The 72,089-nt window shown below is 37.1% G+C and overlaps 2 protein-coding genes across 2 annotated transcripts; one reads left to right on the forward strand and one right to left on the reverse strand.

Moving 5' to 3' along the window:
- The first annotated feature begins 19,862 nt into the window (after positions 1-19,862).
- On the forward strand, positions 19,863-22,966 carry LOC145639968 (protein FAR1-RELATED SEQUENCE 5-like). Its single transcript, XM_081691283.1, has 5 exons — positions 19,863-20,907; positions 21,320-21,649; positions 21,744-21,906; positions 21,973-22,516; positions 22,622-22,966. Exons 1-5 carry the CDS (start codon positions 19,863-19,865, stop codon positions 22,964-22,966), a joined length of 2,427 nt encoding a protein of 808 aa, XP_081547409.1.
- A 26,738-nt stretch (positions 22,967-49,704) lies between these two features.
- On the reverse strand, positions 49,705-52,155 carry LOC145638889 (DEAD-box ATP-dependent RNA helicase 47A-like). Its single transcript, XM_081689944.1, has 3 exons — positions 52,006-52,155; positions 51,826-51,904; positions 49,705-51,623 (listed from the first exon to the last, which is right to left on the reverse strand). The coding sequence occupies exon 3, from the start codon at positions 51,596-51,598 to the stop codon at positions 49,913-49,915; it is 1,686 nt and encodes a 561-aa protein (XP_081546070.1). The 5' UTR covers positions 51,599-51,623; positions 51,826-51,904; positions 52,006-52,155; the 3' UTR covers positions 49,705-49,912.
- Positions 52,156-72,089: the final 19,934 nt, after the last annotated feature.

The following is a 72,089-nucleotide window of genomic DNA, read 5'->3' on the forward strand; positions in this document are numbered from 1 at the left end:
TATGGTTCATCATGGTAGTCAATGGTTGCTTAGGGATGAAATGTATTACAGTGGGGGTAGGGTTAATGTAACACCCCCGATTTACTAGTTAATAATAAACAATAAATAAAGGAAAAATAGACAATCTTTAAATAAAATTTGCGGAAGCATATACTTAAATCGGAGGTATTATCGCCACACTCGACAATCTGTCAAGTGTTAAGGCTTACAAAATCCCAATAATTACAACCCAATAAATTAGGTGAGCTATTTATACAACTTTATAAAATCGTTATAGCATACTAATCGATCACTTGAGCTCCTTTAGCTACGATCACTTGATTAACCTGCTTAGACAAACTTAACTGCTCACCATTAAGAACAAATTCCAAAATAGATCATCGCAGGGCCACCATAAGAAAAAGACATGACCGCAAATACAAGTAGCACAACAAAACAACACATATAGTACACACGTCAGCAAAAAGCTGAGTAATCACCACATATCAGAATACAGAGTATAATAGGATAATAATCAACATTACTAGCTCAATTAAATAATGTAGTTCAAAACTACATAACACATTGTACTCTGAAAATAACCTTTGTCAACTCAACCTCGAATAATAATACGAACCTTTACTCAATCAACTCATATAACCCATAAGTGTGCCATGCTCGTTGTTCTATACCTAACCTTGGACATAAGTAATTCGAATAACAAACCAACAAGTATAAAAACTTGAATACTCTCAACTCTTATAGAACTAATACTAGTACCCAAAATTAATCAAATCTTAACCCAAAAATAATACTCTGCATTAACAATCCTAAAACGTTGATAAAACAATACTCCCTATATAAACAACATTAAAAAATCCTAGAAATAAAACATAATCAATCATAAACAATAAAAGTAATACAATACTCGTATGGACATATCCAATCAAATCATATAATACCAATAATCAATCATATACATATACATATACATATACATATACATATACATATACAAACTTGATCACACGAATTACAATTATAAAATTTACACATAATAATAATACAGAGTACAATCAATAAACAAATTATAATCAAACAATTCTAATAATTTAATACAATCACATTATAATCAAGCAACTCCAAAAGATCTATAGTCAATCAGACATCTCAAAAGAGTTTGTGTGATTACATATAAAAATATATGAATATACGATTCCAATGCATGAATTGATGTAGTGTGATTACATAAAATAAATAATACAATCAAATTATAAACAAACAATCTAATTAAGGGTCGATAGTGTGATTACCTTTCAACAAAATTCTATCAACTACGATATTCAAACCAAGAAATAGATAGAGCAAAGTCGCAAATCGCGGCCTTCATTATACAGACTTGTCATGGGATTTCTTAAAAATCAATAATAATAATAATAATAATAATAATAATAATAATAATAATAATAAAAATAATAGTAATTATGGCTTCTCAAAAAAAAAACCTTGGCGTCCTATTCTCTCTTCTCTCTCCTAAACTCTAGTCTCCGTTCTTAATTTTGAAGGGGGCTTCCATCGAATTTCACCGGTGGAAAGCCCCAATCTTTATTTTCTTTTAAGCCTTTTGTTTTAGGTTAAAATAATGTCTCCCTCGAAAAAAAAGGGTTGATCTCCTTCGAAAGACAAGGTTTTTTCGATCTCCTTCGAAAGACAAGGATTTTCGTACTCCTTCATAAGACAAAGTTCGTAAGACAAAGTTTTATTTGTTTTTAATTTGTTCTCTGGTTGTGCGGGACTATATTGATTATGGCTCGGATTCGGGTTATGGAATCAGCACAAGAATTTACTTTCTCACAAAATTACGAAGCGACGACGGATCCACTCAAAAAGTTGTATGAGACAACGAACGAGAATGTACCGAATTGTTATATTTATGTATTTGGATTCTTAGCCCTTCCCCGATTAATTCTTGTTTGATTTTGTTAAATTCGTTTTTTTTTTATTATCATTCATTATCAATTGTAGATGTCGTATGACTTTTATTAATAAAATTTAGTGTCCTTTAGGACTTCTTTCAAAAAAAATAATAGTAATTATTATGATTGGTCACTTTGATAAGCCTGATAGCATGACTAGCGTCTGCAAGGATACTATTTGCGTGCAGCAACAAAAAACTAATTAGGTGAAACACGGAAATTAGAAGACCGGGGAGGACTACAAAGTAATAGAGTGGCTCTGTTTTTTGTTTTAACTAGTGAACCCGTGCAAAATGCAGGGAATATATTTTAAAAAAATCTAATAACAAAATTATATTTCAAATACGTGAAATTGATTTTTATATAGTTCTCGATATATAATAAAATTATATTTCAAACACGTGAAGTTGATTTATATATATATATATATAATACTCGGTATATAAAAATTAAATAAGTAGTTTTTTTTGGGTAGTTGGGTGTTATCAGGAAATAAAATAGTGGAAGTTAAAAGAGGTGGAAGTTGTTTGGATGCCAAATAAAAAAATAAAAAAAAAAAGAAAAAAAAGAAAAGAAAAAAAAAGGAGAGTGCGTGAGAATTAAGAATTGGGGTTTTGAAGGATTGTGGTGAAGTGTTGGAAAAAAAAACTCTTAAATTATATATAAGATTTGCACATTAAATGTCTGATGCGAAGATTGAGAGGAAATGGAATACCAAGATAATTAAATCAGCCTTAAAAAAATTTCAGATGAAAGTCATAGCTCTTATTTATGATAATTATTTACAATGATCAAGTGGAGAACCAAGTCTTGTAAGCAAGTTGTTCCAAGGAGATAGAAGAAGGTAGTATATATAGGAATATCGGGGCGTTTGGAATGTGGGAATGGGAGTTTGGGGATTAAAATGTGGGAATGGGATTGGGAATTGATTATTGGGAATATAGAAAAGTATGACAATACTTTGTTTTGATAGTGGATGGAAATAGATGGGGAATAAATAACAAAAATACGAAATTACCCTTACTAATCTCTCTCCTCTATTTTTTTCATTAATGGAAAAAACTGTCATTTTGCACTTATATCCATTTTCACACATTTATTACATACCCTCCCTAGGTAATTAATGGTGGGAATTCACCCCATTTATTCTCAATCCCATTCTCTTCTTTAATCCCAATCCCATCTAACAAACAAGAGATAAGATTTTGTTTTATTTGGGATTAAAATTCTCATTCCCACCCTCAATTCCCATTTACCAAACACCCCCTATATTTTTAGAATTTAGACTAAAGAAGAGTTACAACATATGGTAATGGTTATATAGTGTGATGGCGTGACAAATACTAAAATATTATGGTAGATATCGAGTAGCCGCAGAGAATCTGAAAGGTATTTAACGTTTACAAGCAAGAGGATTATGATTGATTTTAATCTTCTAGGAATATCTAGAAGGTTCCTTTTTAATTCTAATAAGGTTAGGATTGATAATTAGTTGTAAAGATTTTAATCTTCTAGGAATATCTAGAAGGTTCCTTTTTAATTCTAATAAGCTTAAAAATATTGTCGAATACATCCCTGTTCCAGAGCTGGAGGTTTGTTGAGAGTTTACTCAGAGAATTCACAAGATTTCCCTGCGCATTCCACTTTTCAGCAACAAATTCCTTGAATTTTTCGTGTGTAAGTCAAGTAGCTTGAAACCTGAACGGCCTATGGAGGGCTTGCATAGGAGCAAATCCATTAGGTGATATAAGGAGGGGGCAATGGTCCGAGTGGATTGCTGGGAGATGTTTCATGGTCGCCCTATCAAACCGTAATGCCCATTCCCCAGTACAAAGGGCCCTATCGAGCCCAGCACTTTGACAAGCTTCAAGAGTTTTACCTCTTGTCCAAGTGTGCATTTCACCAGAGAATTCAACTTCTAGCAAGTTTATCTCTTCTATCCACTTATTAAACATCCTTGATCTTCTATCAGTTTCTTTACAAGATTTATTTCTCTCTGACGGATAACGCTTGTCATTAAAATCACCTGCCATAAGACATGGCTTATTGCGAGTGCTAGCAAAGTCTTGAAGTTCCTTCTAAAGATCATGTCTCTTCGAGGGGTCCGGACTAGCATAGATAGCCGAGAAGTACCAAGGAATTGCACCAATCCGACTTATCTCCATTGCAATATGTTGATTATGCTGAATGATTGGATTGACAGTGACTTGCTCTTTTTTCCAATATATCCAAATTCCCCCACTAAAACCAACTGCATCCACTCTCGAATGGCCATTATAATAAATGATCGAAGTTGTTTTATTTGCTTGCTCTCCACCCATATGTGTCTCAACTAAAGCCAGCACATCAGGTTTATTAGTTCTCACTACATCCTTCTAAGTCGAAATAAAATTTCTATTCCCCACTCCTTATACATTAACCATACAAGTTACAGGCAACGAGTCCGGATTTAAATTAGGAATACTATCTTCCATGGAAACAGGAATTGCAGGAAGGGAAGAAACATAAGCTTCCTTTATAAAATTCAGCAAACGCTGAATTCATTGGGAATTTTCAATGTGACACCAACTCCGGAGGGTTCGAGATTGGTGGTAACATCGACTCCATTTGCATTTCCAATACATGGATCAAAGGGTACATTCACTACACCAAAAACTTGATTATAGATCGCAAAATATAGAACGGTTACCAAAGGTAGGCGTTCTCCAGAAGGATATAGAACATGTTTATATAAGAGGCGTTCTGTATGTTAATACATATGGAACAGTTAGCATTGTTAACCGTTCTCTGTTTCTTTTTACTCAAATAATTAAAAAATAAAATTAATTATTATAGATGATATAGAACGGTCATCTTGACAACCGTTTTGTATTGTACTTAGGAGGAAAAAATAATTAATTGTTATTTTTTTTAATTAGGAGGAAAAAATAATTAATTATTATTTTTTAATTAGGAGGAAAAAAATATACGGATTAATAATTTAACCAAATTAATCAAAGGCGGAAAAAAGGGATATTGAAGCAGGATCATCAATTTAACTTTCAGTTTGCACGTTCATTTTCGCTTTTATCGCTTACTGTTTATTGCTTCAAAAAGTGAAAACCTCCATAGTTGCCGCTTACTGTTTCGCCATGGCACCGTACCATCGCTCCACCGCCAAACAACGTCTTCAACATCGCACCTATCCGCTGAGCCACCAATGCATTGAGGTGGGCGTTTTTTTTTAAACAAAGGTTCGAATTTTCTTTTCGTAGAGTAATTGGATTCTAATAATTTGTCAATCTAATTGCATGAATCATTCCAATTATGAAGGAAACGGAAGTAAATTGGTAGTTTTCATCTATTAAAGTAATTAGCAATTTGAATATAAGGTTATTGAAAAAAAAACTTTAAAGTTCTAGTTTTAGGGATAAATTCAATCGATTGTTTGTATGCTAATATTTCAGCCGATTTGCAGCAATAAGTTCAATCAAATTACCCTTAATTTTGTCGAATTTACATATATTTCAATTGTAATCAAAATTATTTTTGCCAAATTAATCTTACCTAGACACCCATTTGTGTCTCCCCAAAACCAAACCCAGTGATGAGTACCTTTCGCGTCGAATCATAATCGAATGAAGTGAAAGTGTGGAAAGTCTAGCGTTGCGGATAGTTTTAATTTCTTTTCTTTTCACTAGGCAAAAAAAGCATTTGCCCACCGGTTCAAAACCCCCTTTTGCCACCGGTTTTGAATCGGTGGTTTTTTGGGGGGTGGCAATAATATTTTAAAAAGCCACCGGTTCAAAACCGGTGGCAAAAACAAGTATTGCCACCGGTTTTTGATGTGAACCGGTGGCAATAATGCCCTAAAAAAACAAAAAAAAAAAAATTTTTTTTTTTTGCATTTTTTTCACTTAAAATGTAGCAGACAGGTATATAAATACATAATATACATAAACTACGTATATATTCATCAATAATTAGTAATAGTACACTTTTTAAGAGTGAAAAAACTAAATTTATAAGTACAAACAAATTATTCATACAACAATTCCAATTTAAAAGAACTAAATTAATGAAATTACACCAAACAAATGGTTAAAACATCAGCCTAGTCTTCAAAGTATTCTTCAAAGGATGGTGAAATTCTGTAGAGCATCAATAGCAGCAACATTTCCTATTTTCCTGATAAACAAAAGATGTCATATAATTAGTATGGATTAGGCTAATTGGCCTAATTTCTAAAATTAATCTTCTAAAAAAAAAAAACAAAAAAACCACCATAACCCACCACCCAGAACACAAGACCCCCAACCGCCACCCCACACCACCCCAACACCACCAGCTCCAACCCCAGCCCAAACCCTCGCCCAGAACACACGACCCCCCCTACCACCACCAACCGCCATCCCACACCACCCCAACACCACCAGCTCCAACCCCAGCCCAAACCCTCGCCCAGAACACACGACCCCCCTACCACCACCAACCGTCACCCAACACCACCCCAACACCACCAGCTCCAACCCCAGACCCACCCAAACCGCATCCAAGCCACCAAGACCCATCACCGAAACCCACCACGACCCATCACCCAAACCCACCACAACCCGTAACCGAACCCACAACCAAACCAAAACCCTACCCAACGCCACACCCACCACGACAGCAACCACAACAGCCGCAACTAAAAACCTACCCACCGCCAGAACCACCACGATAGTAACCAAAAAACAAGCAAAAATTTAAAAAAAAAAAAAAAAAAACCAAAAAACATACCTTTATAACCGAAATTGGTTTGAATTTGGTTTAATAAGGTCAAATTCGACCATGAAAAGTCTAGATCTAGAAATTTCATGGTCGAATTTAACCTTAAAAACCATTAATTTTTTAACACCACCAACCACAAAAATTTTTAACACCACCGCCGGCGACGAGAGAGCTTTGAGATGAGAAAGGAGGAAAGAGAAGTGAGACGAGAGAGGGGTGAGACGAGAGAGAGAGCAGGAGAGAGTGAGAGCAGGAGGAGAGGGGAGGGAAGAGAGAGGCTGAGAGAGGGTTTAGTTAGGGTTAGGGGTTTATAAAGGGGAGGGGGCGGTTTTTTTTTTTTTAAACAAAGCCACCGGTTTTGAACCGGTGGAATTAATATTTTGACCACCGGTTCGGTTCAAACCGGTGGCAATACCTTTCCCACAAAATCCCGCCCATTTTCCCTTATTTTTTTGCCACCGGTTTTTAAAAACCGGTGGCCATTTGGCGGTGCCAAATTCAATTTTTCTACTAGTGTTTCTCTCTGTTTTTGAAAACTTATTTTAAGAAAACATCCAATCCAGTTTGGTTGGTCCATGATATGGGTCCAATAGTAGTGTAGTTGGATGGGGGTTGCAAAGACCTTTCCAACGATATATTATAAGCCCAATTCCGATGAATATTGAGGAAGTTATGGCCAATTTACCAAACTGGGTCCGGTTTGAGCCTTATATGCGGCCCAATGATCTAGAGGAGGGCCTATTATTAATTATCATTCCTAAAGCTATTAGGATTGATTATAGTCTTCTAGAATACTCTAGAAGGTTCTTTTAAATCCTAATGGAGTTAGGATTGATAATTATGTTTTAAAGATTTTGAAATTGAATAAAACTACTCCTTTTAAGAACCCTTGTTTTATACGAAGTGGAATATATTCAGATTTTATTTTCGTGCCTCATAATATTTATCCAAATTTTATATGGTTGGATAGATCTTGAAATTATCTTTCCAATGATATATTATAATATTAAATCCGAGTTATAAGGAAAAAGATATGAATGAGACATGAAACTTTATCCAAAACTGACACCCTTCCACTATTTTGGCCATATATTTTTGTCTAAAAAATATTTTAATCTGATTCTAATTGGGTTGGAAATTAGACTTTAAGAGCTTTCCAACGACATATTATATGCCTTATTTGGACTTGCGGATCAAAAGATATGATAAAAACAAAAACGCGTAATCAGCGCCTGGAATCAGGCCTGGCGCCTGGCGCCAGCCATTGGTGCCTGGTGCTAGCCATTGGCGCCAGCTCTGTTTTGAGTGCGCCAACCTCGTTTTGCGTGCGCCAAAGACTCTGTTTTGATATTTTATCTTTTTGGCTGATTTCTCTATAAATTATGTATTAAAAACTCCGTTTTGGATAACCAGATTTCATCGATTCTTATTTTTAAAAACCAGTTTTCAATTCTCTCTTATTCTCTTAATTCTCACCAACTCTCATCAAGATTTCCTTGATTATTCTCTCTTTCTCTCTCTCTTTTCTAAACTTAGCTTTTCATACAAAATTTCGCATTCACAAGATCTGGAAACACCTAGCCATATTTGAAGTTGCCTTCGCCCTAGACGTGAAAGATTTTAATTTCTGAGGGTTTGGTCCCAAATCTCTCTTTCAATTATTTAATTTAATTGTTTGATTTATTATTTTCCTTGAAGTTACTAACGTGTGTATTTTGTTATTAGAAAGAGGTACGAGACATCAAAGTAAGTACTTTAATGATTTATTGATGTTATGATGTAGAAATCATGTTTATATTGTTATTATGATATTCCTAGTATCATGTCTAGGGTAACTTTAATATCAAATATGCTTATTATGATTCCTGCGATACCTTTTATTTTCTTCCTAATATTTATGATTGTTAGTATCATGTTAGAGTTAAAGATTTGATTTTTATTGCTTAGTGACATGCTAGGGTTTGTTATTAATCTTGTTAGTATCATGCCTAGGATCTTACTATTATTATTATGCTTTAATATTAACATGAACATGATTATGATTATAATTGTTATAATTTATGACGATTATGAATATTATTATTATTATTATTATTATTTTGATGATGATTATTTTATTTATGATGATTATATTTTTATTATCATGATTATTGATTATTATTATGTTGCTTGATTATATTTTATTTTTATTGCTTGATCACACCTTTATTGCATGTTTAAAGGGAATTTGGTACTTGTAATCACGCTTAATAAGATAATTAATAATCTTATTTAGGATTAATTGTGATTATAATTCAAGTGATCGCCAATAATAGATTTATTTGTGCATTATATTCAACCAACATAGATTAAACAGGTTTAGGTTAATCCTATTGATTGCATGTTAATTAAAAAGCGCACATGAATACGATTAGAATAAAGTAGAGATCTATTATTAGGACATGTTCAATCTCTTTTAGGTTGGATTTGTACCTTCATCCCCGAACCCTTATTTGGTTCAAGACCTTATGGAGTTGACGATCTCTTGGATCGTTAAGGGGTGTAACCTTCACCCTGTGAACGGTTTACAAGTTCCTAAAACTTGTTGGCGACTCTTTTGCTATATCTTCTTCCCTTTTGGACGCCACCGTACTTTAGTGTATGATCACAGTGGGGTTCAAGCTAGTGGGATTTTAAGGCTTGAAATTATTCCCTACACCTAAGTTCATATATTTCGTTTGTTCTACCGAAACTCGTTGCTTTCTCAGAATCAACTCCCGCCGTTCGATCAGGGCACCAAGAGTATAACTACCATGGATGCTCATCTCGTAGCTTCCTCTGCTTACCTTAATTCGGATTTGGTGAACAAATTGAAGGATGATCGTTCAAGTGGTAGCGTCAAATTCGATCTTCAAATGATGGCGGTTGTGAGGTTTAAGGCTGGCGGTTGGAGAGCTCGAAGACGGTTTCTTAGGATTTTCTGTGATGATTTATCTGTTTCATTTTCATCCAATTCTACCAAGGGGAATTTATCCGGTGGGCCCAGGGCCGTTTCAGAAATTTCGGTGGCCCGGGGCGAAGACAAAAATTGGGGCCCTAATTCACATATTGTATTTTAAAATAAAATAAAATTTGGGTGGGCAAAAAAAAAAATTTATTACGCATAATAATCTTTAATAACATCAAATTTCCTATAGATAAAACATTGAAATTAAAGCCTAAGCGTTCATATGAAAATATTTCTACGAGCCTTTCTAGAAGCAAAGTCACTAATAGTTTCTACATTGATATGTTCTAACATATTTTTTTTCAATACATAAAGTATAGTCACTAATAATAGTCATTAATAATATTTTTTTCTTTCTATATTGATATGTTCTAACAAATGTCATTTCAAGTAATCAAATCTGAAAAATACAAAACAATTGAAACAAAAAAAATTAGTAAAAATAACCAAATAAAATAAAATAATTACATAATTACATTATGATTTAAGAATAAAAAAGTACAAAATTAAAAAGTTAGATAAGAAATAACCTTAGCAAACTACTCCGTAGCATTCTAATCAATCTGATGAATGATGAACTCGTAGCTCGTCAAACGAGTCGAAGCAATTAGCACAATTAAACAACCAATTCAACCGACAACCACCAATCAATGACTTAGATATTTTTCTCCCCAATTTTATAATTCTTGATTATAAGAAATTGTACAGATGAAAACTTAATAGAAAGAAAAGTTTTAGATGAATAAAGTAGAGTTTACAAACATAATTATATATAATGAGATAAATTTTCGTTGAAAATTGAAGGATAAAATTACCGTTTATCATAATTATGTAAGTGAAGGGATTAATCTGACCGAAAATTGAATTGAGATACATATTGAAAAATAAATTTACTGAAAAAAAGGGATAAAATTTAATTTATGGCAGTTTTTTTTTTTTTTGGTTAATCAAATTCACTTAGGAAAGTGAATATTTTGGGAGAAAAATTAGGGAGGAAGAAGGTTGAACAGCGAAATAATGGGATTGAATTTCTAAAACTGAAGGTTTTGCTAATACAGTTATACGCTTCTTCCTTAATTTTTTTCTTTTTCTCTTTTTTTTATACATAATTAATTTGGGGCCTTTCATTAAAGTAAAGTTGGGATTTTGGTTCGGGGGCCCAGGGCGGTCGCCCCACCTGCCCTGGCTTTGCTACGGGCCTGGGTGGGCCCAGACGCTGTTCTGTTGGAATCTGATACAGTGATACTTGTTCATCTTCATCTTCTTCTTTCTTCTTTCAGGTGATTGATTAATCTTTGCTATTAATTGGCTGTACATGAATCATGAAACAGAGTTTTGGTATGACACCCACTAAAATCATAGGCATTTTGATTGTTGTATCTTTTTGTTATTTTATTTATGTTTTTAGTGTTTCACTGTTTCTGTAGATAGAGATGGTAACTGGTAACTAATTATGTACACTTATGAATTGTATATTATAATGCCTTGTGAAAAACCTAATGTCATGCTCAATTACTTACTGATTTAAGAAGAGGATAAGAAAGAAATAAAAATAAAGCGCTTTGTAAAGTGAAAGACTTTGTATATCTTTTAATGTTAAGTTAATTGCAAATGACAATGGCGCCTCCATTTTGTTGAGTCATTATCAACTTCTCTATCAAAGTTTTATGATGCTGCCACTTCATTATTATGGAGCATTGCAGTTGCCTTTTTTGTTTGGTTATGGTGGAGTACATGTATTTCTATTGAGGTTATACAATTACAAGTATCTATAAATACGAGTATAATACTATAATTAAGAATATAATGGAATGATTAGTAATTGGCAGCTTAATGTGTGCAGGATTATATTTTTTCTTCTCATAAACAATTGCAAGTGCTTATATACTTTTGAGTTTGGATTATGTTGTTAGGAGAAAGTTTTGTTTCTTCTGAAGTGTTAGCTTTTTTGAGAGAGGACTTAACAGTGGGATAAGCATAAAATAGTACTACTATATTCTCTGAATCACCCTGCCCCATGTCTTCTAGGCATTTTCAGCTATTGTTAATTACAAATGCTCTTAAGGCTTGCCTTGCCATGATGCCTATTATTTGTTTTTGAGTGTGAACCATGGGTATGTGTCAATTATTTGTTTCATGTGTTTTATTGTTACTGATAGATTTCTTGCTGTGCTTTTTTTTTTTTGAAAGCAAACACGAGCAGCATATATTAATTCACATCCAGCTCTGCCAAGGCATTAATACCTTGGGGCATCGAGTCAGAGATATACAACCTCTAATCCATCAGGGGGGAGCCTAGTTGCGAAATGTGCAACAACATTGCCATTTCGTTTTACATGATTAGCAGCAAAATAATTAAAACTCTTCCCTGCTTCCAAAATGTCTTCAATCACCAGGTCAATGGGAGTTATGCCTTCTTGTTTCTGCTTTATGGCGTTAAAGATGGCCAGGGCATCTCCCTCCAGCTCAATATTGTTGAAACCAAGCTCCTTCGCAACAAACACCCCATGTCTAGCTGCCATTGCTTTTGCTAGCTTGACACTAACCAGGGCAACGCTTCACACTAACCGCCAACACCTTGCCAGTATCATCACAAAGCACCGCACCAAGCCCCACACCGAAGCCAGCCAGCATTGGCGCATTAGTGTTCATCTTAATGGTCCCAACACTAGGAAGCTAATAAGTCAAATATGTGTATTGTTAGGCATGATTATTCGATATTTTGCTAATCTTTTTCAAGAAAAATTCAACCAGGAACATTTAGAAGAATGGATGTAGTACCTAGAAGTGCTACTAATTTTAACTTCTTATCTAAAACTGTGTTGATGCAGGTTTTTCGATCTATAGATTCAGGTTCTGTACAAGGATTTTTCCAAAGGAAGCTAATAAGTCAAATATATGTATTGTTAGCAAAATCCGAGCCAAAGAAAGTTTGCTGTCTAAGTTGTCATCCTTTTGTGAATTGTAGATCAATATGGTATTGGTATATCTAAGCATTATTTTTTTAAATCAACATTAACTATAAAGGTGTTTTGATATTAAACTCAGGTATTTGTTTGTATAGAACAAATTTTGTATGGATGATTGAATTTAATTGTGGTTGGATGTTTTAAATTATATATATATGAAGTATACTTTGATGGCTTTCGTCGTATCTATATATATATTTGTTAATTTTATAATACAGAAATTTATATTGCACGTATACAGGATCATGGATTTATTATAGAACAAATACATGTCTAAAATGAAATACAAAAATAATACAGATTATTAAAATACAGGAATAATACAATATAATTAAAATACGTACAGGGGTAATTCGAAATACATATGGCTGGATATTTAAAAAGAAAAACATTAGAGAACTGTTATCTAACTTAACCGTTCTCTATTGTAATGCAATATAGAACGGTTAAGTCACTTAAACCGTTCTCTATTGTAATGCAATATAGAACGTTTAAGTCACTTAAACCGTTCTTTATTCCTTCCTTAGGGTACAAATTTAAGAAGGGAAAAGAGAACGGTTGTGACTAACAACCGTTCTCTATATGTGATTATATAAAACGCCTAAATAACCCGTTCTCTATACTTTATACATCGCTTAGCAGAAGAACGCCCCTAAGGCGATCTATAAAGCCTATTATAACAGTTCTCTAAGGCCTTTTTTGTAGTAGTGATTATCACTAGGTACGGTTGATCCCCCAGCGTGCCTATGCATATTTTCTTTTCCGGAGGCACATTCAAGTGAATTACAGGGGGTGCTTAAGACATGTGTTAGGCTATCTTCTTGCTTCTCAAATTTTTGGTGTGGCTGCTCGATGGCTACTTGTGGCTTGTCAATTTCTTGGAGAAAGGGCATAGAACTAGCTATAAATTTAACCTAGTTTGCTTCGTGGCTTGGGACGAGTCACTACCACTTGCCTTCTTTGAATCAAACCAATTGTTTGTGATGTCTGTCAAGGGAGTCCCAATATTTTGCACTGCTTTCTTCTTTTTTTTCTTGGTAAAATTTGGAAATTATCTTTTTGGTTTTGGAATGTTGTTGACTCAAAGAGATATTTTTCCCATACTTAATTGAAAAATTATCTTTTTCCAAGTTGATTTGCTGAGATATATCACCTAGATTAATTGTGGAAAAATTATTTCCATCATTTTCCTCTAGTATCTCAACAAAATCTTCTCCTCTTTTATCAACTTCCATGTTTAATTCATTGATTTCCTCAATTTGCGCATTCAAAGCTTCAAATCTTGAGCCACTCCCTTGATTTTCTCCATCAGAATTTTTAGGCGTATTCTTTCCAAAGTTATCCCTTCCCTTTTTCAGCACCGTACCTGAGTTATCGCCCACCTTGCCAGCCACCTCATTGGCCTTTACACCCACTATACCTGGTTTATCAATTCTCGGGTTTCTTTTCCTTGAAGGATTTTTCACCAACATCTAAGACCCAAAGTCTTCATTTTCCTCTGGCTTAGGGTCATTGTTATGTAAGGGATTTTCATGTACTGTTATGACGAACTATCCCCCTCCACTCGAGACAAAGGACATTCATCCTCAACATGTCCAAGTTTACCACACTTAAAGCAGACCATTCTTATTCCCTCATATTGAACCCTCTATATACGTCCTTTTAGCCAAAACTTATATAACAACGGTTTCGACAAGTCAATCTCTAACACTTAGCCTCGTGAATTGACCTCTTTCAGCCTTAGCAGTTGTTTTATCAACTCTAAGAACCTTACCTATCTTTGATCCAATTTTATTGAGAAAATTGACATCAAAGTACTCCACTGGAAGGTTTGGGATACGCACCCATGCTGTAAGGACTTTCATTGGTGCTTCATCAGGGACAAAATTCGGAACCCACTTCCTTATAGTCAAGTAATTGTCATCCAAAAGCCAAGGGCCTTGAGACAGGACATAGTTATAGTCCGCATAGCTAGTGAATCTCTCAATATAGTAGTTGCATCCTATATCAGTAAGGGTTAGATCTCCTTTGATGTTCCTTTTCCTTTTCAGTCTACGCATCAATCTCAGCCCATGTACCCCAATTTCCCACTAAACATCTTCATAATCAGAGATGTTTTCCATGGTTCTCTCAGTTGTCTTTTCTCTTCTTTAGTTAATTGGATTACCGGACACCTTTCATCATTTAAGATTTCTTCCGGCGCCTCTTCGTCATCAGATTTCTCCTCTTCTTCAACATCACCTTCTGAATGACACATTTGAGCATCAGCACCCTTTCTCATATCCCGTTTCATGAGATCACGGAACGACAATCCCATGCTCTGTTTCTTCTTATTCACAGCCAAAGATCCTTCAAAATTGGCTGCAACCATAGGGCTTTGTTCCTCCACTGACGCTTCCATTATTTGTTCATCTTCCATAGGTTCTCCATTAAAAATAAACTGAGTGATTTTTCTCTTTGGTTTCTTATTTGATCTGTCCAATTGGTCTCGTTCCTCTGTTGAATTCGAGTTTTCAGTAGGGTTCGAAGGTTTTCCTAAAGAGAGCATTTCGAGAGCGCTTTTTTAATTTGAACCCTACTTTGTATTTTTTTCCTTGGACCTAATATTTGTCTTTAGAATTCATTTAACACTAGATTAAGTCCCATCCCACGCACGGTTTTTACAAAAAAAAAAAAATGCTTTTGAATTAAAATTTTACTCCGTAATTTGTTATAAAATTTTGTAAACCAGTTTGAATCTTAATTTACATCAATAACTGAGCCCCGTGTGAATTCGAATTAGTCCAAAAGGTGAATCCGGTGGAACATAAAAAAAATAGAATAATATTTTATACAATAAAAGATATGATAAAGATTCTTTACGAAGTGAATCACAATTAAATAATTTGGTGAATGTTTTTTTTTTTTTTTTTTTTTTTAAGGAAGTGAATCACAATTATATAAAGAAAAAAAAAATTTACGAATAAAAAAAAAAATTGAAGGGAAAAAAAACATGACCAAGAACTGACACGTGTTAATTTTGGTGTTTGTTTTAGTATTGTGTTATTGATTGATTGTAATTCACTTAACTCTAAACCATTAAATATTTGGAGTCTAGGTATCCCAATTATGGTCAACCATTCAGTCAAACTCCTCTAAATATGTTATGCTTAACGTAAGTCAGCGGAATTTTAATTTTGGGTGATCCAAATATTAAGGGAAAGGAAGGAGGAGATCATGGTTGACAAGTATAGGAGTAGGGATGGCAATGGGGCGGGTCGGATGCGGATGATGGTACCTCCATACCCATACATGCCTAAAAACCTTATACTCATTCCCTCCCCACCACCCATGGCGGGTACAATATCCACATCCATACTCGCCCCATCGGGTACAAAATAGGATCCATTCCCACCCCCATCACCTACTTGGATATCCATACCCACCTCATACCCGCCCCAAAACCGTCTCAAACCAATTGGTCTAAGCTACACCCTTATGCATCTATTCTTGCTGCAACACTAGCCCATAAGTCCAATTTAACCGAGCCCCATTAAAAAAAAAGCCGCAAACCAAAACAAACTTACCCAAAAAACTAAACATATCTTTAAAACGCAACCCACCCAACTGTCATTTATACAAAACCGTCACTTCCAATAGCTATTTTTTTTAAAAAAAATATATAATTTTTTTTAAAAAAAAAAGTCACTCTCAAACTTAAATTTATGAAATTTATTATTGCTCTCTTTGATTTCCTTTCTCTTAAGCCCTGTTCTCTTCACCTTTAAAAATAATATTAAGTAAAAAAAAAAATTTGTTCAGAAAAAATAAGTTCAGTTATTAAAATTAATTTCAGTTCAGTAAAAATAAGTTTTATCCAGTACAAAATTCAGTATCCTTTAAGAAGAATTATAACAGAAAATCAATAAAAAAAAAATAGGATTTTTTGTGAAAAACTACCTTTTAAACTCCAAATTTTGCGAAAAACTACCCTAAAAACAAAATGTTGTAATTAACTATCTTATAAAACATAAAATGTTGTAATTGACTACTTCTACCGGGATGACACATTTGACATTTATTTCCCGACATTGACCATGTCACGTGAGGGTCACGTGACCCTTTAATGACTTAATTCGACCCATATAATTATCGAAGGGGTTGCAAATAAACAATATAAAATATGAATAATCGTATTGTTAAGGAAAAGAGTTGGTATAAAGCGAAAAAATTTGGGAGAAAGGAGGGAATTAAGTCATTAAAGGGTCATGTGACATGGTCAACACCGGAAAATAAAAATCAAATGTGTTATTCCGGTGGGAGGTAGTTAATTACAACATTTTATACTTTATAAGGTAGTTAATTACAACATTTTATACTTTATAAGGTAATTAATTACAACATTTTGTTTTTAGGGTAGTTTTTCGCAAAATTCAAAGTTTAAAAGGTAGTTTTTCACAAAATATCCAAAAAAATAATTTCAGTTCAGCAAAAATAATTTTATTTCAGTAAAATCAATCTAAGTTCAGTAAAAATAATTTAAGTTCAGCAAATATAATTTTGTTTCAGTAAAAATAATTTCAGTTCAGCAAAAATAAGATGAAAAGAACGGGGCCTTACAATCAAACACAATTTACTCTCTCTCATCCAAAACAACCATGTGGATATATAAGATAAGATGAAAATCAAACGGATTCCCCCAAAAAAGATAATTTTAGATAAATTTCACTTAATTTTATTTGAATTTATATAATATCACTTAATTTTCTTTGAATATTGTTCGATACCTTGTTGTTTGAAATTTTATTAGAATTGTTAAAAAAAGTTAGTGAATCTAACGGATACTTTATGTTCATATAATATTTTGAAGTGTTCTTATTATTATTATTATTATTATTATTATTATTATTATTATTATTATTATTATTATTATTATTATTATTATTATTATTATTATTATTATTATTATTATTATTATTATTATTATTATTATTATTATTATTTGTTGTTCATATGATAAATATACTTAATGTTCATAAATGTTCTCATTTTGTCTGTTTACGCTTATGTTCATATTTTGAATGCTTATGTTTATATTTTTTATGCATATGTTCACTTTTTTAAATTCTTATGTTCATATTTTGAAACATTTTGTAAACTTTCTGAAATGCTTATGTAAACTTTCTGAAATGCATATGTTCACTTTATGAGAACCCATATGTTCATATTTTTTAATGTAGATGTTCACCTTTTGAAATGCTTAATTATGTTCATATGCATTTAAAAAATCAACCAATGCATATGTTCATATTTTAAATGTGTATGTTCATTTTTTAAAATGCATATTTTTAATGCATATGTTCAAATTTTTAAAATTTTAAAACTTATAACGCGTATGTTTCATAATCATTTTATTTCTTCAATTTTCTTATGTTCATAATTAAATGTCGTAAATTCAATTCATATGATTTACATGTTCACAAACCTAAGCAAATTGATCAAATTTCATTACAAAATCACCACAAAAAATCAAAATTCATACATAGATCAAATTGATAGAAATCAAACAAAATACAATTACAATTGAATATAACCTAAAAAAAACCTAATTACAATCAACAAAACAAAACACTAACCTACATTGACGATCTTTTCAGGAATAACAACTAATTCCATGGTAAGCAAAAAAATCAATCGAAAAGTGAAACAAAAGAGAAAATAAAGAAAGCAGATGAGAGAGAAACTGAAGAATAAAAGAGGAAAGACAGAGGAGAACAAAATTTTGATTAAAATCTATACTATATGTCTATACTATATATTAAAAGGTGTTCCTAAGAACGAGAAAGTAGAAATGCAGGGTTGTGAGACATTTGGGTATTGTCTCACAATGGCAATTTTGCAATTAAGTGGATAATATATTAAAACGGGGCTGGTTTTAGAGGGAAAAGAAACCGTTCAGCTAAAAAATAAATCGGGGGGTCCTAAAAGAATGATAGTGACATTTGAATAAAATACTAATATGCTGAGGGGGGGTCCTAAAAGAATGATAGTGACATTAGAATAAAATACTAATATGCTGAGGGGATAGTGACTTATGAATAAAAAATGTGTACTTGTTGAATAATTTTCGGAAAAGCAAAAAAATTAGTCTTCTTCTACCTTATTTTTCCCAAACTCTAAAAGGCAAAACCTGTAGAAGAAATATCAGAAAAGCATCTACGTTAGGCGAATGCAATGGTTGGAGATGGTGTTACTCACGACGAAGCTGTCGTTAGTAACACCGGCGATGATGACGTACTGATGCTTGATCTGGTGAATGATGGCGGAGGAGGAGGTCAGGTCGAAGAGGTGAATGACGGTGCTGCTTTAAGGGAGTTGTTGAAAGGGGTAAGTATTTAACAAATGAACACGAAAATCGATTTATAGGGTTTGATGTCATTTATTGTGAAGTATGTGTTTTGAGTAATATTAGGCAGTAAATTAGGGTTCAATCGTATTGGATTACTGAAATTGAAATTGTAATTGACAAATGAAGTGGAAAATTGAATTGGAAAATTGAATGTGTATAGGAGTTCTGTTGTCTGAAATTGAAGATCACTGGTTTGTTTAGTGTAATTTGGTTAAGATTGAGTAGTTGTTGTTATTGGTAGCATTTGATTTTGTCTATTTAATTGTTATAGTTTCAGTCAAATGGAAGTATTAAAGCAAAAGGTTGATATTGAATATAAACAAAGGTTCAGTAGTGAGCTCTCCCAGTTGAATAAATAATTAAGATGGAAGATATTGAAGCAAAAGGTTTATATTGAATATTACACATATTATGATTTGCGCCCTATGTTAATATTTCTTTAAGTTATCCTTTGTTGTTGGGTAGTTGTTTTAGATTAATTAGTTTTTGGATATGTCTATGGTTTTAATTAGTTGTATTTATTTTTGAAATATGGATGTATTATATATGTTGTTATATTTTTTTTTTGAATGAAGGTTGTGGTTGGTGAAGAGTCTTATAAAACTCCAAAGAAAGGTTTTAGTAGTGTTGCAATATCAGTTGAGATAGAGGAGTTTGTTGAAGTGGATGTTGGTCTTCCTCCTCCTTCAGTTGGGATGGTTTTCCAGTCATGGCAGGAACTTGATGAATATTTTAGGGAATATGGGAAGCAAAATTGATTTGGTGTTGTTCGTACTAGTGCTTGTAAAGTAGGGAAAGGGCCTAATGCAAAAATGAGAAGGAATTGTTTGTGGACATGTGAGTGCTTTGGGTTGCCTGATAGGAAGCGGAAGAAGGTGGATGCTAGTCTAGTGACCGATGCTCAGGTTGTTGAGGATGAAGCGGTTGGTGTGAAGAGGAGGAGTAAGAAAGTTGACTGTCCTGTGAATGTGTATGCTAATGTTAATGAACGTGGGGAATGGGTTGTTCAGAGGGCAGAACTTAAGCATTGTCGACACACACCGACTCCGGGAAAGGCTAAGAATATAAGTAGGTTGAGGAAGAAGTTTCTGGTGGGAAATCCACATGTTGTGAGGCAGCTTTTCAACGAGCGGCGATGTGGGGTTCCCGTGGCAAAAATATATAACAAAATGGCCAGGGAGCGTAACGGGGTGGAGAACATGCCCTTTGCCCAGAAAGACCTTCATGAGGAAGTGGCTAAGCTCAGGAAAAGAATTTTTGATGAAGGTGACGCTAAAGCAATGTTTAGCTATTTTCAAACTATAGTTGATGATAACTCTGATTTTTTCTACACTTATCGAGTTGATGAAGAGGGTAGGTTGAAGGATGTTTTGTGGGTAGATGCTAGGTGTCGCATGGCATATGAGGAGTTTGGAGATGTAGTTTGTTTTGACTCCACATACTTGACTAATGAGTACAAGTTACCGTTTTGCAACTTTGTGGGAGTTAACCACCATGGTCAAACAATTCTTTTTGGGTGCGCGCTTGTTAGGAGAGAGACCGTTGAGACCTTTGAGTGGGTTTATAGCTATTGGTTGCGGTGTATGAACAACAAAACCCCGGTTGCAATACTAACAGATCAGGACCCTGCGATGAGGAAAGCTTTGAAGACTACAATGAAAGGGACCACACACAGGTGGTGTATTTGGTATATATTGCAAAAATTCTCTACCAAGCTGGGAAAGCATCCAAATTATCCCGAGTTGAAGGTAGACTTAGAGAGTGTTGTGTATGATAGTTTGGACATTGAAGAGTTTGAACGACGGTGGGCAGAGGTGATCAAGAAACACGAATGTGAAACGGACGGGTGGTTGGAAGGTGTGTAGTTCTAAAATATGACTTTAATGTTATTAATTATTCCGACATAAAAAGGAATGTTGTAGTCGGGTTTTATGCTTCTGTTTTTTATGGGTTAAATATTATATGCTTATACTATTTATTGTAATGTAGGTTTTAAAATATTACTTATGTTTATGCTAGAAGTACTATTATTTATGCTTTGTTGGTATTAATACTCTTCTGGTATAATGTTGTAAAATATTAGTTATGCTTCTGCTGTATTTACTATTGTGTTATACACAGAGGCCTATTCCTGGTTTGGGTGTGTGTTAGACCAGGCCTTTTGGATCAGTTCAGTTAATGTGTTATACATGAGATGTGTGTTGTTATACTTGTATTTTGTGCCATTTAGTGTTTCTGTTATTTGCCACTTATTTGAAGTTTTTTGAAGGCTTGTATGGTGAACGTGATATGTGGATACCTGCGTTCGTGAAGCATCTTTTTTGGGCCGGCATGAAAACAACCCAAAGAATTGAGAGTATACATAGTTTTTTCGATGGTTATTTGAGCCGGCATACATTGCTTTGTGAATTTGTGGAGAGATATTGTGAAGCTCTTGAGGTTAGAGCTGCTACTAAGAAAAGAGCTGATGATAACAACTCCAAATATGTTAGGCAGCCCATGACAGCATTCCCAGCCGAGTCTATGTTTCGGAAAATATATACCGATGCCAAATTTAAAGAAGTCCAAAGGGAGTGCATTAGGCTGCTATGTGTGACGGGTAGGGAGGCATAACTAAGTCTACATTTCAATGTTGTACACATTTCAAGAATTTTTTAGCAGATTGAATTTTGTTTATATTGTACATGTTACAGGTTTGGAGAAGCGGCAGATCTCTGATACATTGATAGAACATGTGCTTGAGGATATTGTTTGGTGGAAACCTAAGAATTCAAGGAAGGAAGTACCCTCTCAGAGGAAACGGGTGTACAAGGTGACATACAATAGCAGCACAAAAGAAGCAGATTGTGAATGCAGGTACTTCGATTGCCATGGTATCATATGTCGCCATATGATTATGGTGTTTTAGATGAACAACTGTAGAGAAATTCCTGATAAGTACATCCTACGTCGTTGGAGGAAAGATGTAATTAGGAAGCACACTAGAGTGAAAGTGAAGTACCATGATCCTAGCAAGACGGAGGCGGTATGTAGATTTGATAAGATGATGGTGAAGTTCTCTCCCATTTGTTCTAAGGCTTCTATTTGCAAGAGTGCTTCCGATGTAGTGTTGAATGGTTTGCAGTTGCTTGATATACAAGTAGAAGAGAAATTGTCCATGTTAACCCGAAACAGATCTGTCCTTTTGGGGTGTAATGGGACACCTTCTTCTGTTTGTTTGGAAAAAGAGGCTTCACCACCTGATACTGAAAAGCAAGGAAGTTGTGCGAAGGACCTGTCTACACAACTTGCTACCATAAAGGACCCGCCAATTCCGAAGAAACCTCCTCACCGTACCACTGCTTCAAGGTACAAGTCTTGTGTTGAAAATTCGAAAAAACCGGGTAACAAGAGGAGTAGTGGAAAACAAGGAAGTGCTGCAGTTGTTGGGGGTTCTCAAAACAACCTTCAATCCTCTTTTTCACAGGTAAGTCACTGATACGTTTACAATTATTGAAGTTGAAAATAATTGTTATTTTTATTTTTGGTTATCTCTTTGTTTTGCTTATTGGGGTGTATTTGGTTCTAATAGGAACAACAACATCCATTTCCTATGATGGGTTACAGTCCTCATTGTGTAGGAGGCATTCAAATGACAGATGGAGATGGGTCTTTGGGGTACTTCACTTCGTTGCATGGGGTGGAGCGGCCTCCTTCTGTTGGGGTTGCTAATTCTCCAAGTCAGAGGCCTTTTTTCCTCCCCCCACATCCACATTTTTTGGCGTACCAACAGTACTATCAAATGCATGGAATGGCGATGCAAATGGGGGGTGGTTATATGTCGCCTAATACGGCTGGTTCTCAGTTCCCGTACATGGTGAGGCCTGGAAGTATGAGCGAGACTCCCACCCATGGTGGGTCCAACAATACCAAGTAGGCTAACATTTTAACAATGAAATGCTTCCCACCCTTTTTGTGTAGTAATTCTAGGATATGGGTAGTTTTACTAGTTGTAAAAAGTGGTGTTGATGGTCAATTTTTTGTAAAGTACAATGCATTGCTGCCCACCCTTTTTGTGTAGTAATTCTGGGATATGGGTAGCGTAACAAGTCAATTTTTTGTAAAGAAATCTAACTTATAACTTTGAAAACCATATGATGCTATATGGTTTTGCCATTGCTTTGTAAAGGAAAATTTAATCTTTTGGGAAAATGTGATGGTCATGAATTTGGGCCAGGTTGTTGTTTAATTAAGTATGTGTTAATTTTTTTTTAATCATTGATGTTATTTGGGCCAGGTTGTTTAATTTGTGCCAGGTTGTTATTTGGGCCAAGGTTGTTTAATTTGGGCCAGGTTGTTATTTGGGCCAAGGTTGTTTAATTTGGGCCACAATTGTTGTTTAATTAAGTATGTGTAATTATTTTTTTAATCATTGATGTTATTTGGGCCACGCCAGGTTGTTTAATTTGGGCCAGGTTGTTGTTTAATTTGGGCCAGGTTGTTGTTTAATTAAGTATGTTAATTTGGGCCAGGTTGTTATTGTTTAAGCACTGTTACTACGTATTTTGTTAACGGTCCACTGAAACTGTAAAGGTCCAATTGAACTACTTAATGGTATCGCTGACATTGGTTTTGACATTGGTTAAAGGTACGACTGACATTGGTTACTACCTAAACCCTGGGTAGTCCAATTGAAGTAGTTAATGGTACCACTGAGACCTAAAAGGTCCAACTGGGTGTATATTTGAATTGTTAAGGTCCAACTTAAAAGCTTAAAGATCTATCTGAATTTGTTAAAAGGTCAATGGGAGGGTGAAAGTTATTAGGATCCACTGTAACTTGTTAAGGTTCCACTGTAACTTATTAGGGTACTACTCAGTACTTGGTATTAGTAAAGTAAGGGTTACCTTTAAGTCCAACAATGGTACCTTTGAGATAAATTATAGTACAATCAAATTAAGAAGAAATGGAAGATGTAATTTTATATATTAATAAGTCAAATAAGTAACTTAAAAGCTTAAAGATCTATCTGAATTTGTTAAAAGGTCAATGGGAGGGTGAAAGTTATTAGGATCCACTGTAACTTGTTAAGGTTCCACTGTAACTTATTAGGGTACTACTCAGTACTTGGTATTAGTAAAGTAAGGGTTACCTTTAAGTCCAACAATGGTACCTTTGAGATAAATTATAGTACAATCAAATTAAGAAGAAATGGAAGATGTAATTTTATATATTAATAAGTCAAATAAGTAAAATAAGCAGTGGGTATCATGATTTTATTTTGGTGACAATGATGTATTGAAGCTCCTTTAACACTAATGTATGTAGTTAGGAACTCGGAAGTGATATTTTGGGTAGAAAGATCACATGAAAGTTGTTACTTGTTTAGTTATAACAATTCGATAAACCTTTATTGTCTCATCACATATACCTTTATTTGTGTATATTTTCACTAAAAAGCATAAATATTAATACCATTTTACCATATAGTGACACCATGTATTTAATAAATGGAATTGATACGGTTGATATGTTATTGTAATACTTTTGATATATTTATATAATACTTGAATAATGTTCAAGTTGTGTGTTCATCATTTTCAAACGTCCAATTATGTGTTGGTTTCATACCATTGACAACAACTTATTACCATTTGAGACTTGATGTTGTACCACTACGTAGGGTACCTCTGTAAAACCTCTGTAATTGTTTAGGGTACCACTGTAACTATTTAGGGTACCATTAACTATGTACTTTTACCGTCATAAATAATAGTACAACTGGAACTATCATTTGATGCACTAGTGTTACCAACTGTTAACGAAGGGTTACCCCTAGGTGAAAAATTAGTAGCTCTAAGTCTTGTTAGGGTACCTCTAAGTCTTCCTAGGGTATCATCATTACAGTAAGAGGAAACCAATACATTATTCATGCATTTTGTTATAAATAAATAGTATTTGTTATAAATAAATAGTGTTTGATGATGGTGGGAGGGATGTATCACTACAATCAAATATGAGAAATTCATGTATTATGTTATTATTCCCTCGTGAGTAAGATGATACGAATTGGTAATGTTATCAGGAAGATAATGAAGATAAACCTTTGTTTCCCTTTTATGTTTCTATGCTTATCATAGATAAACCTTTACTTCGAACTTTGTCATATTGACGATTAATGGTTTAATATATGTAGGTGGTTACAATTTGGAGGTGGGATTAACAAATTAATAGTGCATTTTTTGGCAATATTATGGTGTAATTAATTAATTAATGTACTTTAAAATTTTTTACCACTGAAATTAAAGGAAAGACCACTGAAAATAACAAATTACCAGTTGCAATATTCTTTTGTACCACTGTAAGCCTAATTTAGACCCCAAGTGGTAGTGATAGTGAACAGGGTGTAACAGAAGACCACGTGTGTGTAGACACCCATTTGTGTCTCCCCAAAACCAAACCCAGTGATGAGTACCTTTCACGTCAAATCATAATCGAATGAAACGAAAGTGTGGAAAGGTCTAGTGTTGCGGAAAGTTTTATTTCTTTTCCTTTCTCTTCTCTCTGTTTTTGAAAACTTTATTTTAAGAAAACAGCCAATCCAGTTTGGTTGGTCCATGATATGGGTCCAATAGTGGTGTAGTTGGATGGGGCTTGCAAAGACCTTTCCAACGATATATTATAAGCCCAATTCCGATGAATATTGAGGAAGTTATGGCCAATTTACTAAACTGGGCCCGGTTTGAGTTTTAAGTACGGCCCAATGATCTAGGGGAGGGCCTAATATGATTTATCATTCCTAATGTAATTAGGAATGGTTTTGGTCTTCTAGAACATTCTAGAAGGTCTTGTCATTCTTAATTCAATTAGGATTCTTTAGAGTTTTAATTAGATCAAATAACATTTTCGACCGAAATTATATTATTTTATCTTCCAGTACGGTAAAATTATCAGATTTTCGAAAACGCGTTAAAATCCAGTTTGGCGTCCAACCCCAGGCCTTGGCGCCTAGAATCAAGATTAGCGCCAGACGCCAGAATTGGCGCCTGGCGCTAGCCACAGTTCCTGGCGCCAATGAGCCAGGTCTGGCGCCAAGGTGGATTTGTGGTCTTCATACTCTGTTTTGATAAATTATCTTTTTTGGATGATTTTCTCTATAAATATCGTATCAAAAACTCCGTTTTCATACACGAATTCTTCTTATTCTTAAGTCTTCATCAACTATCTTCATCATCTACAATCTACAATTAATAATCATCAACATTCTCCAATTCTCTTTATTCATCATCTTTCTTTCATCAATTCTCAATAGCATTAGTCTTTTGGCATTCTTTCTTTTCTAAACTTTGGTTTTCATACAAAATTCCGCATTCACAAGATCTAGAAACACCTAGCCATATTCGAAATTGCCTTCGCCCTAGACGTGAAAGGTTTTAATTTCTGAGGGTTTGGTCCCAAATCTCTCTTTCAATTATTTAATTTAATTGTTTTGTTTATTATTTTCCTTGAAGTTACTAACGTGTGTATTTTGTTATTAGAAAGAGGTACGAGGCATCCAAGTAAGTACTTTAATTGTTTTAATTGATATTATGATGTCGATATCATGTTTATATTGTTATTATGATATTCCTAGTATCATGTCTAGGGTATTTTTAATATCAAATATGATTGTTATGATGCCTTTTATTTTCTTCCTAATATTAATTCATGTTAGTATCATGTTAGGGTTAAAGATTTGATTTTTATTGCTTAGTGACATGCTAGGGTTTGTTATTAATCTTGTTAGTATCATGCCTAGGATCTTGCTATGCTTTAATATGATTATGATTATGATTGATATTATTATTATTAATGATGTTGATTATTTATTATGTTGCTTGATACATATTATTTTATATTGTTATTGCTTGATCACCTTTATTGCATGTTTAAAGGGAATTTGGTACTTGTAATCACGCTTAATAAGATAATTAATAATCTTGTTAGGTTAATTGTGATTATAATTCAAGTGATCGCCAATAATAGTTTATTTGTGCATTAATATTCAACCAACATAGATTAAACAGGTTTAGGGTTAATCCTATTGATTGTATGTTAGTCAGAAAGCGCACATGAATACGAGCAGAATAAAGTAGAGGCCTATTATTAGGGCAGGTTCAATCTCTTTTAGGTTGGATTTGTACCATCATCCCCGAACCCTTATTTGGTTCATGACCTTATGGAGTTGACGATCTCTTGGATCGTTAAGGGGTGTAACCTTCATCCTGTGAACGATTTACAAGTTCCTTAAAAAAACTTGTTGGCGACTCTTTTGCTCTATCTTCTTCCCTTTTGGACGCCACCGTACTTTAGTGTATGATCACAGTGGGGTTCAAGCTAGTGGGATTTTTAAGGCTTGAAATTATTCCCTACAGTTTTTGGCGACTTCGCTGGGGAGGATTTCTATTTTAATTCCTGAATTTGTTTCGGCAATGATTTAGAATGAGTGGATGAGACTCGAAAAGTTCTAAGTATTTCATGTGCGTAATTTTGATTAACATTGTGGCATATGCATAAAAAGGTTCTCATTGGAAAGACCATCCGTAATGAGTCAAAAACATAAGGATTTTACACGTAGGAAATTTGAGAAATGTCTTTCACAACTAGGACTGAAATAACACCGCGCGAAACTGGATGATTTTATTGAGCACAGAAAGCTGCTGAGGCATGTGGGAAGTAGCGTCAGGGGCCAGAGCTTGGCTCCATACTTTTAGCCGTAGCGCCAGACGCCAGTATTGGCGTCAGGCGCTACAGTTAAAAGTTGGCGCCAGTCTCTGTTTGCTGGCACCAATTTCCCCCAATACCGAGCCAGAAATATGCGTTCTAATTTCGACCGGTTTTTCGTATTGTTTGCTCGATCCTACTTCCTGATTGAATTTTTTCTCACTTTTCTGAAACCCATATGTGTTCTACATATGTACATAACCTTCTGGGAATTCATGCTCTATCTACCCGATTGAACGCTCCTGGCAACAAAGGGTACATCTGAGATGTTGAATTCACCAAACCATGGAAGTGAGTTTTTTCTAAAAACTCGCGGTGTCCCATCCACACGCGCTAACCCTTCACGGTTAGGCTTCTGCGCGGTGCATCCGGACAATTAACCATGGACCCTATTTGACTAAACCATATCCCGAACTTTAGAGAACTAGAGCCATGGTTAGGTTGCAAACTCATTGCATCATATTGTGCCTACTTGACTAATTGTGCATTATTTGTTGTGCATACTCTATGTGATTTTTCCTAACCGTTTGTTTGACTTGTGTTAAGACTAAATAAACTGATTAATGACAAAAGGACTTTGTTTAATTAATTAATTAATTAATTTGAGCTAATAAATAAACATAAAATCGAGTCAAAGTTCCTTTAAGTCAACCCGGATTTTTATTCCCGTATACTGCACAAACGTCAACTTGTTTTGGTCATAGATGGAGTTCTAGAAAGAAATACGAGTAGTACAACCTATGGATCTGTAGCCCCGAGTTTTATCTTTAATTTGGCGTTGGTTTCATCCCAATCAGAGTCGCAGATCAAAAGTTATGACTAAAATACCACAGTCTGTCCAGTTTAATGCATATATGTGAAGTCTTAACTTAGTCTTTGCTTGAGTCTAGTTACATAGTCTAGCCACATGGTCATGACACGAGTCTTAACATGTCACCTACACTCACTAGTCTTAGCACACACTTTGAGTATACATCACCACGGCCATGTCTTAGGTTCATGCATGAGTCGGTCTTTTCCGTCATTTGAGTTGGGGGTACATTCTATTCCTAATTCTTCATATCCCTCCATCTAAATCTTCTTTCGCATTCTATTCCAATCTTTCTTCACTTCTTCCATCCATGTGTGTTGAATCGAGTTTGAGTCATATGATTGACAAACAAAAAATGAGGGTGATGATGAAACAACACAAGACAAGAGGCGAGCTTCAACGACAGGATTTCATGACCTCTTTTTCTATTTCTTTTTCATTTTTTCCTTTCCCAATAAGTCTAGCATAGGCACCTTTCTTTCCCCTTAGATTAATTTTGTAGATTATTTATTTTCTTTTAATAAAATGAGCATTTATTTCCTTGCATATGATCATCACATTGCAAAAAAAAAAAAAAAAAAAAAAAAAAAAAAAAAAATCCATGTCGAATTAAGCACAAGGTATACTAATGATTTGAGGCACCCCTTTGTAGCCACATCATATCTCCTTTCGCCTTTCTAATTTACAAATCCTTTCTTCATAAACCACTTTGAGCCTCGTCTAACGATAGACCTTTCTTTTTTTCAACCTACATTTACCTAACCTTGGGATGGGATGGTGTGTAACTTATGCAATTCTAAGCTTGAGTGAATCCAAAAAAAATTAAAAATGAGCAATGATTAAAAATAAATAAAAGTGTACGAAAGGGCTAGTGTTCCAATGTCTTTGATATGAAAATATCTTCGATAAGAACACGTCTCAGATTGCGTCTCTTATCGAGTGCTCGGTACCGTGCCTGAGAAACATGAATGCCAAGTGAGTGATAGAACGCATGATCGGGATTGCCCACACTTATTAAAATAAAATAAATGCTAAAGCAAAAGAAAGAGCTAAAAAAAAAGAGTAGAAAACCTCAAGCATGAAAATACAAAGATTCAGAAGCAAGGTTGCACACCTTGGGGGCTTGTCTAGGGTCTTGAGCCTTTATCCCCTTCTTCTATAACCTTTAGCCTAACCGCGTTACAACCCTTTAAAGACCTTTTTGAGGTACACACACCTGTGCGAGGTTCGGCTAGAGCTACGTTCGGCCTGATTCCTAACGGATACGTAGGCAACCTCACATCGAGGTGCGACCGTAATAAACATGCATTCATATTCACATTCACACACTTACACCATGATCATATCAAGGAATTCCCTATGCTCATCCCTTTTCATTTAGAGCTAGACTTGGGGGCTTGATCCCTATATTATTAGCTTACCTAGCCTAAGAGTCACCACCATTTGACTCTTTTCAATATATTTTTCCACACACTTAGCTCTTGCAGCCTAACTTTAGTGTCACTATCACACACTGCACAGATACATGACCAAATATATTTCCCTTAGGAACCCTTTGTCATGAAATCTTAACATAACGATGAAGCATGCCTTGTCACATCACTCATCACTCATAATTGTCATTGCATCACGAAGTATGAAGTGCTTAGCCTCCGTGCCTAAGTTACCCAAATACTTTCATCATGGAGTCAACCATTGAGATAGCCTAGGATGAATTAATCCTTGAACCTTGAGAGATAGTATCAAACAACATTTGACTAAGCTCAATCAACATGCATCTTCAAACTTTTGATTTTCTTTTTCGCGTCTTTCTTTTTCGGGAGAAAGTTGGTACCCTCCACAAAAATGACGGAAAATTCTTTGCATTTTCGAGTCGCATAATCAACACTATGCACACACGGGTCATGAGTCTAACACATGTGTCATTACACTTCGAGTCGAGTCAACCTCGAGTCAGTCAAACATATCGAGTCAAGTTTATACCTTGAGTTGTGTCGAGTCAATGAGTCAAGCAACATTAAGCCTTAGGTCAACCCTAAGATAATTAAAAAAGATTGGCAAAGTTCTATAGTCAAAAATAAATACAGATGCAGCAGAACAGGGAAGAGCCTACTCCAGCGCCTGACACCAGAGATATTTCAGCAACGACAGAGCTCGAAGCCTCTCAAAAAGGTGATTTCGACTTCATGCAGCAATTTCGGGTTCCTTGGTACGCCAGTTAGCCCCTATAAGCAATTTGACATGATTAAGTAGTCGGTTTGATTACAATTGCAATAAGTGATCGATCTGACGAAAAATCGTCTCACTTAGCTTAAGCGCCTAAAACACTGGCTCATTACAATCGGTTCAAAAGCAAGCACTTAAACGACAATATTTCCAAATATGGATTGTCGCGCATTCTTATTAAACGACAAAGTTTTCCAAAAATTGGATTGTCATCCCCAACTGACAATATTTCCAAAAATGGATTGTCGTGCATCTTCTTCAACGACAATTTTTCCAAGATTGGATTGTCATCTCTGGAAAAGTTTCCCAGCGTGGATTGTCGTGCTCCTTCTCTATTTGGCAAGTTTTTCCAAGTTCGGATTGTCATAATCATAGATCGCTGGCAAGTTTTCCAAGATTGGATTGTCATACACCCAGTTCCCTATAGCAAAATTTCCCAAAGGATTGTTGTAGGTTTCTATTCATCATAAATTTCGGCAAAAGTTCCTCAACGTGGATTGTCATTCATTTCAGCAAGTGGCAAATTTTCCCGAAGTGGATTGTCGGTCGACTCTTTTTTGCAAATGTTCCAAGACGCGGATTGTCAATAGTGGCAATATTTTCCTAAAAGGATTGTCGCATAGCGTTGGCAAATTTCCAAGGTGGATTGCTTTCAAGAGTTATATTCCAAGATGTGGATTGTCGATCGTAGCAAAGTTCTTATGAAAGATTGTTACGAAGCATTGGCAACTTTTCTAAAAATTGGATTTTGGCAAATTTTCCGAGGTACGGATTGTCGCTTCATCGTGACAACATTTCCAAGGATGGATTGTTACGAAGCATTGACAACTTTCCCTAAATCGGATTGTCATACATCATACAAGAGTTGTGTTGGCAACTATTCCCAAAGAAAAGAGGATTGTCATCACAGCAAAAGCACCGACATACTGGTTCACAAGCAGCAAAGCGCCGACGTACTGGCATAGCATCATTAAGGATTAAAAAGCAGTGATCTTTTCGAAGACTATCACAGCGGAAATTGAACATATCAAAAGAAGCTCTTTGTTCAGAGATGAGTGAACATCGAAACAGCAAGGTGGCGTTCCCTGGATTATGGAGAGTTGTCACAAACAACTGAGGATTGTTTCAAGAGAAATAATCTTCGATGGTATTCCCTTGGACGTGGAATATTATCACAGCGGGGAAGATAGTTTCGGGCGAAGCGATCTTCTAATTTGGAAGCAGTTACAAGGCGTAGCGGTTTTCAAGCGGGATGGCATTCTCTAGCTTGTAGGAGGTCATCAAAACAGTACAGCGACAAATCGGTTACTTTCAGAGACGTGTGCTCGACGGTGCAAGATACGCGTTTCTTAACTCTTCTATCTGTTTAACTAATGCTAGTTTTGCAGGTATCGGCGTTATAAGATTGGTTTAGGATCGCAGAACGTTCTGAATCATTCTCCGTCCCTATCGCTACTTTGACTTTCGTTTTCGAAACTTGCGTTTCTCCAAACTCAGTCAAAGTGGGGGCTTCTGTAGACACCCATTTGTGTCTCCCCAAAACCAAACCCAGTGATGAGTACCTTTCACGTCAAATCATAATCGAATGAAACGAAAGTGTGGAAAGGTCTAGTGTTGCGGAAAGTTTTATTTCTTTTCCTTTCTCTTCTCTCTGTTTTTGAAAACTTTATTTTAAGAAAACAGCCAATCCAGTTTGGTTGGTCCATGATATGGGTCCAATAGTGGTGTAGTTGGATGGGGCTTGCAAAGACCTTTCCAACGATATATTATAAGCCCAATTCCGATGAATATTGAGGAAGTTATGGCCAATTTACTAAACTGGGCCCGGTTTGAGTTTTAAGTACGGCCCAATGATCTAGGGGAGGGCCTAATATGATTTATCATTCCTAATGTAATTAGGAATGGTTTTGGTCTTCTAGATCATTCTAGAAGGTCTTGTCATTCTTAATTCAATTAGGATTCTTTAGAGTTTTAATTAGATCAAATAACATTTTCGACCGAAATTATATTATTTTATCTTCCAGTACGGTAAAATTATCAGATTTTCGAAAACGCGTTAAAATCCGGTTTGGCGTCCAACCCCAGGCCTTGGCGCCTAGAATCAAGATTAGCGCCAGACGCCAGAATTGGCGCCTGGCGCTAGCCACAGTTCCTGGCGCCAATGAGCCAGGTCTGGCGCCAAGGTGGATTTGTGGTCTTCATACTCTGTTTTGATAAATTATCTTTTTTGGATGATTTTCTCTATAAATATCGTATCAAAAACTCCGTTTTCATACACGAATTCTTCTTATTCTTAAGTCTTCATCAACTATCTTCATCATCTACAATCTACAATTAATAATCATCAACATTCTCCAATTCTCTTTATTCATCATCTTTCTTTCATCAATTCTCAATAGCATTAGTCTTTTGGCATTCTTTCTTTTCTAAACTTTGGTTTTCATACAAAATTCCGCATTCACAAGATCTAGAAACACCTAGCCATATTCGAAATTGCCTTCGCCCTAGACGTGAAAGGTTTTAATTTCTGAGGGTTTGGTCCCAAATCTCTCTTTCAATTATTTAATTTAATTGTTTTGTTTATTATTTTCCTTGAAGTTACTAACGTGTGTATTTTGTTATTAGAAAGAGGTACGAGGCATCCAAGTAAGTACTTTAATTGTTTTAATTGATATTATGATGTCGATATCATGTTTATATTGTTATTATGATATTCCTAGTATCATGTCTAGGGTATTTTTAATATCAAATATGATTGTTATGATGCCTTTTATTTTCTTCCTAATATTAATTCATGTTAGTATCATGTTAGGGTTAAAGATTTGATTTTTATTGCTTAGTGACATGCTAGGGTTTGTTATTAATCTTGTTAGTATCATGCCTAGGATCTTGCTATGCTTTAATATGATTATGATTATGATTGATATTATTATTATTAATGATGTTGATTATTTATTATGTTGCTTGATACATATTATTTTATATTGTTATTGCTTGATCACCTTTATTGCATGTTTAAAGGGAATTTGGTACTTGTAATCACGCTTAATAAGATAATTAATAATCTTGTTAGGTTAATTGTGATTATAATTCAAGTGATCGCCAATAATAGTTTATTTGTGCATTAATATTCAACCAACATAGATTAAACAGGTTTAGGGTTAATCCTATTGATTGTATGTTAGTCAGAAAGCGCACATGAATACGAGCAGAATAAAGTAGAGGCCTATTATTAGGGCAGGTTCAATCTCTTTTAGGTTGGATTTGTACCATCATCCCCGAACCCTTATTTGGTTCATGACCTTATGGAGTTGACGATCTCTTGGATCGTTAAGGGGTGTAACCTTCATCCTGTGAACGATTTACAAGTTCCTTAAAAAACTTGTTGGCGACTCTTTTGCTCTATCTTCTTCCCTTTTGGACGCCACCGTACTTTAGTGTATGATCACAGTGGGGTTCAAGCTAGTGGGATTTTTAAGGCTTGAAATTATTCCCTACAGTGTGTTATGTGAAAGGCCCAAAAAGCCCAAAAGCGCCAAAGTTTTCGTTGTTTTACCGCCCAAAATTTCGGCTACAATTAAAAGATCTTTCATTTGCCTTTGGTTATAAATACACAAATACCCATTTGCAATTCAGTCAAAGTAAATTGAAAATCGATATTGGAATTAGATTAATCATGTCTTTAAACACATCTTCAGTTGGCCTTGGAAACAATTTTGGAGCCGGTGGCGACATTTTGTGGGTGGCTGCGAAGCGTTGTAACTGCGGGGGGCAAGCAATATCCGAATTCCGTATTTCGCTGTCGGAGGCTAATCCTAGACGACCATACTACAAGTGCAGGGGTTGTTCATTTTGGAAATGGGCAAGGGAGGAGGATATGGTAAGAAGCACCAATATTGGTGTAGTTGAGATTGGGAAGAGGCTTGATGTACTTGAGAAGAGAATTGCTACTATGAAATATGTAATTCTTGTAATTGTACTTGCTCCTCTAGTATTGCGTATCTTCACTTGATAGTTTAAGATTGGTATTAAAATGGTATTAAAATAGCTACTAAAATTATGGGTTATCTATGTATTTTCACTTGAAATATATAGTTTAAGATAAATGTTGTTGGTTGAATGAAAACTTAGGATTAATGGTTTTGATTTAATTATGGCAAACAAAGAACCTAAATGTGCTTTTATGAGATAGTTAAATAAGGTAGAACATAACATTATAATAAAAGTTTAAACATAACAACATACATAATAAAGCTTAAACATCCGACTACTAGATACATAACATAAAATTTAACCATAGTGAAATCATAGCAAGTTAAAATAAGTCATAAGAGTCATAGCAAATTCCCGCTACACTTGCGGTGTCTACATAGATAAGTGGTCGTTGTCAGAATGCACAACTCCATCTTCATTCCCTCCTCTGTCTTCGCACGAAGTCGATGCAGGGTGAAGTCGTTCGGGGCTTGGATAAAATTTTGCTCCTGGCTGGATTAAAATTAAATAGGGCCATATTATAAAGTCAATTACAATATTATACATTCAATTATTTAGAAATTAGAGAATTAGTAATTTAACCAATTAATGACAATCTAACCAATTATTAAAAACCAAAGACAAATAAAGAAATGGTATGTAACAAACCTGAACATCAACGCCCATTTGGTGGCCGTTGCTCGCATGACCCCTGTGAGTGGCCCAAGGATTAACGTCTGCCTTTTGCCAAATTAGAAGCAGACTGTAGTACCCACTAACCAATCCGAAGCCATCAACCGAGTACACCCCTTGAAACACGTCTTTCACGTACCCGAGCAAAGAAGCGTCAGCTCTGGCCTCCGTCACCACCACCACTTCCGGGGAAAAGGCATTGTATAGCTTGTTGAACGTTTCCTTGAAAGATGGACGGTTCACATTCCGTGCATTCCACACAATAAAAGTAGCCCCTTTTGGAAAACATGGAGCACTCGCAATGTCTTCCGTCGAGCCACAAACAGAGATTCGGTGGTACCGAATACGTCTTAAGGTTGTTGTAGATGTGAACACATTCAAAGTAACCAATCTAATTTTGAGGTTGACTTCCATGACATGAACAGTAGAAATTTTTGAGCCAATGAAAATGTGCTTTTCAATCAAAGGAATAGTGTAGATTGGAAGATGGTCGGTCATCACGAGTGGCTTACGATCGAAAATAGGGATCAAATCTAACGGTATGAAGGGAGCACCAACCACAGCCATGGATTTCTGACACAACCACCTTGCGAACACCGGGACACCCTTGTGGAGGTACCCTTCTAGATCGGACAGCGTAGGATAGTAAGCAGCCCTTATATCGAAGTCACTAACCTCCATGATGCTGTCGGGGATGAAGGTGGTGGTGTCATCGTCAAGCGAATTAATTAGTTGTTCGCGGACGACGCTCACGGGAATTGGGTCCATGTTAAGGAAGTAATCTTCCCCAGCATAGTAACTTATCTCGTTGAACTTGAGCTCGGGCTCAATTAAGGTTAAGAAGCCACTAAAGTACATGACGGGTTCAGCTGGGTGTGGCTGCATTAGGCGACCCCATATGTTGCGCATACTACAGAGACGGGTGGACATGGCTACACTTGAGATTGTTTTTTGGGTGTTTGTTTTTTGGGTGTTGGATGGGTTTGAAGCGGAGTGACTAAAAGAGGTGAGTTACTGACCACAATAAAATAACAACTGAAGTAATAAATCATCCAACTACAACTGTAGCGTTCAACGCAACAAGCAATATGTTCAAACTCACAACAAAATCTGTGTTTGACATGACTATTTATCACCCCAGCAGAGTAGGTTTTAATTAGATCTATTACTAATATTTTACCCTAGGGTGTTACCGTGTGGTTTTACCCTATGCTTTTAATAAACACTGTCTAACTGAAAAAGCTTCAAGATTGACTGACATGACAAAACAATGTAGTTGGCTGAAGCAAGACATTAGCTGTACTTTATTAAATTTTAAATTCATATAAGTTAAAATAGTACATCCCTTTAAATTCATAAAAGTTAAAATAGTACATCCTTTCCCAAGTGTTGAGTATTAGGTGGTTATTTTATCTTTTACAATTACAATTCCAAAATTATGGTTATATATTGAAATACTAAATATAACTTACACCCCCTTTGAACATTTTATTTGAAAAATGAAACCAAAATTGAAAACGAAATGTGATATCGTAGATTTTATCTTAGATGGTGGCATACAATCGGGTGAGTTAACTGAAATATATAGGGAAAGCGGAGTGGGGAAAACACAAATATGTTTGCAACTACTCCTGACTTGCATGCTCAAGCCTCCAGATGGTTTGTACGGGTCATCGATTTACATTCAAGCATGCCCGGTGTTTCCTTTAAGGAGATTAAATGATCTTAGCAAGAGTATTTGTGATTCACTAGTGGGGGAAGATCCTTTGTCCTCCGTCCTTGTTAAAAAAATCGACAATCCTGATCAAATATTTTTGGTGTTGAACCAAGTCGAACAAATTGTGTTGGCCTCACATGAAGAATGCCGACACACGAGAGTCGTTATACTTGACTCTATAGCATACTTGTTCAGGCATGCACATGACAACACCACAAAAGGGTTCATGGAGAGGAGTGAAGTATTAGTGGCAATAGCTTAAAAGATGAAACACATAGCGAGTACCTACAACATTGCATTTGTGGTGGTGAATGAGGTTCTCGATGTTTTCGAACATAATAACGCAATGTTGCAAACATTCACTTCTGGCCGGGAAGTCAAGGCATCACTAGGACAGAAATGGGCACAACAACTCTCGAACAAGATGTTCATTTCTAAGCAGTACGACAACAATTCTAAGTCCTGGTATCGCGAATGGTTGGTGGTAAAAAATACAAACACCTCCATAGTAGGGCGGCGATGCCCTTTCCGCATCACACACAAAGGTGTTGAACCCATTTAATGGACATCATCTAATGCTAGGTAAGGTATCTTCCAGGATTTGTAGGGTACCATTTACGATCATAATGGTGCCACTTTATTGTTAGTTTAAAATTAGCACCATTGAGGTCAAATATTGTACCATTAAGATTAAGTAGGATGCCATTATGGTCCCTAAAAGGTTCTAGTGATTTAATGTAAGTACAATTGTGGTCAAATATTGTACCATTAAGATTAAGTAGGATGCCATTATGGTCCCTAAAAGGTTCTACTGATTTAATGTAAGTACCATTGTGGTCATATATTGTACCATTAAGATTAAGTAGGATGCCATTATGGTCCCTAAAAGGTTCTACTGATTTAATGTAAGTACCATTGTGGTCAAATATTGTACCATTAAGATTAAGTAGGATGCCATTATGGTCCCTAAAAGGTTCTACTGATTTAATGTAAGTACCATTGTGGTCAAATATTGTACCATTAAGATTAAGTAGGATGCCATTATGGTCCCTTTAACGTTGTACTCAGTTAGTTTAAGCTTTGTATCCGGAATTCAGCTTTTACTTGAAAGGTCCACCAACTACCAACTAGAATTAAATGAACACTACAAGTAATGCAGTAAATGTCCTAAAGCTTTGTATCTCGTTGGGCTCAATGCAACACTTAAAAAAGCTACTAAAGAGCATCATTTAAGTTGAAGTACAAGGTTGGGTGGGTAAAGAAAATTCTGTAATTGATTTTGATACAACTGTCACAATGAAAACCTACACTGTGAAGAAAATTATGTAATTGAATGTAAGTCCCATCTCGTTGGGCTCAATGCATAACTTAGTAAATGTTACAGCAAAGGCAGTTGGATGTATTCAAATCACAGCTAGTTCTAGGTCTATAAATGAACAGAAAATTTTAACATGGAAATCATTTCATAAATTAGCACCACAAAAATTCCTAACAACAAAATCAAATACAAGAACATGGGTAACAAAGGTATTAGTTCTACAAATTATTAGGTTTAGATCAAAGGAAAACACATGTCAATGAGTATAACATATGGCATCTGTAGTAGTACTATTTACACACTAACTTTATTAATTTTTATTGTAGTGGCACTTTATGTATTTGTCAAATGGTAATTCTTGAATAAATAGAGGTATTTTATGAGGTACTAATATATGTTTGTTTTCGTTGTTGGTGCAGCTAATTCGCGTGAGGAAAGGAAACGAAAGAAGTTCTTACGAAGGGTGGCCAAGATCAAGGAAACGGGGGTACACGATCCAAAGGCTATGATTAGGGACATGTACATGCCAAAGTACAGCCACCGTATGATGCTTTGTCATCAACTACCCACGATCGCACGGGGTGGATTAGAAGAACCAATTAAAGGGATTGATTTCCACCCAAATTACCCTTTTTTAACTCTGTTCAATGTTGGTAGGGCACGTTACTTTCGTAAGGAGGCTTTTTGTTTCATGTGGTACTTGGTCGATGTTGCAAACATAGCCATCTGTTTCAACTTGAGAACCTTAAGGAGGTCTCTAGCTGAGTGTTATGCCTACCCCCTTTACCACACCTACCTCAAACGTTTCTTTGAGTTTTTTACATACCTTGAGGATTGGTGGTTGGATGTTGATGAGGAAATTGGCAAGGGGAATGAGTGGGGAATTGTACTTGTTGGCAAGAAGTTCACTACTCCTGCTGAACAAGGAATCAAGGTTACTTATAAATGGCTTCAATTCACAAAAGAGGATCCAACCGAGGCTATTACTAACATCCCCGAGCAGCGCATGGCTTTTAGACGCAAAATGTTGTGTGAAAATGGCTATGATGAGGTGGCTAACTTGTCTCTTGTAACTGCCGAACCGTTCACCTACAATGACTACCCACCCGAGTATGTCAAACGCCTACAACACGCAGTCCATTTGTATGAGACGAACCACGGAAGTGACTCCGCTCAAGGTCTAAACTGGACATCGGAGTCTAGTTTCGAGTTTTGTTGACTCGGCCATCGGATGTCAAATACTAATTCAGTTTTGAGTGCTTGAAAATGTCATTTGTACGAATTTAATTGTTGTACTAATTACCGGCTCTTAAGTGTTAAGTTCTAATGTAGTTGTATGTACTATTTACGTGTTAAGTACTAATATAGTTGTAGTACAAATAAAGTGTTAAGTAGTAATTAATATATTCATTGTAGTACTAATATAGTTGTAGTACTAATATACTAGAACTAATATAGTTGTAGTATTAATTAAGTGACGCAAATTAATATATTCATTGTTTAGTACTTTGTATTTTTCAGAATCTACTTGTTTTAAGAATGTACAAATTAAGGTAAGATACCAGCGTATGAACACCAAATTTCAATTCTACACAAAATGAGTTTGGGCCAGCCAAATGCAATGTCCTTTTGGGCCAAATTTGTCCTTTTAAGTACAAATACCAAATTTCATTTCTACAAATACCAAAATCCTTAACAGCCAAATGCAATGTCCTTTTGGGCCAGCCACATACAATATGTCTACACTGTCAACCCAACCATAGTTTGTCATCACATTCAAAGTTGACAGTTTTTCCAAAAATCAGGGACACAAATCAAATACCCCAAATTACAAAACACACAACTAACTCGCCGAGTGGGTTTGCGTAGACGCAGTCCTTTTGGGCCAGACTCGTTCCTTTGGGAGAATTTCATCAAATTTCACTAGCAATTCATTGCATGGGTTATTTGCATCCTCCAAAAAAAACTTCTTCCTCAAGTTCTTCTCCTACAACACGCAGCATAGTAATATCAATATTTTGCCCCAAATTAACTATTATTAAACAAGTTCAATATCATGTATATAATACACAGCAAACATACCATCGGGTAAGTAGAAAGACAAGAATTACTGGCACAGTGTTTAATGCAACCAAGCATTAGCACACCACAGAAGAAGCTGCTCCATGAGTAGCAGGTGGTTAGTTTAACTGATAAATGTCATGTACTTATCATAAGTGTGCAATACCATTTAACATTCAAAAGTATAAAACTATGACCTTTAACAATGCCAAATTCATGGTACTTACGTATCGGTTTGCTTCACCATGCCAACCACATGCCTAGGCCACAACTCACAAGTGCCCAACTCCCAAAGGGGATCTTTCAGGTGCAACAGAACATCAATTGCCTTCACCTATGAACACAACATAATTCAGAACATGTGCATGCTTTGTCATTGCAAATATGGTTAAAACATTAGAGTGAAGTTACTAACCAATTCCATAACAAGCTCAGAATGGCTTTCATAAGGATCCGAGTATAACGAGTCAATGATCCAAAATTGCTTCTTCACCATATCCATGAAAAGGCACCACCAATGTTCATCCGACTTTGTCGCCGACCCGTCAAGCACAGGGAAAAAAACCTTGGCACCAACAGTTTGTTACACATTACCCACGTCATAAAAACAAAGGAACATGACCTTTTTGGGCCTCTTAAACAAAAGACTATTGGACATAAGTCAACTAAGTCCCTTAACACTCGTAAACAACAAATCTACATACTGATGTGCGTTCATTGCCCTAATAAAACTCTTAAAAGTCCAACTTTTTTTGATTAAATTTGGCCTAAACATGATATATTGTTCAGATATATTTAGGTATACACAAAAATATATTTTAGGACTAATAAAACAAGTTTATCTATAATATAAAAATCAGGTCCACAATATCTCAAATTGACCACAATTGGCCAAATAACTTATGTATAACACATAGATCATCTAAATAAATGATTGTATAACTGAGACAAAAGTGAGAAGTAGGTTTATTAATTCTGGAATATGGCTACTGTCTATATATCATGTGTTTCTGTGAGGAAATTGGCATTGTTAATACAAACTTCCTACCCAAAAGCCAAAAATGTACATACCAATCGAATGTCATCATTCGGGATAGTTAACAACGGCTTCCCATACTTCCTAGCAAGATTCGCATAATCCTTCTCCTTTTCCTTAATCCTCATCTACAAAAATTCAATATTACACAAACTCAATTTATCACAACTGCAAATTTTCAGACATTCAATATTTAACACATCTAATTCTTACCGCAAAGGACGGATCAATCATAATCCTCTTTCTCCTATTCAGATACTGAACAGTCCCCCAATACTTTGTATACAAAATGGATGTCATCCGCACATACTGATGGCCAAGTTGGGCTCGCGGACCGAGAACACCATAACAGTCCCTCTGCGTCGCATTTATTCCATCACACTCAATGACGGACGGTCCCTCCCTGCCATATAATATTTGCATTAGTACAAGGCTGTTTTCAATTTCATGCACATATTAACACAATCATGAACAAAAAAAAACTTACTGGCTTTCATCCCTCAGATCCTTCCACCCTTTCACAAACATGTCCAAACACTTATCATAAATTGTTTCCCGATTCATCAAACCCACATCTTTCCCATTATTGCTCGAATTGCAAGATTCTTTCTCCTCCTCAACTGGGGGGGTCCTCTCTTTAGGAGCATTCAACAGTTTCGCGCCCTTGTTACTGCTGCCACTAAGATGGGGCTGGCTCCCTTTAGCACTGCTAAGAGTGTGCATATCTTCATTGTTCTTCGTTTGACCAGCCTTGGACCCACTACCTAGTGCACTGCTCACTATCCCCTCAACTAGACTAACAATTCTAGGAGTTAAAAGAGCAAACACCTACACAAACCAAGGACAAATACAATAAATAGGTGAAAATAAGGTTGTAGATGAAGACTTCTTTATCACAATTGCATATATATGAGTATTAATATGTTTTCTGAATTACAAAATATATATGAGTAATAATTCTCATATATATTTTATCACAAGTGCATATATATCACAAGTGTCTAGCATCTTTGTATCTCAAATGTCAGGTCAGAAAGTAAAGAATTTTGGGGCTACGAGGATTTTTACTACGAGGATGAAAAGGAACTGTGAAACATGTAAATCAATTCTCTATGAATCCAATCTCATCCCTTCCTTTGTTCAGGGCAGCACTCACACTTTTTAACTCCACCCTTCTTAAAGGTATGATACAAAGGCACTCACACTTTTTAACTCCACCAAATAAATTTAGGCATCAAAATCCTCGAATATTTAAAGAAACAACAAACAACACTTTTCAACAACACTACAACACTATATTCATTAAGTCTATATGCTGCAATAAGTTTAAGCTGTACATTTGTACTTCTTTTAGGCTAAGTCTACTACACTGTATGAAAATACTTGCAAAGAAATTATTGTTTTCTAAATTAATGATTTAACATGTGCAAAATCACAAGTGCTTATAAATGTTTTCTAAATTAATGATTTAACATGTGCTCAACACGATCCCCTCAAATAGTAGAAATCAAGTCATAAGTGCATATATATGTTACACTGTATGGAGTAACATGTGCTCAACACTATCCCCTCAAATAGGAAATCAATTCATAGAGTACAATTTATGTTTTAAACACCGCAAAAAAGAGATATCCCCTGATCACATGCTCGGTTCTACTTTCCTTATTTCTAATATTTCAGAACAAGGCCAATTACACAAAAGTAGTACACATCTAACTGATCTCATGGTCATTTAAAACAAAAGGAAATCATAACACACTAAACTCAGATTCCAAACTGGTACAGCGTATTAAACAGATAACCTATGATAAACTTACAAGGAAAGCATATATTAACAACAAGATCATCAACATTACTTACCTGATCTGCCATTGAAGTAACAGAGTTAGTAATGGAATTATTATCAACTCTATTTTGCACCATCTCCAATTCTCCATCATCACGTGGCACGAGAGGATGGTACTCCCCATATGCAATGTCTAGAACCTATTACACCCACAACTACATAAATCAATTGACATCCGGAATAAATGATTCACCACAATTTATTTTCAAACTTTTATTGTCAACTCTAACCGACAAATAGCCAAACTCTTCCTCAGACTTCCGATCTTCATCTACAATTGCTCTCAACTTTTCCGTATCCTACACCATCAACCTAGGGTAAATACCCCACCTATTTGGTACCCGATGGAGGTGATCCAAATAAAAAATCTGCATTTTCAAAAAAATAAACATCATTACCATATATTATCTTAATGCATTACATAATCAAATAGATAATGGTAACCTTACCATAAGAAACACAAAGCTCCCACCACACCCGCATCGAAAACCATCTTTCTGGAACTTTGTCTGAAATCTATCAGCACAATTACGCACCCAATCAATGGTGAACTTGCACCAATCATACTCTCCAGCAACACATGCAACTGCCAATGTTGGCACTAAGGATGCAACCAAGTTCGAACTATTTGTGGTCGTGCACACTATCATCCCAAGGGCAACAATTAGGAAAGCAATCATGAAGTCCTCTTCATCCACTTCAGTCTGCAACTCCACGAGAGAACCATCTTCAAGCTCAGGGCACATGGCTTCAACTGCAAGATTCAGAGAGACTGTTTCTCCCTTCAACCCAACTCTGTATTGTTGAAACACCCGCATAATCTTCTGGGTATCCTCTTCATCATCACCAAGAACTACTGGAACTTCCTTGCTTCCCATAGGAATACCAAGGATGGACCTCACTTGTTTCGCACCCAGAGGAAGAATTGAACCATCTCCAAAGATCATGGTCCCATCACCAAAAACCCTGGTCATCAACCAGTAACAAAACTGCCTCGGGATATTTTTCATATCCAGATGCAGCAAGCCCCCAAATCCCATCCTCTGAACTAACTCCCTTCTCTTCTGATCAAACTTCTTCACCAAGAAACAAAACTTTTCCACTCTGCACACAATATTGGGCTGCTGCATTACAAAACACACATATCACCATCATAATGAATAAATTATAAACAACCCCTTCTTACCAAACACATAATATTCACATTGTTGTACCTTCCCAATATTCTCATAATGTGTCCGTAGGACTGAACCATCAGCAAGTACTCTATGTCCTTCTGTTTTAATACCCTACAAATACAAAAAATAACTAAGTACTTCTCACATTTCACATATGATGATGCCACATATATACAAGTTTTAATAACCAAAACTTCTTCATTATATAAATACTTCTACTTACAATCAGACTCCATTATATAAATACTTCTTCATTATATATATACTTCTCCTTACAATCATACTCCATTTATCCAAATCAAAACAAAAAAATATAACAGATGATAAGTGTCACTTCACAGTTGATTCACACTTGATTCATAGTTGATTCACTATACTACACATAAATTATAACACCACAATTTGGTAACAAGAAGCTTCACTTTTATACTTGAATTATTTTGTTAGCTTTCACAGCGCTTACCACTTACAAAAATCAAGCTCAAAAGGTCTTCATACAAATTTCAAACAAAACTAATTCACAAAGGCTGACACAAGAAAACTACCTTCTTATTCGCCCCGCCGGACTTGCCTTTTCTCTTCTTATCCTTTCTCTTCAAGTACTCCTTCATCATCACCTTCATAAATCCAGAACTTGAATCCGAATCACCATCACCGCTCGAATTCTCAGATTGCTCATGATCATCATCTTCTTCTTCATACTCTTCCAAATCAGATTTTGCCTTGCGTTTAGCAGTCGCCAATGGTTTCGATTTCCCCACACACTTGAGGTTCGATGACGAACCCACAGGTTTGCGTACCTCCCTTTTTAATGGACCCTGAAAACCATTACTACTAAGTTAGTTCTACACTTTAAACAATATTCACTCACTCACCAATCCATGTAACAACAACAAACAAATACTCACCCCCCACTTTGCCCGATTCATCGACCGTACAAGTGACTTCTTCTTCATGACTGCCCACAACTTGAAACCACATATTAGCTTTTAAAAAACAATTCTATTATTATAACAACACATCTTACAACTAATAAGGCATCTTACAACAACACATCTTACAACTAATACGATATAAAAACCATTATTATACTTTTCAACCATTTCAATCACATCGAGTAAACCTACATTATTTATACTGAATTCATCTTACTAAGCCTCCAAATTCATTGCTTTTGCATCCCAATTCTACCACATTTGCTTCTCAAAAATCATTACTTTCACACAATAACAACAAATAATTACTTCATCACCATAAACCCATCATCACCATAACCCCACATAAACCCATCATCACCATCAACCATGAATGCAAATATACGAGACACAAAAGAAAAAAATTATCTTTACCCTAACAATAATCACAATCTTTTCAACATTCACATAAACATATATTGTGAACACAATAACATAATTTTTCCTCGAACAAAAAAAAAAAAACCCCATAGTTAAGATACTATCATATACATCAAAGCCCAATCTCAAAACACAGGAAAACTTTGAATTGAGAAGCTTCTTTCCATCTTTCTCTAATCAAATAAAGTAGGCGACCCACAGCAAACATAATTCATAACATTTAATTTTAGTACAACCAAAATGAATTAAAGATCCAATTGTGTGTAAACAAAATTTTCAATTGTGTAAACAAAATTAAATTTCCATTTGTGTAAACATCCGAATTAACCAAAATCAACCCTTTTTTCGTTGAACCCAACCAAATTCTACCCAACCAAACTGCAAATATTTCAATTATTTTATTTAACCCTAATTAAACCTTCATAATACACAGTTCCGTTCATTTCATCGCCGATTTGGGACAATTACCAACACGCGACCACAATCCTCCACAAAGCGCGACAATACTACATATTTTAAACAGTTTCTGCAAATTGACCACCCACAATTAACCCCCAAAACCCCAATTTTACCCAAACATACACTTCAACAGCAATACAGGTTAAACCCTATCTTTTTCATCTCAAATATCAGGTTAAACCCTATCTTTTTCATCTCAAACATCAAAACATTATAATATATATACGTACCTACCAACAATTGATGGATGTGATGGACAATTTGAGGAGAAGGATGACCAATTTGGAACGAAACGATGAGAACCTCTCAGTGATCTTGAAGGAGAAGGAACGTCTTCGTCTTCGTCGAAGAGAGAGAAAGAAATAATGAGGTAACACAAAGAATGAATGAGAAAGAAAGAAAGAGGGAGACGGAAATGCGAACAGGCACAAACACCGAGCTACTGCAAAAGAAAGGGACAAGTCAGACTTTTTTCATTATGGGATGCTTTTACCTCGAAATGGGAACACAAGCTGGCAAAATTCAAAAAACATGTTAAAGGACGTTGATGCCCCTGCGAGACAACCCCATATATCTCGCAACCCTCCGTTTAGAAACCCTCCCTAAGAACGTCAATGTGCCACGCAGTCCCTTTTTTATTGCGCCACGTCATCTTCTCAATGTCTCATGATGCCACATCACCCAAGCAACCAACATTATTGAATATAAAAACATAAGGATAAGGGGGATCGAACCCTCAATCTCTTACAACAAGAATAACCATTTCACCATCTAAGCCAATTATCAAGTATATTATTAAAATGTTAAAAAAAAATTATATAAGTGCAAACCACAAGATTCAATTTAAATAAAATATACTAAAAAAAACTCAATTTTAGTTTGACAATAATAATTATTATACAATTTTAAAAAGTGTTTTAAAAACTTTATCGATTACACATTTGCACGTCTACAACAGTAGCAACTCGGGGCCCGGGCTACTCACTATTATTATAGAATAGAAAAGTGAAGAGAAAAGTACTATAATCAATTTGTGTTCATCATCTATTACAAATTGACATAATACCTAAAAATTATATATGCAATATCAATTATAAATTCAGAAAATATAACCAATTAAACCAATTTACAAATCAAGAACATAAACTAACTTATATTAACAATCTCTTCCACATTCCAATTAAATCCATCACGAATAACGAAAATACAAAAAATGGAGGAGAGAGAAAATCTTAAAAGAACAAAATAATGTTAAACACAATGGAGAAAGAAAATGTCAACCAAAATTAAGACTCAAGTAAAGAAATTTGAAAAGAGCGAAAAATTTATGTAAAAATGAAGAATTAAGGAAAGAAATGAAATAGGAAGAAGATTGAAGGAAGGAGATGAAGTAATACACCCTTCGTTTTTATATACTTGCTCCATTTCTCTTGGACACGCATGTCGATGCTAATCTTTGATCAATCTTTAATTATCAATAAGTATAAATTCTAACAATTAAAAATTAATAATCTATTCAATGAGATGATTCCGACAAGTACCCACAAGACTATATTTTTTCTTATGTATAAATCACAAGCATTAGTCAAAGTAGGACAAATGAATAGTGCAAAAAATAGAAATGGAGCAAGTATTTAAAAAACGGAGGGATTATATACTAGTAGTCCAGTTGTGTGTGTTGGTGTATGAAAGGGGATATTTGATGAGTGGTGCATTGTGCATCTAAGAATATGCCCTTTTACTATTCAAGCTTATTGGGCCTTAGTGGGTATCAAATTTTATAAATGTTAAACTCTTCTAAAGGAAATATGGTGCGGGTATAAGACGGGTACGGGGCGAGGTGGATACGGGACGAGGTCTACTCTAAATTCAAACCCGCTCCATCACCCGTGACGGGTACACATATTATACACATTCCTGCTCCCCACCCGCTCCCTCGATCCCCGCCCCAATTGGGCGGTGATGGGACAAGTCTTCCATTTAACCCGATCCACTGCCATCCCTACATAGGAGATAAATTATTATAGGTTCATTAGCCAATCTTATTTTTGGGATTAGGGCTTTGATTGTTGTTGTAAACAAAATATCGCAATTTTAAGAATAGCAAGGGAAAGATCATGTGAATTCTAGCCTTATTGGCCTGTAGCTAACACTTTAACCTTGTTGTAAATCCTACTTGTACTGGGTGATATGATCGATAACATCATAACATTAATTAAGGTTGTGTTCTATTCAACTTACCTAAACTTATATACTTATTAGACCTTATTTATAAGTTATTCTACTTGTAAATTGAAATTGGATAGCCCATATTAACCCTATAAGAACTTATTTTCTAAAACTAATTTTTCTTGATATAAATGAAAATAAGGTGAACATAACAGAGCCTAAACACGTACAATACGTGAAATCATGAAACCATTTCGTAGAGGTGTTATCTCCACAAAGGAAGTTTCAAGAAAATAAATAACACACACAAGTGAGAGAGACAAGAATGGTAGGGTAACAAGAATATAAGATACAAGGATCAACTCCAACATCTTTTCATGAAATATTTATGCGATTACAATCCATTGGTGAATGATTGAATGACTATGGTTCAAAATTTTTCATTATACATACTGTTTTCATGAATTATGCCTTGACTTCCTCTATTCTTTAGTGTCATATCTTAATCTATTTCATTGTTACCTCTATTTATTGACAAGCAGAGTTAAAATTTGTCTTTAAGACTTTAGGTTGGAATGAACTTATTGTAGATGTTATTAGATGGATGAATAACTCGAGTTTAGAATCCAAAAAAGTATGGATTGTTTATTGTTTTAGATTAGAATACACACCTAAATGAATGTCAATCACAGCAGAAAATTTTAGTCTAATTCGCCTAATAGAAAAATAACACTATAAGATGCAACAGAAGCTGCAGCAGCGCAACAGAAGATGTTCTAGTCTCCTTGCCACCAATTCTCTTGGTTTTGCAACATAGGAAGATCAGACCAAGTACATGACTTTCAGGAGTAATTTACCATTACATGGAATCAATCCATGTCTTTTGCATTCTACGATTTCTAGATTTCTTTTAATCAAATAACAGATTTCTAGAATGGAATCCACAGCATTTCTGCATATGCAGGATAAAAATCCTTAAAAAGGCTTGGTCTTTTTCTGTGTGGTAACTGTGTATGAACTTTATTTGCAGTATAGTGATATACTTGAATAGAGAATTTTGTAAGACTGAAATTAATCAATAAAAATCTATTATATTTCTCTGTATAAACACAAAAACCTAATAATGTTGGAAAGGAATATCAATTGAAGAGGAAAATACCGTAGCCCTTCATATTTCAAAGAGGTATACAAACTACATATGAATGAAAGCCAATATTCTTCAGCTCACTTAACAGAGAGGCATACAAACAAAATTCATCTTGCTTTTTTTCTTCATCTCTCAGTGCTTCTCCTCCTCTTCTTGAATAAGTTTACCCTCAACAAAATTACAAGGATGAATGGCCACCCCAAGCTGCTTTTGAATTTTTTTCATCACAAAAACTTCGTGCTGTTCACATATGCTAACCACAACACCCTTCCTGCCAAGCCTTCCAGTCCTTCCAGCTCGATGTGCATAGTGAATTGAGTCTGTGGGCAAGTCGAAATTCACAACAAGATCACATTCTGCAATATCTAAACCTCTTGCAGCCAGCTCATTTGTCACGAGTATTCTCAACTCTCCGTTTTTAAATTTCTTAAGCACAGTTGATCGAGTGAGCTTATTGAGATCCCCATGAAGTTCTGCTGCATTTATTCCACGAGCCTCTAGCTTATGTACAGTGTCCTTCAGCTGTCTATTCAAGTTCATGAATACTATAACGAACTTGGCATCAAGGGCATGGACACATCTCCTCAATGTGTCAACCTTGTGCTGTAACCTAGCAGTGCAGTAATAATGCTTCAGAAGTGGGGGTAAGCTCTCTGATGATGCTTGAGATGGTGAATTCTTGTCTGATGAAGATTTAGAGTTTGCCACGGTCACAGGGCCAGATGTTGAGGCTGAATCAATTGGGCTTATACTTTTAGCTCTGACTAGAAGTGGGTCTCTTCCCCAGCTCATAGCTGCTCTTACTACTGAAATTGGCATAGTTGCAGACACCATAATGGTCTGACGTTCAACTCGGGGGCTATTTCCATGTTGGGAAGCCACCGTTGACCTCTTCTTTCCAACATGTTCCAGGATCCTGTGCATATCTTCACGGAAGTTGAACGCCAGAAGTTCATCTACTTCGTCTAACACCAAAAACCGGCAACCATGGGTATGAAGCTTCCCAGCTGCACTAATCTCAGCTATGCGACCTGGCGTACCAACAACAATAGCAGGCTTATTTTTCTTAAGCGCTTCCTCCTGCCTCGATCTATTAGCACCCCCTACTAGCTGTTGAACCATTCTCTTGTCTGCAGGTCCCAAGAGCTTCTCAACCTCCCTCACTATTTGCATTCCCAGCTCCCTAGAAGGAGCCACAATAACTGCTTCCACATCTTTCTTCTTTCCAGGATCCTCTTTAGTGGCAGATTGCTTCTTTAATGGGCCTACTTCAGACAGTATTGGAAGAAGATACGCAAGTGTTTTCCCAGAACCAGTGTACGATTGGATCACGACATCATGCCCCTTCAAAACAGTCGGAACTGCAGTCGACTGGACATCAGTAGGAACTGTAAACCCTTCCTCCTCTAATCTCTTTAACAACAAAGGTGGAAGTCCAATCTCAGTAAACGAGTTAGCAGCAAATGGAGCTCCCTCAATTTCTAAACAATCTTTCACAACAGTTTCCTTATCGCGAACTGTCTTAGCTTTCCGTTTAGGCACTTCAAATGCAGGGTTCAACTGACCAAAACTATCTACTTCACTGCCTTTACTTGTTCTTGTATCTCTAACTTTATCTACTTCACTCTCTTTACTTGCTCTTGAATCTCTAAACCCGAGGGTGGCAAGAGTAAGAGGGCCATTATCATGCCTATACCTACTAAGAAATCGCACGTTTCGGTGATAATAACAAGCATTCCTAGAAACATGTAACAATCTACCAAATGGTAAGGACTCCCCCACTAGAATAAGCAAGCGCGAAGAAACGATTGCTGGCATTTTCACAACAAGATCTTCTACAAAACTGAAGAATACACAAAATTTAAACACAATAATATAACCCAATAATTTGCATCATTTATCAGCTAAAACTAAGAAGATAAGACCCTAATACATAGTTTTCTTAAAAACCCATTAGTTCTCATGAATATACATCATATCTGATTTTTTTTTTTTTTTTAAAAAAAAGTAAATTCGAAGAATTAAGCAATAAAACAAGCACTTACCTAACGAGTGACCGAATTCAATTTCTGGGCAATCTGGAAAACTTTGAAATTGTCCCAAATCCTCAATTTGGCTTGTGTTCTACAGTGTCATAATTACATTATCAATTAATTTAACCTAACAACAAAAATTAAAGATAATTATAAGAAATTGATGGGTAAACTAAAATGGGAAGAAATAACCTGAAGCAGAGTCTGAAACTGATACTACTGCTAAGGGCGCTGAATCAAGGAGAAAGGCTACTCCAGAACAAATAGTTGAGTACCCAGGTATTATCCTCCAGTCCTCCTCTTAAACCTCCATTTATTATTTTTATTTTTATTTTTTTTAAGAGAATATCTAAGCTGCTCAATTTGAGTAACAATTCATGTTACTCAAAGGACATGATGGTAATTCTGTCATCTAAGGAGGGAGTAATTTCGTCATGCCTGGTTAGAGTCAAGAAAATGGGGTCTAGAGGTGATCAATGGGCGGAGCGGGCTGGGTTCGGGCCGAGCCGAGGTAAAAAAATTTGCACATTTCTCAGGTCGGACCGGGTCGGGCCAAGCTTTGGGGCCGGAAAACGTGTGCCCAAACCCGCCCAAACTAGTCGGGACATACGGGCTTTTTGGGCCAATTTCGAGTCGAGCCAAAAAAAATTAACAAAAAATGCAAAAAAATCCATTTCCCAAACCTGTCCAAACTTTTTAAAAATCGAACCGGAAAATTTAGCCCAAAATCGGGCCGGCCTTAGTGTGATCAGCTCTAGGTTTAACAATTGGGTAAGGGTCTATTTCTAATTTATTAAATGAACTGAACTAATTGGAGTTCAACTGAACTGATTGTTTATGAGATGATGAAATTAGGAACTGAACTAAATTGGACTGATCTGAAATTAAGCTGAAGAGTGAAGGAATTATGTCTTCGATAAGTGCAATTATTAGATATATTAAAGATCACTATTATGGAGATAATAAGTTCATTCTTTTGGGTCGTCATTGTTTGGTGCTAGATATCACAAATGATCTTTGGGCTAATTAAATAGTCTAAACCCCAATAGAATGAATCTTATGAGGTCGCACAACAGGGGTAATGGGTTAAACAAGTAAGATGTCCATTAATGAGCCTCATGAGATACCATAGGAGTGTTGGGCTAGAGTAGTTTGATTAGGGTTAGGATTTTAGGCTTGACATAGACTCTTATTTAGAGATATGATCTATAAATAAGATTTATGCCTAGGGTTGAATTAAGTCCCAAATAATAGTCAGTGAATTGTAAAACAAGGCAACTAGTTTTCCCAAAACTCCCTTTTCTCTCTCCTCACTCACGGCCCTCCCTTTTCTCCTCACGTTCGTACGCCCGGCGCCTTTCGTGGTGACCGTTGTGGTGGTTCGTGGTTAGTTCGTGACTCTCTTCTCGCTCCGTTGAAAACTGATTGAAGCGTTCAATCACGACTAACTAGCATTAGTGGAGGTTTAATCTGTGCCCGTGGACAAAGTAGAGGAATCACGCTTGGGTTTCTTTATCTCCCATTGTTCTTGATCGATCGCACGTGGAATCACACTTCAAAAGTATAATTATATGTGTAGGGTTATATAGGTACTATGCAGCGGAAATAAACATGAATCATATTCATACAGTACCTAATCCCAAGATCTAATGCATAACACATAAAGAACATATAATCGTACCTTTGAAACGTGATTCCACGTGCGATCGAGCAAGAACAATGGGAGATAAAGAACCCCAAGTGTGATTCCTCTACTTGGTCCACGGGCACAAGTTAAACCTCCACTAATGCTAGTTAGTCGTGATTGAACGCTTCAATCAACCTTCAACGGAGAAGAGAGACAAACTAACCAAGAACCACCACGATAACCACCACGAACCACCACCTATGGGCGCCGGCCGTACGGACGTGAGAGGAGAGGGAGAGCCGTGAGTGAGGTGAAAGAAAAGGGAGTTTAGGGCTTTGGAAAACTGGTTGCCTTGTGTCACAATTTACTGTAAGTTAATTATTTACTGTAAGTCCATTAATTAAACTGTAAGTCCATTAATTATTTACTGTAAGTCCATTAATTAAACACGGAAGGAGTAACAGGTTACTGTAAGTCCATTAATTAAACGTTAGTAATAGGTTAATAGCTTGCAATTTTGACCAATTTTAATTCCCTCCTTTTTTTCCTCCTATATTTAAAGTAATCCACCCACAACGAAGCCCCCTCATTTGCTCTGATTTTTGCAACTTCTTCTTCTTCTTCCTTTGGATTTTTTTATTTCTTCACTATTTTTTCTATTATATACTACGTACTGTACTATGAGTCCATGATTACCATTGATGTCGGAAAAGATATCAAATTTAGATGGGGTTTTGATAGCTAGATAAACTATTATATAAGGAGGGAGTTAAAATTGCTCAAAAATACAAGTCATTAACCTGTTACTCCTTCCGTGTTTTAAGAAGTGTTACAATTTGACCTTTTCACTATTTACATAATGGTTTTGACTTGATTAATTTACCAATACATAAAAAAAAAAAAAAAAAAAAAAAAAAACAAATGTTATTGTATAATACATTGTTGGATTCGTCATAATGTATACTTTCATATTATAAAAATTTCCTATGATTTTATTAACATATAATGAGATAAATTAATTGTCAAAGTAGTGTCTCGGCATGCGTGTTTGGTCAAACTATAACACTTATTAAAACACGGAGAGAGTATTAATGTTTGATTAACGAAATGCTTACAATAGTTAATTAGTTGAAAATACAGAGGTAGCGCTGATAATTTAAACTTAAGCAGTTGTATCAATGATAAAAGCCCAAATCTGGAGTGTACCAATGATAATTACCCTTTTACTTATTTTAGAAAATTAAGTTCAGATTAGAAAAAATAAATCTAGGTCAGATCAGATCATAAGAAAATAAGTCCATTAGATCAACATTTTATTGTTTTTTTATCCCTAAATATCGGAAATTACGTAACAAAAAAATTATAAATATTACATATTAATACGATACACATTAATACAAATCTAACAATATTCCACTTGATATACTAGTATATTTCCTCTTTATAGATCATCGTATAAATGAGGTCAAAGTTTAGTCAAATCAGATCAGATAAGCAAACATAAGGTGAATTAATAAGCCCGTAGTATCTTGCTTGAAACCAAATTTGATCGGTGGTCATATGTGAGTTGTTTATTGGTACAGGGTCTATTGAAATGGATTGAAGATTGAAATTTTATAATTAAGACCCAAAGATTGGACCAATTAGGGTCTGTTCACATTGACTGAACTGAGCTGAACTAAACTGATTGGAGCTGAACTGAACTGAACTGATTAGAGCTAAACTGAATATTTTATGAGAGAGAGAAATTAGGAGCTAAACTGAATTGAACTGATTGGAGCTGAACTGAACTGAATTGATTGGAGCTAAACTGAACTGAACTGAAATTAAGTAATTATGAACAGACCCTTAGTCAAGAACCAAGATTGAATTGTACTAGACCTAAACACATTACCAAAACTTGTGGATGAAACCTGGTTTTATTTAATTTAGACATTTTTTGCACAATGTTTTTTTACTATAAAAAAAAATTATTCTTCTAAACCCTCTTCGAAATATAAATAAAACATTACATAAAAATCTTCCTACCATATTTAAGGAGAAATTAATCATGTTAAAGGTTTTATGCACAATTTTAACTAAAAAAAATTGATTTGGGCTGAATATGATTTTAATAGGGTTTTGTATCAAGACTAAAGACCAAAATGAAAATTCCCATTACTTGTCTTGTATAATATTTTTGGTCAATTCTTAAACAAAAAATATTGTGTAGAACAGACTCATGTGAGTCCGTTCTATTAACCGGCCAGCGCGCGGCCCGTTTGTTAACAGTTCAGCCCGCGCGTGGCCCGAACAGTAAATAAACTGATTTTTTTTCATTTTAAAAAAAAATCAAAATTCATTCCAATGTTCCGCCTTTCTCCTTCTTCTTCTTCCCCACATTTTCTGCAGTTACACTCCATTACTATCAAATTACCTCCATTTTCCCGAATATTTCGCATCACTCCTTCATTTTCTAGCTTTAATTTTATTTGCAGTTACACTCCATTAGTTAATTTTTATTTCTTTTATATAAATCCTAATATTCGTCCTTTTCGACTACATTAATGGTTGACCTTCCCTCTCTAAATGATTCTTCATCTTTAAAAGTTTATAAGAAACGAACTAAACAATCACCAACACAGAAGCAGATAGTTGCAATAGCTGAAAGGTTAATTATTTTTCAGTTATTTTTTGGTTATACTTTTTTAAAAAAATTCTTATTCACTATTTTATTATTTTGTTCTGTAGGGATCATTCACAGCCTCCATTGAAGAAGCGCAGTCCTAAACCAGGTTCTAAACGAAGTCGATATGTTAAATGTGACATTCGAAATAAATTCTTTTAAATTCGGAAAAAATTTTGTTTGTATAACCAGATGCATGCTAGGTGTTCGATAAAATGCAAATTGTTGTTAGTAAACATAGCACTTAAGGTTTTTATGTAGAATACTTTTGTGTAGAATTAGCTTATTGTTGTATGTAATTATATTGCTGTAATTTGATAATACATTATTTTTGTAAGGAGTCACTATTATATGGTCAGGAATTATATTCTTTATATTAGAAATTAGCATTTTATTATATTATCTTGAATTCTATTATTTTATTTTGATAATAGTATATGTTTGTCAGGATTTAGATGATTTTGATCAGAAATTAAGTTCTTCTTGTCAGTATTGAAATTACTTCAGTAATGAATAATATTTCTTCAATCAGGATTAAGATTATTTTGGTCAGATTTTAATTTATTTTTGTTAGGAAAAAGATAATTAGCCTCAGAAATAAGATAACTATTGTTTAGGGTATTTTTACCCTAGACACGTGGACCAATGAGAGGTCGCCACGTGTCGAGCTCAGGATGGCCCATGTGGCTCAACATCCTCTTGACACTTGGTGCCCTCAGATATGTTTCCGAAATGGCGGCCTTCAAGGGCCCAAATTCCTAGGAGCGCCGTAAAACGGCGCAGCCCACTAAAATCTAGGTCAAGTGACCTAGGAAGGGGCACATTTTCCAACGACCCTATAAATAGGGAGATATTTCCCCATTTTGGGGACACATTTAATCATTTATTACACCCTTATTCTCTTACATCAGAGAAAGACCTGAGCTTGGAATCCGAGCAGATACCCACCTAAATTTCCTTTCTCTTTATTCCGTTTCAAGTTACTAACTTGACCGTCGGAGGCGGAGCTCCGACCACCCGGAGTCTCCGTTATTTTGCAGGTACAGCTCATCCGGATCAGACTTCGTGACGTAACTCTCCCAAGGGACGACAAATCCATGGACTGTTCAAAAATATGAATTTAATCAAATACGATTTTTTAAGCACTCTCGGGATTAAATACTGAACCCGACTAATAGTGGCGGTGAAAGGTTGTTCATCATCAAGTTTGGTTTTGGGGAGACGTTAAAACATTTGGCGCCGTCTGTGGGGAGAGTACCTCGAAGATGGTTCAAGAGTCTGTACCACCCCCTAACCGTCTGGACGATGACCCAGAAGTTTTTACAGACCAGGAGGATGAAGATCCTCAGGTCGAAACCTTTACAGCCGAAGACGACTCTCTCAGAATCAAGCGCATCCGGCCCAGAGAGACTCTGGAGCGGGGTGCCTCCCAGGCGGGTCCGAGCAGACCCACTAGGCAGCCGGAAGGGGAAACCCAAACGGTAGCTGGATCAGCCCCTATCACCCGAGACGAACTCATGAGATTCATGACAAGTTTCAAGGGTGAAATTAAAGAGCTGATCACCAAAAGCCGGGCTGGCCCAAGTAAAGGTCAGTCGGCGAAGAAGACTCCTCCAGAGAAGGGGAAGCCAGTCAGAGACCGGCAGCCCACTCCTCATCCAAAGGAGAAGGCAGTCGGGACCATTGATTGGTCAAAAATTCTCCTTCTTGGGAATAACACCAATAACACTCGCCGGACTCAGCAGCCGGTGAGAAGTAAAAAATCAACTCTTGATGCCGGGGAGATCATAAACCGGAAGAGAAACCAATCGCTGTCTGAGTCGGCTTCAACGTCGAACTTTCCAGACATCTTCAACAATATTTCTGCAGGGAGTGCACCCTCCTTGCATGAGAGCCAGATAGGCGGTAATACCGTCCATTCTGGCCCTCACATGATTGGAGCTGTACCGTATGTGCCTACTCAGGCTTACGGACAGTATCCTCCTCACTTCATGCAGTCGGCCTTCTTTGGAGGTCAGGCGGCATATCCAAATGTCCAGCCATTGGACTGGCAGCTCCGTCTGCTGCGCCTAGGTGAACAGCCTTCTGCGTTCACCCGGGAGATAACCGAGGCGGCCCAGCCGGCCAAGGTTAAGAATGTGTTGGTTGGTACCTATGATGGTACCACCAACCCGGAAGACCATCTTATGGCTTACACCAACCTCATGTATCTGCAGGGGTTGGATGATGCCACTTGGTGTCGGTGCTTCCCGGCTACATTGAAGGGCATTGCCCAACAATGATTTGGCAACTTGCCGGCCGGGTCCATCGATAGCTTTAGGAAGTTCGCCTTCCTGTTTGCTTCCAACTTCTCAATGAACATCCCTGCTAAGAAAACAAGCCTTGATTTGAGCACTGTTAAGCAGGGAGAGAGAGAAGGGTTGCGCTCATATGTCAGGCGGTTCAATCTGATAAGAATTCAGATTCAAGGACTGTCTGACGAGGTAGCTTTTACAGACTTTTTCAAGGGTCTGAGAGACGGGTCGACCTTTAAGTTCGACCTAGTCAAAAAAGGGGCTTTCACCTTACAGGCGGCCCTGAGGGAGGCGGAAAGCTACATTCAAGCTACCGACCTCTGCTCGCCTGGTAGCCAGTCGGACTCTAAGAATTCTGACAAGCAGAAAGACAACCGGCCTGCTCAGCCGGCTAAAAAGAAAGAAGAGAGCAAGAAAAGAAAAGAAATCTGGGCAGTAAGTGACTCTGACCAGCCGTCCCAGAAGAAGAAGAAAGAATTTAAACCGTACGTCCCAAAGTACGAGTTTAACAAGGACTGCAACTCCATCCTCATGGAGATTAAGGACCGGCTGTCCCTAGAGAAGCCGAATCCAATGAAAAGTTCCATTCAATCAAGGAACAAAAATAAATTTTGTCAATACCATGAGGAAGTTGGCCATGACACCAACGACTGCTTCAGCCTTCAACGGACGTTGGACCGTCTGGCTGACAAGGGGATGCTGAAGTCCTATATTTCTAAGTCCCCAGCCGGGGCTAAGAAGAAGAACAAGGGTCAGTCCTCCAAGACTACCCCCCAGCCTGCTAGTAGTTCGGATACCGACAAGGAGCCGGTATACACTATAGCAGGCAGGTTCTCATGTGGTGGCCCTACCATCCGGGGCACCAAGAGCCATCTTCGAAAGATGGACAAAGATGATGATGAGCAGGCGTCTGCCAGCTCCTCCTTCCCGGACGTCTTAATCACTGAGAAGGATAGGGGCAGCGTCCGCCGCCCGCATGATGACCCGGTGGTCATTGAATGTAAGGTTGCCAACCAGCTGGTTGGACGGATCCTTATAGACACCGGCAGCTCATCAGACATCATCAGCCTCCGGTGCTTGCAAAAGCTGAAATACAATATCAGCAGCATGCATCCGGTTACCCACCCCTTGGTTGGTTTTGGGGCTGGGATGGTCTACCCAGCCGGAAGAATTGACTTACCCATCCGGCTGGGAGAGAAGGGCCAAGGAAGACATATTGTCGTCGGATTCTTGGTCGTTGAGGAGTTGACCGCCTACAACATTATCCTTGGCAGGCCAACCCTCAACGTAGCCAAGGCAGTAATCATCCCATCTCTCATGCTCATCAAGTATGAGAGGGATGACGGCACTGTTGGTTCCCTGAATGGGGATCAGAAGACGGCCCGAGAGTGCTATCTCTCAGTCGTCAGAGACATTGTAACCCCAGGCGTCCAAGAACCAATAGACTACGCACTTGCCCCACCAGCAGCCGGAAAGAAAAGAAAGGCACCTACGCTGGTGGAGGTAAAGAAGGAGAAAAAATAGCAATCACTGACCGGTGAACGGTCAGAGGAGCTCCGTCCCCAACCGGCTGGTGAGCATGTTGACATACCTCTGGACGACAGCCGTTCGGAGCGTACTGTGAAGGTTGGGACGGTTGCCTTTGCTAAGTTAGGTGCAAACTTGCACCTTCTGCTGAAAGAATTCAAAGACATTTTTGCCTTTGAAGTGGAAGAGATGCCAGGCGTCAGCCCGGATCTTGTTGTCCACAAACTCGCCGTGGATCCTAAAAAGAAGCCCATCCGGAAAAAGAAAAGAAATCACGGCGAGGAAAGAAGTCAAGCGGCAGCTGCCGAAGTAAAAAAGTTGTTGGATGCTGGGTTCATTCGGCCATGTAATTTCCCCGACTGGGTTGCGAATGTTGTGCTTGTAAAGAAGTCGAATGGTACCTGGCGGATGTGTGTTGATCACACGGATCTCAACAAAGCATGTCCAAAGGACAGTTTTCCGCTTCCTAAGATCGACAGTCTGGTCGATTCAACAGCCGGGCATGCCTTGATGAGTTTTATGGATGCCTACTCCGGTTTCCATCAGATACCCCTGTGGAAGAAAGATCAAGAAAAGACGACCTTCGTCACTGATCAGGGGCTATTCTGTTACACGGTGATGCCGTTTGGCTTGAAAAATGCGCCGGCTACGTTCCAACGGATGATTAATACTGTCTTTATTAATCAAATTGGGAGGAATGTAGAGGCATACATTGACGACATGATAGTCAAATCCAAACAGCAGGCGGATCACCTTGCTGATCTCCGAGAAACCTTCACCACACTCAGGCGACATAAGGTCATGTTGAATCCTAAGAAATGCGTCTTTGGTGTTGAGTCCTCGGATTCCTGATTGATCAAAGGGGGATAGAGGCTAACCCTGAGAAGATACAGGCGGTGATTGACATGAAGTCACCCCGCACTGTCAAGGAAGCACAGAGATTAACCGGTTGCCTGGCTGCTCTGGGGAGATTCCTCAGCCGGTCAGGTGACAAATGCCTTTACTTCTTCCAAGCAATCAGGAAGAAAACCAGATTTGAATGGGGAGATGAGGCTGAGGCGGCCTTTCAACGGATGAAAGAACACCTCCACTCTTTGCCAAGACTTGTTAGTCCACTGCCTAGGGAGGTGTTATACATGTACTTAGCCGTCTCAGATCATGCCCTCAGTGCCGTTCTCCTTGCTGAGAGAGACGGTGTTCAGCTTTCGGTCTATTTCATAAGCCATGTCTTAAAAAATGCTGAGCTCCGGTACCCCATGGTAGAAAAATTTGGCCTTGCTCTGTATATGGCTTTCAAGAAATTGAAACCATACTTCCTGGCTCATCCGGTGGTAATCTACACCGATCAGCCCCTCAAGCGGCCAATGTCTACTTTGGAATCATCCGGAAGAATGTTGAAATGGGCTATTGAAATGCAAAGTCTTGAAATCACTTTTGAACCTAGAAAAGCAGTGAAAGGTCAGGCGTTTTCCGACTTCATTGTTGAAATGACCCGACCGGTGCAACCGGATAATCTTGACCAGGTTTGGAAAGTGTATGTAGACGGAAGCTCAACAAAGAACGGCTGCGGTGCAGGAATTATATATGAGTCCCCTGAGGGGGACAAATTTGAATATGCACTGCGGTTTAAGTTTCAAGCCTCAAATAATGAGGCGGAATATGAAGCCCTGCTAGCCGGAATCCGCATGTGTAAGGCAGCAGGGGCAACGAAAATTGACGCCTATTCTGATTCACAGTTGGTCGTTAGCCAGTATGAGGGAGCATATGAGGCAACTCATCCGGCTATGATCAAATACCTTCAGGCAGTAAAAGAAGAGACTGGGGCACTTGAGGAATTTCGTCTGAATCAAGTGCCCAGGTCAGATAACAACCAGGCGGATGCATTGTCCAAATTGGCTTCATCCGCCTGCTGTGATACTCCTCGGTCGGTCTTTTGGGAAGTTCTTGAAAAGAGAAGCATATATGAAGAGCCCATTGGAACCTTAGACCGAAGCTCTACCTGGATGGATGGCATCCGGGCGTATTTAGCAGACGGTACGCTTCCTGATTCACCACAGGAAGCAGCCGTCCTGAAAAGGTGAGCGGCAAACTTCGAGTTGAAAAATGGAGAACTCTTCAAGGAAGGTTTCCTCAAACCTTTATTGAAGTGTGTTACCCCAGAAAAGGGAAAAGAAATTATCAAAGAATTGCATGCCAGATACTGCGCCTCTTATATAGGCAGCAGGTCTTTAGCCGTCAGAGCCAGGCGGCAATACTTCTGGCCTACTCTTGAAGCAGACGCCAAATAGTTGGTCAAAAGATGTGACAAGTGCCAAAAGTTTGGCCCATTGATTCGCCGCCCGGCTACTGATCTGACGGCAATCCACAGCCCAATCCCATTTGCTAAATGGGGCATGGATATCTTGGGTCCTTATACGCCTGCTCCAGGCGGAAAGCGCTACATTTTGGTGGCTGTGGATTATTTCACCAAATGGGTAGAAGCTGAGCCGGTTAAAAACATCAAGACAAAGGATGTCATCTCCTTCATCTGGAAGAACATCATCACCCGGTTTGGGGTACCTATGTCTATGGTGTTTGACAATGATCCTTAGTTTGAGACCCCTCAGCTCAAGACTTGGTTGGGAGATCAGGGTATCTCACATTGTTTTGCATCAGTCGGCCGACCCCAAGCAAACGGCCAAGTTGAAGCCTTCAACAAACTCATCTCAGACGGCATAAAAAAGAAAATTGAACGGGCCGGTGGTTTATGGGCAGAAGAATTAATTCATGTCCTATGGGCCATCCGGACCACTGCTAAAGGGGCAACCGGAGAAACCCCATTTCTTATGGTATACGGTGCTAAAGCCGTCTTGCCTATTGAGCATTATGAGCCGACTCTCAGAGTTATGCTCTATGATGAAGAGGCAAATTGGGAGGCCATGCGGCTGGCATTGGACTCCCTCCCGAACGTAGGGGCAATGCTGCCCTGCGCCATGAGATATACCATCTGAGGATGACCAGAGCCTATAACAAGATAGTGCACAAACGTCCTCTGAAAGTGGATGACTTTGTGTTGCGGAAAATGGAGGCAACCGGTAGGGTCAATGAGGCTGGGAAGCTAACCCTTAATTGGGAAGGCCCCTACCGGATTTATGAAGAAGTCAGGAATGGCACCTACCGTCTGGAAACTCCGGACGGACGCCGCCTGCCTAGAACTTGGAATGTAGACAATCTAAAAAAGTACTACTTCTGATAATGTGTAATTTTTGTAAACAGTAAGTCAATTAATGAAAATTCAGGCTTTGTTTGCAGAATTATTTTGCCATTTTTATTCCGCCGGGGCAATACCCAGACGGACCCTGTGTTTAACTTACTAAGTTTGATACTTAGTTTGGTTGAATATTATAACTGCCTAACCGCCTGGGTAGAGCCCAGACGGATTCTTTATTTATTTAACTATGTTTGATAATGTAACTTAATAATTGTTGGACCGCCTGGGTAACACTCAGACGGACTATTTGTTCAACAAACTAAGTTCGATACTTAGTGTAAATTCAATGTTGTAATTATGCTCGGCCAAATGATCCGATTAAAAAACTAAGCACAAAAATGCTTAGTAGCTATACAACCGGTCTCAAACAAGACCAAAGGCCAATATGGCCGGATGGTTGCTTATTTTATGAAATCGCCTGTCCCAACATGGACAAAGGCGTCCGGCGACACCCCTCCGGGTGCAATCGTCGCAGAGAACAGACTATTTGTCGGTTCTACGTATCCATGCAGACTGCAAAAATTGAACGACCAAATTGGTCAACTCATAGTTGTCTGACCAGAATAACCTATGAAGAACAATTAAGTAACCAAGTACCGGATACCCTAAGGCATCAGTCGGTCATTGGTAGAAATTCTTACTTGGGTTATTTATTCCAAAGTTGCACTCACTTCCCCTATTGAGGCAAAAGATTGTGTAATGGCTACGCGTTAACCCCAGACGGAATATAACCGCCTGGGTAAGAAGCTCAAAGCACCCGTTTTTATGGCCGGCTGTGCACTTGGTTTGGGGAAATCACCATTGTGATTGATTGGCCTAAAAACACTCCATACTTCTCCAAGTATCAAGTGTTTTCAAGCCAATCAATCAGCTTGACATAAAACCAACCACACAGCCGCCCAGGGGCAAGAGCACTCGGATTGCAAATTGCCGCATGCTTTTTTAAGTTAGGCAAAATACTTAAGAATTGCAAACATATGCAAAATTCAAATTGAAAAACCTCAAAACACAGACATATATAAAAACCGACTAAGTCGGAATACTTCATTTATATTTGAAATGGCACAAAGGCCAGAGTAAGTGTTAACCGGACACATCCGGTGAAGAAAGAAAGAGAAAATGTTAATCCAACCCCATGGTTGGTAAAAAGATACAACAAAACACGGCATGCAAGCCGGTAAATAACATTGTTGGCATACTGCCGCAGAAAGTGGGGAGGCCCGCCTAAGGCTGAGGTGGAGTCTTCTCCGGCTGAGTCTGGCTGGCTTGGCCCTCGTGATGATCATCCGCCGGCTCCTCATCATCAGAGACTTCATATCCCTGCTCAGCAGCCCAGTCTTTGAAGCGAGGCGGTGGAGCATCACCCAGTTGCTGGGCATCATACACCGAAGTGGCATAATCATACCTCAGCTTATAGACCTCAAAGTCTATTTCTGGGTAAAGGAGGCCCCAGGTGATCTTCAGCCAGGCCAAGTTGTCCCGTTCATTCTCCTCAGTCAGCCGGGTCTGCTCTTGGGCCAGCTCATCCGACTGCTTGTTGCGCAGATTCATGAGCTCGAGCTTCAGGCGGTCATTGTCAATCCGTAGTTGGGCATTCTCCTTGTCAGCATCTTCCAATGCCTTGAGATCTGATTTGGCATCTTTCAGCTTCTTGTCAAGGTCATCAGCCCGGCTGTTAGCTTCATCGTTTGCAGCCGTCAAACTCCGGATCAGCTCCTCCTATTTCAACTTTACTGCTTTAATCTTTAAATTACACATATAATCAGAATGTTCAGCAAAGTTAAGGTTTTCTAGGGCCCTCCGTTTGGCGTCATTTACCTCTTCTTGCTTCCGCCTGAAGGGGCCCCGGAGACTGTCCACTCTCACCATAGCCTGAGACAATAACAATCGGTTTATGAGTTACTTAGTCAAATTAAAGATTAAAGACATCAAGATAGAGGAATCATTTACCTCAGCCAGAGAACCCATTATCCGGTCAAAGTCCACGACCTGCAGATCAGGTATGGAAGCCTTCTAAGACCGGGTGAGGGTCCTCACCATCCGCTTTGCGAAGCTCGCAAGATCCGGCTGGTCAGAAGTCAAATCTGCATCAAAAGTAATGCTTTGTGAGATAGAAGCAGCGTAGTCGGCATTCATTCGTTGCCGGCTGCTGACTGACCCTTTTGAAGAATCAACCTTGGTCTTGATTCTCATAAAATCAAGTGGCCAAGGTATTTCAGTTCGTTCCTTACCTTGAGCTTCCGGATGGGTCTCCGGCTTATTCTCCTCCCCAGTGGTTGCCGCACTGCCTGCAACCTTAGGTGTCTCGCCACCCTTCGATGCCGTTGAGACATCCGGCGCTTTCTGCTGTTCTGAGCTTTCGCTGAGTTTTTTCAGAACAGCAGGGGATTTGCCCCCACTCGTTGGACGACCGGATTGGGCAGATGTTTGTTTCTGGGGGGATCCTTCCTGGCGGCTTTGGCAGCCGGAGCCTTCTCCAGATCATCTCCCTGCCTTTTGAGCAACTTGGAGAATGATCGTGGAATCCTCTTGACGGACTCCTGAGAAAGAAGCAAAATGTAAGCATACCCAACCGGTATATATTAAAAAAAAAAAAAAACACAAACAAACAAACATATAAAGTCAGGCGGTCTTACCCCGCCTTTCTTTGTATCCTTAGCCTCGACGATTGCCTTTTTGGCAAGTGCCGCCTCCTTGCGCAGCAGCGCCGCAGACTTAGCAGGAGTTTTACCCTGGTCAACCATCCTCAAGGCTTCGTCTGCAAAAACAAGAATTTCAAGTTAGAAGAAATTAAGGCAAGTTTGCAATAAAAATGAAATAACAATCATTCCGGATGAGAAGTATTCTACCCCTGGGAAACATTGTACTCAGCCCGCAGGCAGATAAGAAGCACTCGTCCTTGAAGAAGTCCGGATGGGGGATCCAGTTCTTGGGAACTATGATGTGAGTCCCATCCCCAATGGGCTCAGTTGTTGTCTCAAAAAATCCCGGCTCTATTATTTGCTCTCGGGCCTTAGTAGATAGCACCGGGAGAGGGCATTCCCGGCCTAGAAGAGCCGGCTCGGTGTTATACCGGCGCAGTGTCCGTTTGTGTCTCAAGGTGGGGGAAGAAATCAAGTAAAATTTGTCCTTCCACCCGGACACTTTGTCCAAAGTCATTAGATATTGGGGCAAGGTAGTCAGCGTATACCATGCCCCATGGCCGCTTGGGGCGTTGCTCAGGTAGTGCATATGAGCGAAGGCGGAAAAGCTGGGGTTCAAGTTCTGAAACTCGCAAGCGGCTATGTAACTTAATATATTCACCCACGAGTTAGGGGTGAGTTGCCAAACCCCCAGATCATACCCCTTGAGGATTTTCCTAATCCCAGGGTGGAGGGGGAACCGGAGGCCGGCTTCGATAACCGCCTCATAGCAGATGAAGTAATCATCTGCATGGTCAATGCCGTCCCCCCAGGCCATCACAGCATCAGCCGGAGGGACAATAACTTCCCAACCCCTTCCAAATGGATGTTTCTCTTTGAAGGCCCTGAACCCGCTATTCAGAAGTGCAATGTTGCTCGGCAGCATCCGGGTCTTCTTGGGGTTGGGATTGTCAGCAACCTTGGGCGGCTGCTGATAGTCAGCCGCAAAATCACCCTGGTCAGAGCCGGAAGATTCCGCTCTTGATCCCTGGCCGGTCTCAACATCGCCGGCTTCATTAGAGGAGGCGGCTCCCTCGCCGTCTACCTCTCTTACTCCAGAGCTCCCGGAGGTAGAGGGAGCCTCTTCGTCAGATCCGCTCTCCTCCCAATTCCTCTGTTCCCCTTCCGGGAAAACCTCATCGGCTGGCACTATCATGGTGCGCCGACTTTTAGACCGCCTGGCCGTTTGTTTCGTTCTGGCCATTTTGTCCTGCACAGACATAGAGAGGGAGGAATTCGGAGATGATCATATTGGTTCCGACAGTCCAGAAGAGGCACCCCCTGTTCTAGACTCAGCCGTTCCGGGGGATCGGCTGAGTGTCCTAGGCAGTGCCAAGTGGGTGGATTGGGAACTCATTTATATTCTCTTAAGAAAGCCGGGTATACAGGCGGAAAAAATGGTATACAAATTGAAAGGGAGAAAAGCTAAAATGGTATAGACGGTTACCTTGCTTTAGCTTTGAAAAATCTGAAAACCGCTACAGCCGGTGAACCGGGTGATGAATTGCTAGCACTCGGAAGCTTGAAACTTGCTGTGATGCAGACGGGAGCAGAGAAATCTCTCTCTCGAATCTCTCTTTCTCTCTCTCTAAAAAGTCAATGTGAACGTAAGGTGTGAAAAGGAGAGGGGTAACTTTCTATTTATAGAAAGTAAAAGTGGGGGGAAAATTTTTTATTTGAAATTCAAAAATTTTGTCCGTTACTGTTCACCTATGAAAGGTGGACACGTGTCACAGGCCCCACGTGATGTGCACATGCGACCTGTGAGGGGCAAATGTTTAGGGTATTTTTACCCTAGACACGTGGACCAATGAGAGGTCGCCACGTGTCGAGCTTAGGATGGCCCATGTGGCTCAACATCCTCTTGACACTTGGTGCCCTCAGATATGTTTCCGAAATGGCGGCCTTCAAGGGCCCAAATTCCTAGGAGCGCCGTAAAACGGCGCAGCCCACTAAAATCTAGGTCAAGTGACCTAGGAAGGGGCACATTTTCCAACGACCCTATAAATAGGAAGATATTTTCCCATTTTTGGGACACATTCAATCATTTATTACACCCTTATTCTCTTACATCAGAGAAAGACCTGAGCTTGGAATCCGAGCAGATACCCACCTAAATTTCCGTTCTCTTTATTCCGTTTCAAGTTACTAACTTGACCGTCGGAGGCGGAGCTCCGACCACCCGGAGTCTCCGTTATTTTGCAGGTACAGCTCATCCGGATCAGACTTCGTGACGTAACTCTCCCAAGGGACAAAAACACCCCAAAACAACTATTATCAAGGATAACATAATTATTGTCAGGAATAAGTTTGTTTTATTCATCTTATAATTTTAATATTATTTTTTACTTTTTAATTTTTCAGTGCTCTTACTGAAGATGACATTTCAGACTTTGAACTTGATAATAAATCTGGTCCTAATTATCTTTGTCAAATTCTAGAAGATTTAAGTGATGAGCAAAATAATGATGTAATAGACATTGGTTTTGGTGGATTGCTTCATATGAATCTGAAGGAAAATATTAGCCATCAGTTGTACAGTTATATAGTAACTCATTATAATCCCAAGGCTAGAAATCTGGTTGTGGGTAAAAAGGAACATGCAATACATATTGATAGTTATGATATTGCTGATGTGTTGGGTATTCCTTATACCGATATAGCTGTGAAAAAAATTTCTAAAAACAAGAAATCATTTAATCCTGATGAGTATTTGAAGATAGAGTGGAGGAAGTTTTTGTGTTTGGATGTAGAAGATGATTCTGAAAAAGTAGATGACTCTGAAAAGGGAAATGGATCTGAAGCACACAAGAAAAAGAAGAGGAAAACAGAAGAAAAAGTTATTCCAAGTAAGAAGGAATTCGAAAAAGCTGTTCGGAGTAAAAAAAAAAAAAGAAGAAGACATATGTCAATTTTCTTACTTATCAAATGTTGTTTGAGAAAAATAGACAGGGTGGTTCTGATTTTAAGAAACAATTTATTATGTTTGCTGTCTCTAATTTCTTGGCTCCAATGGGTGATAAGTCCCCCAATTTTAACATCATAAAGTCTTTAGCAGATGTACGTTTCATTAAGTTTTTCAACTGGGCTGGTTATGTTATGGACTTCTTATGCAATTCAATAGCAGACTTTCAAGCATTTGTTTTGGAGAAGAAGGCAGGAGAGGAGTTGAAAACTAAATCCAAACAAGTAAATGGTTGTCTTGTTGCTTTTGTAATTGCATTTTTGCAAAAGTTTGAGTTTGGGACCATTTTACATCGGAAGCCATTTGTAATGAATTGGAGTTGTGAGAGTCTGAATGAGAGGATTAAGTCTGTTGCAGAAAATATTGATTTTGGTACTGTGAAACTGTATCCTCCTGCCATACCAAAACAATATGCTGGTAAAAGTGAGCAGGCTCTTTTAAAAGCTTTACGGCTGGACAGTATTGAGTTTAAGCTTGAAGACACTGATGGTGATGAAGATTTAGATGAAAAGAAAGTTGAAAAGAAGGAAGACCAGGGTGTACAATTTACTAGCATTGATTTAAAGAAAGTTGAAGATGACAAAGCTAGATATGTAATGTACAGGATTCCTAAAGAGTATCCCGCTGATGCTGATATTGATAATATGGATATCGATGTAAGTTTAAAATTTCATCTTTTTATTAATTTTTTAAAGTTTATATTTCAAGTTTTGATTTTGTATAACTTGCTTTTATGTCAATCAACATAATATTGTCAGTCAGAAATTAGATTACTTTTATCTGCAATAAGAAACTATTAGTCAGGAATATGTTAATTTTGGTCAGGAATGAAATTAATATATTATAAGGAAATAAGTTATATCAATAAGGAATTAAATTATTATAGACAGGAAAGAAATTATATTAGTCAGGAACTAAATTACTACACTAAGCATTAACATATTTTCAGTTTTTATTTATATAACTTCTGTTAGGAATAAGAATTAGGATATTTTATTATATTTTACTTATTCACTTTTTATTCTATTTTTTATTAGCCTGTGAAGAAGAAAATGATGAAATTTGGTCGTGACTTGAAGATCGTATCAGAGAACCAAATAGACTTTGCTATTGATTTGAAGGATGAAGCAAAAACATATTCACAAGATTCTCAATCTCAAGGAGAAGAAGATATCTATTCTAATCCTGACTTCTTAGCAAAAATTGATGCAATAGTTGAAGCTGCTATTCAGACCAAAAGTTTAGCTACTGATTTGGATCAGTTTGATAAAAAGTTTAAGCCTGATGAAATTGTAAGTTTAATTACCTTTATTATTATTATTTTATATATTAAAGTCATTTAAGATTTGTATCTGATATTAATCTTGATTTATGTAGGTGAATAATGTTATTTCTGATCTTTGTTTGGAAAAAGATCAAATTAAAGATAATGAACACAATTTAGAGGATGCAAACCAAGGAAGCAAAATTAATGTAGAGATTGAAACTGATATGCCTGAAACTGGTGAGAATGAAAAGATACTAGAGAATAATGCAGATGAATTCAATGTTTTGAATGTTGTTCAAGAAACTGATGTTGATCTAAATTTGAATATAGAACTAGAATTAATTGATGTTTCAGTTGGTGCAAAAGGTGCTATATTTTCTGACCCTGGCACAGGACCATCAGAAAATCTGGTTCATTCAGTTGGTGATGAAGGTGTTCTTAGTTCCACATCACCTCCAAGAACACCAAAGAAACCTAAGGGACTCAATGAAATTTATTCTTCTGGTATGAATGAGAATCAGGCTAGGCTTGTGCAAGAAGGGAGGAGTTTCTTGAAGGGAGATAATTCTATGCCTAGGTTTAATTTAATTACTCCTACTCCTCCTACTCCACAAGAACCATAACTATCTCAAGAACAAAATGCAGAAGTTTCTGAGAAAGAAATTCGAGAAACTTCTGAGCAAGAAAATAAAAATGACAAGGATGATGACAGCACATCTAAGGTGTAATATTTGTATTTTAACTGAATATTTTATATAAATAGTTTTTGTATTTAACTATCATATTTTATATAAATAAATGTGTTTATTGTATTTATTTTTTATTTGTATTATTCTTATGCTTTCAGGTTTTTACTAAATCTGATGATGTAATTCAGTCTGAAGTTACAAAAGAACCCCCTTTAGCTATTGATCAGGCGCATCAGGTAATATTTTTTGTTAAATTTTTTCAGTAATTTAATGTTTTTATTCAGAAATTAAATATATTTGTCATGAATAAATATAATTCTATCAGAAATTTGATTGTTATCATTGTTAGGATTTAGTTTATTTTTTTTCATATTTTAGATTAGTTTTGTCAAGAATTAAAATATGTATGTCATATTTTTAATTAGTTTCAGAATGTATCATTGTCAGGAATTAGATTAATTTTGTCGTATTTTAGATTTTTTTTTTCAGTCAGAAATTAGATTAAATATATCATGAATAACATTATATTAGTCAGGTATTATATTCTGTAAGTCATGTATTATATTATTTATGTCAGGAATTAAATTACTTTTGTCAGGAATAAAATTGTTCTTGTTAGGAATAAAATTGTTCTAGTCAGGAATTAAATTACTTTTGTCACGAATTACATTATTTATGTCAGGAATTAAATTACTTTTTTCAGGAATAAAATTGTTCTAGTCAGGAATAAAATTGTTCTTGTCAGGAATTAAATTACTTTTGTTAGGAATTAAATTACTTTTAAAATTTGGAATTAGATTACTTTTGTCAGGAATAAAATTGTTCTAGACAGATATTATATTAATTTTATGAAGAAAGAAGATTTTGGTCAAAATTAACTTATTTTATCAAGAACACTTGTAGCAGGAATATTAATAGTTCTTTTTTTCCTTGTAGGAAGTAGAACCTCAGCCTAGAGATGCATGTGCAGTTTTACAATTATTGAGGAATAAAAGTGTTCCTGGTGAATCTGTTCCAAAGCAATCTATTGCAAATGAATCTCCTACTACTGCTACTGCTGACATAATTGAAATAGATAAAACTCCTACTCCTCCTATTCTTGGTGATGAGTTTATGGTATCATGAAATCAACCTCCCAAAACACACATTGAGTTAATTGATATTGATAGTACTCCTACTGCTCCAAATGTTCCTGGTGAATCTACTTTTATTGCTGCTGATAAATATTCTGAAATAAGGGATAAGATATGGCTTGAATTGAGACAAAAACAGGAGCAGAGATTGCAGGCTCATTTGGAAGCAAGTGGTGAT

The sequence above is a fragment of the Chenopodium album genome, chromosome 7 (assembly GCF_948465745.1).
Source record: "Chenopodium album chromosome 7, dcCheAlbu1.1, whole genome shotgun sequence".
Taxonomy (NCBI): Eukaryota; Viridiplantae; Streptophyta; class Magnoliopsida; order Caryophyllales; family Amaranthaceae; genus Chenopodium; species Chenopodium album.

What these genes read in the sequence shown, in the direction of transcription:
- LOC145639968 (XM_081691283.1), top strand. Translation starts at nt 19,863, where the DNA reads ATGAGAAGGAATTGTTTGTGGACATGTGAGTGCTTTGGGTTGCCTGAT. An exon ending in AACGGACGGGTGGTTGGAAG is followed by an intron (nt 20,908 to 21,319) that starts GTGTGTAGTTCT and finishes AGTTTTTTGAAG; the next exon opens with GCTTGTATGGTGAACGTGAT. An exon ending in TTCAATCCTCTTTTTCACAG is followed by an intron (nt 22,517 to 22,621) that starts GTAAGTCACTGA and finishes TGGTTCTAATAG; the next exon opens with GAACAACAACATCCATTTCC.
- LOC145638889 (XM_081689944.1), bottom strand. Translation starts at nt 51,598, where the DNA reads ATGCCAGCAATCGTTTCTTCGCGCTTGCTTATTCTAGTGGGGGAGTCC.